The sequence below is a fragment of the Ambystoma mexicanum genome, chromosome 4p, assembly GCF_040938575.1.
Source record: "Ambystoma mexicanum isolate Mex_15411 chromosome 4p, UKY_AmexF1_1, whole genome shotgun sequence".
Classification (NCBI taxonomy): Eukaryota; Metazoa; Chordata; class Amphibia; order Caudata; family Ambystomatidae; genus Ambystoma; species Ambystoma mexicanum.
Window position 1 is genome coordinate 804008634 of NC_090927.1, and position 72089 is coordinate 804080722.

Sequence of the window (72089 nt, forward strand, 5' to 3'; positions counted from 1 at the left end):
AGCCTAAAGTGAGGTGCTAACAGATGGGGGTGTCGATGGGAGACATGCCTGTGCAATCACCATGATTTTTCTCTGCTTTTGGGAGGTGCAAGTGCAGATAGTGGCTGTTTGTGTTTACAGTATCTAGTCTGTTTTGTCTAATCCAATGGAGGGGAGGCATTGCATTGTGCTGTGACCTTCTTGTCTGATGAAGGAGGGGCGTGCCCCCACTACGAGCATGTAGCTGGCATGAACCTGAGACTACAGCAATGTTTCTTATAGGCACATGAATTGTGTCTTTTATCATTCAAAACAACACTAAATTTGGCTTGGTGGTACCAATTTGTAGTTTCTGCACGCAGGTATGTCACAAGTAATTTCTTTAGTGATGTGTACAAAACATTAGCGAGGATATTCTGCCAAACCATTTTTCTAATCAGTATAGAAATACACTTTATATTGTTCAGCTTCCAGCTCAGAAACCTCAAAAAGTATCTCTCGTGACAGGGATCAGAGATGCAAGCCATGTGCCTGATGCCTGGACTGCAGTAGCAGAAACAGAATAAGTTCCCTATTTGGGAACTCCCGTCCCCTGCACGCTATCTGTGGCTAGATAAGTCCAAAAATGTATGAGTATCAGTGGAATTTCAATGAGGGTATAGTAACACATCATTCTATATAAGTAAATACATTTTTAGGAAAAAATGACATTAATGAAAACGACATTAGTTAAACTTCACAAGAGGTTTTCAATTGTTCTAAAAATAATGTATTGTTCCATATAGGTATGCCCAACGCGTTTCGAGATAGATTCTCTTCACCAGGGGCTGATAATTCATTCAACGTTCAAAAATCTATTAATGCAAAAGAGATTTAGACATGTATGTCAGTTTAGTTATATCCATACTGGATGTTAAAACAAGTACATGGTGCAGAATACAAACATTTACATTTGTGAAACCCTGGGGAATCAATTTAGTCCTTAAACGCTCCCAAATTGCAATCAATACTAAGGATTCATTCTATAGTATTTGAGTTTTCATTTTTGTTAAAAACTCCAATGTGGCACATAGTACAAATCAAAAATGTGGTGAAAAAAACTCTTAATGTAATTAGAAAGTTTTGAAACTAATCAACCAAATAGAATGATAATATGCGAGATGTGTGCAGCTAGAGAAAGTTACATGCACGCTAGTGAGTGCGAGAGTGATGACCTACCGAATGTTCATCATTCTGTAGGTATCCAAATCAAGAGAAGGATGCTCCAATGGTCATGGGAGACTCTGGGCCTCATTACACGGTAGGCGGTAACCATGGCGCTATTAGCGCCATGGTTGCTGCCGTTATTTTACCGTGTCTGCCTTGGTGGATGGCGGAATTACCGCCCTACGCCAAGGTGTGCGGGGGCGGTAAATCCCCATTTACCAACGCCCTTCCCCATTCCCATTTTTGCCCCCATAGGGCATAATGGGAATGGGGAAGGCGCTAATTACGGTACCGCAAATTGCGGTATCGTAATTAGCACCGAGGTCCCTTTGCAGCACCCTACTTTAACGGCTGGTAAAACCAGCCATTAAGGTCGGGTCCCGCAAAGGGAACTCGTAGCATGGCGGTAAGAGTTTACCGGTACCGGTGCCCTTCCCGGTACCGGTAAACCCTTACTGCCTACCGTGTAATGAGGCCCTCTGTGTTTTCTAGGGAAAATGTTGGATGTGTTTATAAATGAATAATACCATGTAAATTCTATTTTAAGTGCAACGGGAAATTTAAAAGTACTTACTAATCTGTAATAGAATTCACAGTAAATTTGTTGACCCTCTACTGGTGTCTAATAGTAGTCGAGGTCCTCCAAAAAGCATCAGAATATCTGAGTCTTTAGAATGTGCAAAAAAGGGTCTGTGGCGACCTAGAAAGCATAATGTCACATTACACAGGAAATCTATGTTAAAGGAGATGGTATTGAGTCCTAAGGGTAAGCAAATCCCTAGCGTTACTTCCTGATTTCGGAAGAGGTTTTAGTCCAAAGGGAGACGATCCAGCTGCGCTGAGATACATGGCTCTCAAGATGGCGGTTTAAATATACGTCACAGCCATGACATCATCATGTTGCTGACGTGAGTGACGTCATGGGTGTAGACAATAAGAAAACTGCAATAGTAAGCACAAACCGTGTCATAGTATTGAATGCTGATGACTGAAACCTGCATCTCTCTGGATGTCTTGGACTACAACTCCCTGGATTCCTCACCATTGAACATATTCAAACATATCTGGAGAGCCAGGATTTGCAGATCCAAGATGAGTGTAGTGGCAAGTAAGCTCGGCCCTAATGCTAGACTATATTTTGATGATTCCCGATATTGATATTGATATTGTATTTCTATCGCGCTCGTATACAAGTGTTCCAGAGTGCGATAAGGCTGGGGGGGGGGGGGCAGGGGAGAACAAAACAGCGATATTACTAGGCCCAGTGACATTGAGAATGCGCAAGTGCATGGGAGAGGGGAGGGGAAAAGTGCATGGAAGGGGGGAGAAGTGGAAAGTGCGAAACAGGGGAGAAACATAAATAACAATAAATAAATAATAAAGGCAACAAACAGTGGTAGTGCAGCCAGCAATTTGCAAGTGCTAGGTTTGAGGCAGCAGACAGGGTAGGTCTGATGAGTGCAGGAAGAAATAGTGGGGGCTGTATGGGTACAGATACAGATCCCAGTGCAAGGGGTGGCCCGGAGGCAGTGCGGGAGGGTGGCAGGGTGAACAGGTACCTGGGCTCGGAGGACAAAGGGTGGCCAGGTGCACGTTGCCAAGAGAGAACAGATCAGCAGGGGAGAGGGGGAGCGAAGGCAGAAGAAAAGAGGAAGGTCTTGAGGTGTTTCCGGAACCCGAGATGGTTCTCCTCAAGTTTTAGAGTGGCAGGGAGGCTGTTCCAGAGGGAGGCCCCAGCCGAAGACAGAGATCTACCCCCAGCTCGGTTCTTTGAAAAATGACTGTCCCTGAGGGAGTTGGAGGTAGAGGAGCGAAGAGCTAAGCTGATCCACTCTGGATCAGCCTAGCTGTTCCACTCTGATAGGCTAGATAGGCTGTTCCACTATGTGAATGCTGAAGTCTTATGGCAACAACTAGTGGCATATTCCGCAATGTGATGAACATACATCTGCCATTGGGAGCCACTTTGCTAATCCTGTCCTTTGATAAAACAGCTGCTGTCTGCCCTATAGGTCAGCTCTCGAGAATCACTGACTCAATGTGGTTTAACTTTTAGTGTTGCATTATTCATGGTACTGTGGACTCATCCAGGAATAGTCAATAATACTCTATACATGGTCAGTATTTACTGTGGCATTGAACATACATGGAAGTGACTTGGCTCCCGCTAAGTCCCCAACACAATACATGAACCCAACCACTGGCTGGGAGCAGCTTCCAAATGCGCATTAGAGAGCTGATTGGAAATTGCAGACAACTTAAGCGCCTTTGGGGTCTGGGCGCAGCAATGCTAACAATTGCTTTCATTGGACACCAAAGTGAATCTGACAGTCTGATATCTGACATTGCCAGATGGCAGGGTCTTCGTGCATGCCCAACACATGCCCACCAGTTAGAGCCCTGTTAAGAGGCCATTACCAAAGCTGATGGCAGCGGAGCAGTTTAGAGCCAAGTGTGAATTTGCCACTGTGTTGCAAGGGCAATCAGAGCATGGAGGTGAATATTTCAATTGTGGGGTGGGGCAGAATAACAAGAGACACAAAATATAGACTGCCTCCTCAGCCGAATGGTGGTGATTGTGTTGCTGACGGGGGTGTGGGAGTGTACGCTATACGGCACTATAACATGTAGTGTGGGAAAGTGATTGTCACTTTGTAGGCGAGTGCGCTGTTTGTTTGTAGCTGAGTGCATTTTAATGTATGGGGATGTGCTAAAGCTCCTTTATGCTTCTCCGGGTTTCATTGTCAAGCTGTGGGAGCCTTTGTCTATGGTGGCAAGGTGCGAGTTTTGATTCCCACCTCCACTAATGCTTTTTGAAATTGCCCTTTTATTAAAATGCACTTTGGTGCTTTTGTTTTGATTTCCTCAAAAATTAAATGACCAAAAATAACACACACAAATAAACTTTTTAGTAATATTTATAATCACAACGTGCACTACAGTTTAGTCTGACTTTCTTCATTTCATACCTTTCTTACAGTAGCTTTGAATTCGAGATTTCCTGCACTGAATAGGTCTGCTTTTGTGGCTGTGGGCTGATGGTACCCCAGTCATAAGTAGATTTTAACCTCTTGCAAAGTGCTTGAAACTTTTACTCGTTTTCACATGGGATCCTTTTGCTGAGGGTGTAAATGACCAAGGAACGGGGGATAAGTAATGGGAAAGCAGATTTAGGGAAACACCACTTTGGAGTAAAAGTGACAAGGGGACGTCTAACGAAGGACAGCTGAGTTAGAAAGGAACTATTCTACACACTCAATACCAATACTACAAAAACGTTGTAACAGTCTGCTGACTGACTTGCATATGCAACACTGAGCAACAACGACCTGCACACCCCTGTAGGAGAAAGACTGCATCCCAGAACCTGCTTTCTTTCCTGCTAAATTTCCACCTACTGACACGCCACGCGCCCTTCACGGAACACACCACGATAAACAACTCTGGAAGATGAATACATAAGGACAAGAACCACAATCTTGGAAACAGAAAATAATCTTAGAATACCAACTTCGAAACCATGGCCCACTCATCATGGCACAGATGCCAGAGACTGCATGACCTTAACAAGAATCCTCAACCTACACACTCCTTTTATCACCACGGACCACCCAACAACCACCTTGTTCCTAGAATCAGACGAAAAAAGCAACACATCCTGTCACCTACTAGACCTGTTTAACAATTAAACATAAGACTTGATGCAACTGCCCACCCCCACAACAAATCAACCACATGGCAACCTGGAGTCCTGCTTGCACACAGAGCATGGACGCAACGCAGGACTTTCCATGCCAGTGACACGTCATCCAGAGGCAGAAGACATGATACACTGCGTCTTAACCAATGCCCACTCCACCTCCAAACACAGGTTGGAGATTTACTAAATTCTTAGTGAATGAGGAACCAACATGCTCTTTATAACCAAAATCTGGTTTTCAGACGGCTACAAGGTAATAGTGCACACATCCATCCCTACCAAGTTCAAGCTCATTCAAGTAAACAGGGCTATCAAAAGAGGAGGAGGTATTGTTATGGCACACAAAGAACACCTCAAGATATCCACTACACGACACGTGAACTTCCCAGATTGTGAAGGACTCCTTATCCACCTCACACTCAACCACCAAATCAACCCTTCTGTCCTGTACTTTTTAACAGACCACATTCATATAAACCATCTTTTGCAGAACATTTTGGGCATGTAATTGGCTACTTAGTGATACTACATGAAGATCGTCCTCAGAGAATTCAACATTTGGTTCAAAGAGCAAACGGAATCGGCACACAAAAGCTTGTGCTCCAACATGGCCAGCTTCCACCTCAAACAAATGGTTAAAATAGCAACACACACTGCAGGAACAATATTTTGTAAAGCTGGCCTAATAACCACATTCCCACCCATGCAGGTACTCTGGAGCTATCACCTAATGATTTCTTTTATATCAACAAGCCAATGCGTCAAATCCTGACTCAGAAAGGAAAAACAACCACTGCCAAGAGAAGCAGGAACATGCTAAACCTGGAGGAACTCGGATATCTTAGGGAATAGGAGGAGAAAAGTCTGTGTGCACCAGAGTAGGGAATGTTTCAAGGAAATGTGTTTAAGAATACCACCAGGAGAGTGGTGTTATTCGTAACCTATGAGGTGCAGGGGAGGAAAGGAGGGTTTTGGCACAGAAACCCTATAGTATACAAGAACAAAGAAGAGGACCCAAGATTGGAGTCCTCCCGTCACCTGCACACTCTGGGGATACGCGACAAAGGCGTAAAAGTTTTTAAAGTTAATTTTTCAGTGGTTTAACACATTGTTTGTAAAATGATTTGTCAAATTCTAATATTCCTGATTGGAACAAAGAGATATGATATTAATAATGTAAAAATGTGGGGAGTACCTCCCATTTATTCATAAACAATAGTTGAAGCAGAAGCAATAAAAAAAGCAGTACATCGTCTACATCATCATAAATGACAAAAATTCCACTGTGATAGGCTTGACGCGTTTCAAAGTCAGTCCTCTTCTTCAGAAGCCTTTGTTGAACTGTTGTTGAACATGGATTAAACATAAATAGAGCAATGAAAACAAAAATGTAAATCATGTATTATGAATTACGCAAGTAGTGTGTTCATTATATCAGGAGGGACTCATTCATTTAAAACTAGTACAAACACTATGCATTTATAGATCAAAGTATACTCTAACAAGTGGCCAACGCTGAGCGTTATAATTCAAAACAATTTGGGCATGTATATGGAGATTTCCTGTTCGTTTTGTGGACCAGGAATGGTCATCATTTTAAATATCAAGGGGGATCCTGATATATATAGCCACTATTGGTTTGGAAGGCACAAGAACAATGGTTAATTGCATTACCTTTATGGTTGAATGGATTTGAGTACTGCGGTATATGATCCTTGTCCGTGGGAATCAGAAATGTCAGTCCTTGAGAAATGTGCAGGATTTGCACAAAAGCACTAAGGAAAAAAAATGACCGAGGAAGTGTGTATCACTAATGTGAGGTAATGATTAGATATTCAATAAATCAATATTGCATGCAGTATAATGGGTAATTATAAGCCCAACGTTTGAACGTTCTTATCTCCTAAGGGGGTGACATAGTCAAAAACAGAACCCTAGACTGATCACGGCAGTGGTGAGGTTCAAATTATTTTAATATTGAACGAAACTAAATTAGTTGATCATGGTGATCGACTGGTAAAGAACTAAAAAATGAAAGAGTTCTGCAATAGGAGATGTACGGGGAGTGGAGCTGGATTGATATAGAGAAACAGCAAAAAGTAAGTCAAAAAATCAATAAAACAACAGGAGAAATAACTCACATAAAGCCCTTAATGAGGGTGCTGGCAAGGAATGGTACGAGCGTGCACACTGTATACGTAAAAGCCCCACGTCTTAATGGGCTCACTGTCAAGGATGAAGGAACACGGTAGGTGCAGGCTGTCTGTAGAAAATATTTTTAAATTAAACAAGGAGGGCACATAGGATGGTGTAGCTATGTCTATCAGGCAGCAGCCTGAAATCATAATGAAGTGGAATAAAGTTGTTAAATTCACAGAGTTACGTGTAACTGACCTTATGTCAGCCGGTAGCGAACCAAAGTGCCTCCTATGGCGTTGTACTTTTCCCAAGTAACTGTCGAGCCGTCAGGGAGCCCAATACAGGTTGGCGACCAGCTTCAAAAGGGGGGCGATACAGAAGCTGAATGAGCTCTCTGAAACAACAGGGAACCTGTGTCACTAGAGGCTCCATATCAATATCACACGAGTGGGTTAACAAAAACAAAGTAAATCAATGGGCCCGAGTGTATGTTAGAAATGCGTACCTTATCTCTACAGCATGAAGTGCCGACAGCGTCCCACAACGCGATCCATGTCCATGGAGACAAGGGATCATTGAGAAACTGGCGGTTCTCTTGTGAGTTGCTTAGATCACTGATTAAAGAGAATCGTGAAGGGGAAATAGAAAGAGGACTACTGTAAAACGGTAATATGACAGACATCTTGGACGCAAGTAAGTACCTAGCAACCCAATAGTGGTATATATATTCCGGCATGTAAATCTTATAGACCCTAAGTAAAGCTAAGTAATTAAGAGTTTTAGATATGCATTACGTATATGCTTACAATGCATTTTATAACAGATATAGTAATTCATCCACATACACATATGAGTGAATATAAACATCAAATGAAAATTGTGAATTTGGTGCGCCGGCTCGAGCATGCTCATGGCGATGGAATCAGCAAAAAGTGCCGTAAAGATTTACTTGCAAGTCCACAATGCTGACTAGACAACATATCAATGACACGTATTATCTGTTCATTGTACGTTTAGGAAGGAGTACAACTATAATTATTCAAATGTGTATCTTTACATTGTTCAAGTATTCAACCTGTTAATTGGTCGGAGAAGGACCACTAGAGTTGTTGGTCAATTCATTCTATATCATGAGGGCGTGTATGTCACATTTTGTATGACATGGCGTATGGCTGTCAATACAAGGTCAATAATGCTAGTGTGGTACAGGTATGTAGTGTTTAAATAAAACAGTTCAAATATATTTCTTCATTGAGACCCAAAGGATATAGACCACGGCCAACCCCAATGATCCAGAACTCTTTTTGCCAAAAAGAGTTTTAACAACAGTATAAAACCGGAAAACCCAAGCACTACACACCCTTACCCTCTCAGCAAAAAGACATCAGCAAGATGGTTCAAATACGACCTTCCGGCACTGAAAAAAATAAATGCTTTGAAAAGCATGGAGTGCAGACTACAGCCCACAAGACAAGGTCACCTACAAAGACAGACCGGCCACTGCAAATAAGAAATCCTTAAAGCAAAGAAGTGTTACTATTCTGAACCAATCAATAATGCACCTCATCCTGAGAGCGAACTTAAATTATTAATGAGATGAGAAACCCTGCTCACTGAAGCAAAGTACCTTCACCTAACCAACATCTATGTGGTGATATAACAAAGCATTTCAGAAGCAAATTGCAAAACATACAGCAAGCCATAAACACAGCAAAAAGGAACAGGATTGGAAGCAACATTCAAACCCTGCTCAATGACATTCAATCTACAACGCCACCAATGCACAGCTTTAAAGCAGTATCCAAAGCACACTTAAAAAATTGTGAGACTAAGCAACAACGCTGTCACAGCAATCAGCCACTGCCCCCTGAACATTTACACATAGATCATAAACAAGGAAACACCAGCTTTCTAATTTTACAAATTAATGATCTGCTCACATGGAACACAAATTTTACCACAAGTTTTCAAGATTGCCCACGTCGAGCACCTTTTAAAAAAACGATGATGGAGACCCAGAAGTCTCTTTCAATGTTCTTTTCCCTGAAACACACCACGGCCAGCCAAAATTCTAGAGCGTTATGTGAATAGCCTCATTTTGAAGCATGAAGAGTCTAATGACTTATTAGATTGCTCAAAGGTTGGTTTGGGGCCTATGATGGCCACTAAATCTGCCTATTTTCCATTTGGGTCGACCTTTGCAACGGATGACAACATCATTTTAGCATTCATGCTCCTCAACATCTCAGCAGTGTTTGATGCTGTTAACCACAGTACATTTATTAGAAGTCTTGAAGAAACTGGTCACCATAACACAATTCATCATTGGATGAGATCTTTCCTAAGGGACAGAGCATAAATCACCTAGCTCCCCTCTTTCTTTTCAAACCCAGAACTCTATGGAGTCACCAGGGAAATAGCCTCTCAACTCTTCTCTTTCAAATCTATATAACCCCTTTGATGAAGATCATAAAATCGTATGGACTTACCTAGCACAACTATAACACAGAAAGCATATACAAAATGGCAGAAAATGCCTCACGTAAATAAATGAATCGATTACAACTACCTAAAACTGAACCCAGACAAAAGAGAAATAATGGTAATCTCTCCTCACGCCACACCTGAAACACCTCTAGCATGGCATTTGGAAATAGGCAACTAGCCTAAACCACCTAAAGTGATCAAGAACATAGGCATATTGATGGACAATTTACTCACGCTGGAACACCAAGTCAATGGAACAGCCAAAAAGTGTTTCTGTCATCTCAGCTCTAGCCGACATATTATGCCCTGCCTCTCCTTGCACACTGAGTGCTGACCCATGATCTCCCTGAATATTCCAGGAATTTGCTCTGCAAATAGCATTTGCCTAGGTATGCTGAACTACCTCACAAAAAACTTCAAAGGATCAAGAACTCAGCAGCCAGACTCATACTCAGACTCAACAGGAGGACTGAATTGCCTACCAATGAAAAAAAGGATCCAGTGTAAGGGCATATGCATCGCCCACAAAGCACTTGAAAGTCAAGGAGCAGAGCTCTTTCAAAACAAAATCTCAATTTACTAACCAATCAGAGACCTAAGATCTAGAAACAGCATACTTTTAGTAACCAGAAGATTTTGTATCTCCACCTTGATGACCAAACACAAATGAAAACCAGCCACTTGCACATGGCTTAAAAATAAATACCTCCCTACCCACACTACAAATATCAATTCAGTCCCTGGCCAACATGTGCCCATTCTACAGGCACAATGCTGCTTGTCTGAACACAAAGCCTTTGACGTCTCATACATTTCACACCTATGGTTACAAGCAAGCAGAGCTCAGTGTACTTACGATCTGCATCTTTACTATAAGGCACTAAAATGTTGCATTTCTCTTTCCTCCCAACTAACCAAACCAACCACACACTCTCTTCCAGGTCCATAGAGCCTGGAGACCATGCACATGGCAGTGGTGCATGGTAAAATCCTAATAACATAACATAAGGTAGTGGAGTGGCAGCAGAGATCTAAGGTGCTCTGCACCTTGCTTTGCCACTGGTGCTATGATGGAAGGATGCTTTTTATTGGACACGTTACTGGACACTGCTCCCCTGGTAAATTCAACAGACTTTCCAAACATGGTCTCGTAAATCGTTAACACACTATGCGGTATCGGCAGAGCATTTCAATGGGAAGCTCCATAATAATGATGGTTCATTGAGAAAACATTGTTTCTGACAAGCGTTTACATCACTTTTCCTTCACATGATATGTAATAGCAAGCATTCTTGTGTCCTTATTGGTTACAAGAAGGTGATCTTATCATACAGTACATTTTGATGTGTGTCTAAGTCTTGAACGTACATTTTCCAAACTCAGAGGATATTATTTACTTCACATTACTTTACATTTTAGTTCTTGTAGTTTTCTATTCAAGAATAGTCTTTGTTCTTAACATATTTCTATATGGGTTTATATATTTTTCAGATTGGGTGATGATTTTTTTGCTCCAAACTATCTCTACAAATCAGAGTATTCATTAAAACCAAACACTTGTTTCTACCAACTAAATTTGGGAAGATATTTGGTTAAGTGCCTTATGTTACAATCCGGTCTCAAATCCCAGCTTCACAATGAACTAAAACTGTGTTATCCTGGGAAAACAATTGATTTCACAGTGTGTAATCTGCCAAAATTAGAAGAGCCCACACGCCATTCAGTTGACATTCAGTTGACACGTGTCCACTACACAAAAACGTCTCACTCACGTTACTGTTTTAAATGTAATAATGATAGCAACACTTGATATACTGCATATCAGTTATTTGTCTCTTGGTTTACTTAAAGTTACTTTTTGTAATGTAATTTACCATCATTCCATTGGGTAATTTTAGTTATTATTATTATTATTATTATTATTATTATTATTATGGTATTTATTGACATAGCTTTGAGAAGCAAAGGAGTGCTTTACAGAGCTACACGAATACAATTACATAACGGAGCGCTTTACAGAGTTGTACAACATTACAGATGCATAACAGAGCACTTTTCAGAGGTAACAACAGAACAGATATACAGCGGGGACACAGAGGAGGGGTAAAGCTGTACTGGGTGATCGGAGGACAGGGTGGGTGGCGTCTATCGAGTCAGGTGGCGCGAAGGGGCGACGTGATTGCCTAGGTGTTGAGGAGGGGAGACTCCTTGAAAAGGTGGGTCTTGAGTTCTTTTCTGGATTGTAGGAGCGGGGGGGGGGAGTCTGATGCTGACAGGGAGGAGGTTCCATAATCTTGGGGTGTAGGTAGAGAAGGCTTTTTTTTTATCTGGTCCTTTGCTTTTTCCAGCAGTGGATTTCCTGGCTTCTGGTGGTGCACTGTCTGCCAGAGTTGCAGGATTTCTCTGTGAGGTAGCTCGGTGACTTGAGGGCGACTGTCTTAAAGATGATGCAGCAAGACTTCAAGGTGATTTGTGCATTCATTAGGAGCCAGTGAAGGTCGATGAGGGCTGCAGTGATGTGGTTGTATCTGCATAGACCTTTAATGAGGCATACGGCCGCGTGTAGGACACTGCTTAGGGGCACAAGGGAGGACGGCGGGAGGCCTTCGAGGAGTGCATTGCCCTCATCCAGGTGGGATAGGACCAGTGCTTGAGGGGTGGATCTAAAGCTGTCCAGAGGTAGGAAGGTCTTGACGTTTAGCAGAAGGGAGAGCTGATACCAAGCTGTCTGAGTTTTCTTAGCTATGTTTGTCTTGAAGGAGAGGTGTTTGTTGATGTGAAACCCGAGGGACTTGGTGCAGGAGGTGAGCTTGGATGTGAAGCCCTCAGAGTAAATGGTTGAAAGCCAGGTCTTTATGCCTGGGTGTTTGGTGGTGTTGGTGAGGAGTAGGAATTCTGTCTTGGAGGGGTTGCCCTTTGAGTATGCACTGGACATCTAAGCCAGGATCAGTGAGAGGCAGTTTTTTTTTCTCCATTTTTTATTTTTTAAATTTGTATAGCGCTGAAGCCCGGAGGCATCAGAGCGCGTTCCATGTAGACAAGGACATAGTGACGGGACAACAATTATGTGTGTGTGGTTTCGATGTTGGATTTAGTGGTGCTTTATTTGAACAGCAGGGTTTTGGTTTTGAGCCTATGGATGTCCTTGATGGATTTGATCTTGAGGTATAGCTCTGTGTCGTTGGCTTATTGGTGGATGTGGATGTTGGGTGTGACTAGGAGGGCTCCCAGCGGCTCCATGTATAGATTGAATGTCACTGGGGAGAGGATGGAACCCTGTGCAACTCCGAAGGTGATGGGTAGCATTGGCGATCTAGAGGAGTTCATCTGAACAAACTGCTTGCGGTTGGTGAGGTAGTACTTAAACCAGCATAGGACAAGGTTGCTGATCCCCATGTGGGGATGTACGGTGTCTGTAAGCGCCTAGTGGTCTACTGTGTTGAAGGTTGCAAAGAGGTCGAGTAGAACCAGGAGGCAGAGATGGTCGTCAGCAAGCATGTTGAGGGCGTCTTTTACCACCTGTATGGTTGTTGTCTCTGACTCTGAGCTGCATCTGGGTCTGCATCTAGGTCTGAATCTGGATTGGTAGATTTGGAGGAGATTGTGGGTGTCAATGTGTTGCTGCCACTTTCTCAGCGATCTTAACTAGGAATGGAAGATGGGTGAACGGGCGATAGTTACCTAGGTTGTCAGGTTCCAGAGTGAGCTTCATTAGTAGAGGGAGGGTCGATGAGAAGGTGCCTTGAGTTAGGGAGCCGTTGATGATCTCCATGTGGGGAACGAGTGCTTCTGCGTGGGGTCTTGAGGATGGATGCTGAGAGGATGCCGTCTGCATACAATGTGGCTTTGAGGGCAGCCATGGTTTCTACCAGGTATTCTGCTGAGAATGTATTGAATGTTGTCCAGGTGTGCAGATTTTACGAGGAGGGACGTGAGGTGGGTCTGTGGATGCAGAGCTAGTGTCTATGTGCTGGCGAATCTTGCTGATTTTTTCAATGAAGGTGTTGATGACAGTGAATTTTTCGATGGAGTGTGGTATGGCAGAGTTGGGTTGCGGGTTGATGCAGTGCTTGATTGCTTTGAAGATTATCAAACTCTATGTATGATGTCATTTTCTGTGGTATCACTTCCAGTAATGTCAATACATATGCAAATTAGGGGAGCCTTCATGTTTTTTCATAATAAAAGACTACCCTATGTGTTGCACACGTTTGGTCCGGTCTATAACATCTGGCAATAGCAGGGTTAACCATAACCTTCGATCTGGGTGCGGTCACTGATTTAAGATGGTGAACAAATGGCAAAATATACAATAATTGCAGCCCACATACCAAAGCACCAATGCTTTCCATGAGCAATGAAGACTTTCACATGCACACAGACCTCAGCCTTATATGTGCACACCAAGCCTTTAACATTCAACATAGCTTTTCGCACACACAAACTTTAGCCTTACATATGCCTGCACATCACAGATTCACTTGTCCCCATACAGCCCTTCACATGCATTCACGCCACATCCTTTCATGAACGCAATAGCCTCTTGCATGGGCACATGAAAACACATCGATTCAAGGTCATTGTAATCTGAGCAGAATTTAGAGCGAAGCAGAAGTGCGCACAGAATTAGAAGACAATTGGTTTAGGAGGCAAGAGGTATCAGAAAGGAGTAGAAGGAAGGAGAACAACTGAGAATGGATAAATGAGAGAGGCGAGTGGACAAAAGCAAGAAATCATGCAAACGTGAGCAAACATGTAATACAATAGAAGCATGCTGGGGAACAGAGGGGGAGGATGGCAGATAAGAGAAAGGCTAACTCATTTCGTACCGTACTGACGGCAACTCCCTCCGGAGACACAGAGAAGACACAGACAAGCTCCCACGCAGCTGTCAGACTCGTACCTGCAGTTTCCATCTGCCAACGTGCTCACTGGAAGCATATGAGTTGGGGGGTCTGCATGTGGCCTTGATCTCTGCTTCCCTTTGTAGCCCTGTGTGCTGTTATGGACTTGTATGCACAGCATAATTAAGTTATACGACATGATTTATAAAATGTAAAGCAATTAATCATTATAGAATCGTGAATTGCGGTACAACACTGCTTATTTGATGGCTTAGAAACATTTGAAATGTCATGATTGGAGACAATACCTGTCATGCTATGTGGGCTATCCACAGAGAGAGAGGAATGGGACTAAAAAGAGAAGGACTCAGAATAATAACTAATAGCATCAACCGGAAACGCTCTCCTTCGTGTTTAGATTAGGCTTGTGCTCCTGTGTCGTAGATGAAGGAGCACTTCGTTTACACAGTAGGAGGAGCTGTTATTTAATGCCCTTTGAAGAAATGCTAAATTGGAACTCATTCGTCCACCTAGATTCCATGACTTCGCAGAGAAGCACCTATTCTTCTGGTATCGTTTCTTTAAAACCATTTTTTTTAATGCTATTGTCATTTTGTCAAACCATGGCCAGTTACAGCATATTAGACACATAGAACAAAACACCACAATAAAAGCTGTACGACCCCCACTCCCCCAAAACTCAAGGGATGCTTGCTTCAGTAAACAACTTAAAAAAACACATACGTTTATATCAACAAAGTGACACAGTCTGTACCAAGGTGATCAGGTGTGAACCGGCTCTACACATTAACACATGCAGTACGTCTTTTTTGGTAACTCTATGTTTCAGGTGGTGGAGCTTCCCCCCTGGTCTCCAGGACACAATCTCTACTTCGCCTTCTAGTGCGCCTCCAGCAAATCTCAACTCCCCAGTTCTTATCTCAGTCCCCATCTACCAATCAATGGGTCCCACTCTTCATGTAACATTCCCACCTGGTCATTCATAATGACCTTTAGCTTCTTCATTGTGTCAATGTCCGTAGGTTTCCGTTCCCAGACTGCCCTATCAGGGGCTCCCAGGGATTTCCACTTTTGCGCAAGCGCTATCCTGTCTACATGTAGCATTGATTCCCAGAGTCTTGGAAACCTCACCTCCTCATCCTCCCCCACAGAGACTCCCTGTAAATTCTGAGGGGATCTAGATCTAGGGGGGCCCCTGTGACTTCCTTCATCCAACTAAGGACCTCTGACCAATAAATCTGAATCACTGCGAATCCCAACACATGTGAAACCATGAGGCCCACTGTTCACAGGCCCAAGGGCAGAGCGGGGCTGAGCCCGAAACATCTAGGAGAGCTTAACTGGGTCTCTATGTGACCCTTGGAGGACCTTAAAATTGTGTTCTAAAGTGGACATAAACAGGTTACTGTGGAAGGTGATTTTTAAAATCCTAGACCATGTCTCCTCGGGAATTTCCTTTCCGAGCCAGTTCTCCCACCGTTGCTTAAAGTCTTTGTCTGTTCCCCACCTCAGCTGTGATCACAGTCCTATATAGTTGGGATAGGATTACCTTCTGACCCTCGGCTAAAGCCAGAACTACCTTGAATTAAGTCAAATACCTTGACAAGTTACCTTTCCACTTCCTGGTCGGTCAGCAGCCCTCATAATCTCAGATAGTCAAAAGTGAACATTGAGTCTTTCCCTACTATATCAGATATGTCTTTGTAACCTATAAAAGTACCTTCCAAAAACAACTAGACCGCCCTTTCTACTACTCTACCCGACCAGATCTGGGAGTCTCTAAAATCCTGCTTCGCTAAGTCCATCGGGGGCCCCACAATGATGGAGAGCGGGGATGGCCAGGAAGACAGAGGGTGAGATTGCAATGTCCTGGGAATTGCCTGCGATGGGGACCACAGATAATCCCTGATTTTTTTAGGGTGTGCAGAGACATCTTCGAGGTAGGTCCAATAATCACCTAGGTCATTCCTTAAATGGTCCACCAGCACCCTCAACTGAGTCAGTTTATAATAGGTATGTAAGTCAGGTTAGGCAAATCCCCTCCAGTCTCTAGGCAATGTTAGCATTGAGTGTTTTTATTCCTGGGGATCCTGGTCTGGCAAACAAATCGGGCCAGCATTTACTTCAGTTCCTGAAGGTACACCTCGGGGACAACTGTGGGCAGGCTCGAGAAGAGATACAGCAACCAGGGAAGAACATTCATTTTAACAGACACCATCCTCCTGTACCACAAGAGCACCCGGAGAGCTCATCTCACCAGATCGCTTGTCAGTGTCGCAAGCATTGGGGTATAGTTCAAGGAAAATAATGCAGTGAGGACTCTGGGAAGCTGAACTCCTAGGTACATAAGTGCTACCTTCTCGACTCTCATCCCCTTAAAGTGAGCCCTATTCGCCAAACAGGAGCCCTCAGCATAATACAGTATTTGTGGTAGTTGTTCTTAAGTCCTGAAAACCATCCAAAGGTCGTAGTCAGGGACTTAAGTTCAGGAACTGATGAATGTTCATTTACTAGGTATTCCAAGATATCGCCAGCGAGTAAGGTAGCTTGATAGACGTTTCCCCTCATTCAATACCCTTGATTGTTGGGTTAGCCTGGACTGCAATCGCCTGGGGTTCTAGGGACATAGCCTACAACAGTGGTGAAAGGGGACATCCCTTCCTCGTCCCTCTGGATAAATGGGAAGGAGGCAGCAAGAATTCTAGTAACTAATACTAAGGCCGTCGGGGAGCCATAGAGGGCCGCTATCCATCGCGACATGTGGCGTCCCAGCCGAAATGTCTCCAGGACCTGGAACATGTAAGGGCATTCGACCCCGTTGAATGCCTTTTCTGAGTCCAATGATATCACCACAGCATCCAAGTTCGCCCCCTGCACCACATGAATCAGATTGATAGTTTTTCTAATATTATCCGATCCCTGACAACCCTGAATAAAGCCAACCTGATCCCCATGGATAAGTGTTGAAAGATAACCCTCAAGCCTCTGTCCCAGAAGTCTAGCCAGTATCTTCATATCAGTATTGAGGAGTGATATGAGCCTGTAAGAGGAGCACTCCTCCGGGCCCCTACCCGGCTTGTGCATAACCACTATAATGGCGCTCAGCATCTAAGCGGGAGAAGATTAACAGCTTCTTAGAAACCTTGGCCAGGTGAGGGGCTAACAAAGACTGAAATGCCTTATAGAACTTGACTGAAAACCCATCATCTCCCGGGGGGGTGGTACCTGACTTTAATCCCTTAATGGTAAGGGCTACCTTCTACCGGGGTAATCCGGCCATCCATGCTATCTGCCACAAAGTCTGACAAACCCGGCATCTGAAAAGAGCCAGGGAACTGAGACATCAAATCACTTTCCCCAGAAAACTATGATGGATAGAGGGCCTCATAGAACTTTCAAACTCCCCTCCTATTGCCCCAAGTCAAAGAAGGCTCCCCCCTCTGGATTGGTAATTCTTGGGACTAGCTTGAATTTCTGCACCTCCCGCAAGTGACATGCTAACATTCTATCCTCCCTGCCGCCCTTCTCGTGGTACTTCTGTTTCAAGAAGGTTAGCTTCTTTTCCGTATCTTAGATCAGTAGTTTCTGTTGCCGAAACTTATATAACTTATATAGCCGTGCCACCCACTGCATGTTCAGACCTCCCGCCCTAGTACCGTCCCAGCGAAGGTTCTCGATCTTTGACCGTAGATCCGCCTTATCCCTCTGTCTCTCTCGCTTTTTCTGTGCACCTAGCCCTATCAACAACCCCCTAATTGTAGCCTTGAACCCTTCCCACACAAACAGTGGACTGGTATCCCCCCATCGTTAAACTCAAAATACTCCTCAATGTGCGCTCGAAGCGTCTGGGCTAGCGCCTTATCTTTCAGCAGCATACCATTGCACATCCACCTCCCCGGGGGCCTTTAGTCCATCCCACTCCAAATACCACTTGGACCTGGTCATGGTCCCACCACGGGACAGAGTTGACAAACCCCTTCAAGGCTGTGTCAACCAGAACTAGGTGCATTCTGGAATGTGAGCAATGGACTAGAGAATAAAAAGTATGAGGGGACTCCTCTCCTGCATGCAATGTAAGGGTGTCCTCAACCCACATGTCAGCATTAATGGTATAAAACGTCTAGGCCTGGGAGCACTCAGCATGCGATACCCACTCCCCCTTTGGCTGTTTCCTATCTTTCTGAGGGTCGACGACCATAGTAAAGCCTCCCCCCCATTTTTCAGTTGACCCTCAACAAACAATTGTAGTTACTGTTTTAGGTTAGCCCAGAATCCAATCAGTCCCTCTTTAGGTCCGTAGACAGACTCAATAGTGATTGGGCTGCCCCATAACAACCCCCTTACCACAATGTACCCCTCCCCTAGGTCCTGCAAGGTATCCTGAACAATCAGCCCGAGTGTGGACATTACCATTATGGCCACCTCTCTCTTCTGAGTTGGACCAAAGGCCTGAAACACCTTGCCAATACTCCTAGCCTTCAGCACCGGGAACCCTTTCCAGTCCAATGGGATTCTTGCAACAAGCGCAGGTCTAGCTTAGCTATCCTGAATTCCCAAAGTACGAGAGACCACTTTGTGTGGGAGTCCAAACCCAGGCATTGAGAGACTGCACCATCAAATCTATATTCACGTCAGTTAGTAAGAACTAATACATTCCCACTGATAGTTACACCTGAATATCAGACAAACTGAGCTCACTTTTCATAAAACTTAGTCCTCAAACTTTGCAAGCACCCCTGTCCCATAAAGTAGCAAACTGTGAACACCCCACCAAACATCTCCTCCCCCCCCAACTTAGAGCAACTCCCTACCCCCACACGCACCCAGTCCTGCCAAGTTTCCATCACTGGTTTAGGACCGAAACACCAGAAAAAGCCAGTTCTTATGGGTCCTACACCTATTATTCCAACTCTGAAGGTTCCCCCCCGCAATAGTACCACTGTAGCCCTGTAGAACCACACAGCCCCACATTGTCAACATCTTCTCCTCCCCCTCCCACAAGCTGCACCACTGTGCTTTTGTCCCACATTGTATCAACCATGCCAAATGTTTTTGTTTTCCCTTGTGAAGCAATTTGCTGAACTCAAACAACATAACATATTCCGATGAAAGGTCAGGTATTCTCCCCCTCCCCAGTTCCTCAATTGTACAAATCAGAGGCATAGCATGGCTACTTCCCGTCCCAATAACCGCACCCGCCATTTTTGCAACTGATCATCAACTTTAATACAAACACTGAACTCTAAATCCCTAGAAGGCAACGCCCTTCAGTACTCCCCTCTAGGAGGGGTATTTAACTGTTAGCATTTTCTAGAGCCTGGCACTCTATGTCACCTGCCCCCTTAACCTTTTGGAACCCATCACCCGGAGGTCCATCGTCTTCCTGGGGCTGCTTATCCAAAGTACCCATCAGCTCACCTAGGACCCTCCGAATATGGTCTTCTGTAATCATCTTATAATTGTGGCTATCGTGCTCAAAGGAGAGGGAGAAAGGGAACCCCCAGTGACACCAGATTCCTTTCTCATTGATCCACCACGTGAGGTAGGCACACATACGCCACCTCGCCAGAGTGAATAGTGACAGGTCTTGGAAAAATAGTTATCTTTGAGTCTCCAAGTGACACGGGCCCCTCCCTCCTGGCCTTGTCAAGAATCCTCATTTTCTCTTCATGATAGTGGAAGCATGCCAGCACCGATCTTGTGCCCCCACCCCACCCCCTCCTGCTTGATGTGACCTGTCAATAATAGGCCTGGCCGTGGCAACTCCACCAAATAAGAGCATAACCACCTCATGGATAACTTTTTTAATATCTCTCTCCGTCTCTCCCTCCTTCTCCTGTATTTAAAAAAAACAGAGGTTTTTCCACCTTTGACAATTCTCGAAATCATCCATTCTGAGTGTTATCTCTGATTCCCGCCTTTCAAGTTCAGAGTGCTGCATATCGATGTGCATTTCCATCATGTCGAAGAGGTTTGGTTATTTTCCAAGTTCTGCATTCTAATGTTGATTTCATCCACTCTCTTACCCAAGGTGCCCATGTGCATCCCAATGTCGGCTCGAACACCACAAATCTTATTGAGCAAACCTGCTGTATCTTTTTTGGTGGGAACTGGGTCGAGAGCAGACTCCACCATTGTCTCCCTTTCTATTCCCTGCCCCGATGCAGGCGAGGGACAGCTATCAAAGTGGAACCTCTGCAGGGAGGACTTCCAGTCCATCAGAGTGAGAGGGGAATGGGTTCCAACTGTGAGGCCACTCACGGTTCCCACTTTGCCATACCACTCGAAAGCACAACAGACACCAAATCCCTACTCTCCAAGTGGGCCAGGAGAACTAAAAAAGAAGACCAGCACTGCACTCTATGGCCCACCATGTATCAGACTTCACCAACCAGCAGGACGACTCAGGGTCTGGGGAGCTGCGTTTCTAGCCTCCCAGCCCTACCTCAGTGCTGCTCCGCTCCCTCTGTGGTGGCTCAGAAACCTTATGGGCCCTATCACATCCGCAGCTAATGAGACCCAAGCCAGCCCAAAATTCTTTGCTGGCAGCTGGCCCCAAGGGGATCAACAATGGCAGCAGATCCTCCATCACATATCCCACCCACCCCCCGATGCTCACTCACAGAGCTGAGGGGCTGCTAGTTCACAGGATCCCTCTGCTGTAGTAGGCCTGGACTGCAGTATCAAAACTGCTCTACATTCAAGAGTGAATCTCCCCAGGATTACACTAGCACAAGGGAAGGTGATCACAGGGGCAGATCTCCTGATCTGCATCAGCCTCTCATGTCTCCACTAGTTAGGGGCCCGGCCCCCCCTTCCCTGGGGTCCCTATGCCAAGCCACTTTTTTTATTTGTTTCTTTTCTGTCCCTCACGTTGGAGCTGGACCTCTGCTCACTGTGGACTCCACCTAGGGGATGGTGGCTGGGGTTGCGGACGATGACTCAGTGGGAGGGCTGGCTTCCCCTTGATAATGAGAGTGGTGCCTCCACTCTCCTGCTGTACTGCCGCAGCGAGATCGCTGCTGGTACAGCCAGTCCCCGTGGAGGTCTGTCTGCGCTTCACACTCCGCCAGCTCACCAGGCCTTGCATGCAGCTGTCCACAACTTCTGGTCTGCAGGGGTAGCAATCCCCACAGACCTGTGTCCCCAGATCACTACACCGACATGGGGGCTCCCCCGGTCACAGACGCCAGCATGGCCGCCACTCTCCACCAGGCCTGCAAGGCCGCTCAGCAAATCGGGACTGCTGATGCAGCTATCTTCAGACCCTGACACTGTTAGGATCTGCAATTTCACCAAATTCACCGCCAGCCTTCGCCACTGTAACGGTCTACATTGGGTCACTATGGGGGAGTTGGAAATGGAGGCTCTGATGGTTTTTGACTTTCTAGGAATGGAGCCCCATGTTCAGGTGACTGCCATTGACACACCCCCTGGTCGCTTCCGAAAAGTGATTGTTCCTCTTTTCTTTCTATTGTATTTTAACTGTATGAATTTTGAAAAAGGAGAAATGACACCTTGCATAATCCCCTCTTCCCAATGCCTGCCTCCCTCTTTTATGTCCTCTGCCAATGGTGCACAATCCTCTTGTATCAATGTAAACCACATTATCCAGACCTGTCAAACCATCTCCAAAAACAACTGGGATTGATTTTAATTTCGTTCTGAGATAAAGAAACCTAGACAACCGGGTATTAGCAGGAGACTAAGGGTGCCCAGGCCTTAGTCTGTGGAGGAAAAGGAGAAATCCAAATTTGGGTATCTAGGGTTAGAAGCACAAAGAAAGCTTTGGAAAGATGCATGTAGGGTAGATGCAAGGGTCATTGTTTGGCGCATGAGCCAACTGTGCCTTGAGACCCAAGCTACAACTTACTGATGATGTCCAGAGGGGCTGAAACACGCCTGAGGTTATTTGTGGTCTTGTGCAGAAGGGATGTGACCTAGCAGTTCGGCTGGACTGTCCTATTTTAAGTTGGGTGAATCCTGATTTTCATATGACCTTTCCCCTTCTGTAATGGCAGGGCAGGCAGAAAAAACGGTGGACTTGATAGTAGCCCAAAGCAATGGCAGAGGTTACAATTATTTCAAAAGCTTCCAACCATGAATCTTCAGTTTTGTCAAATTCAGGGGCAGCTCGTCCATAATGGGCGAGGGGGTGTCGACCCAACGGATCTTAGTACCCTCTCACTCATCACCGAGGAGCCAGCTCGATAAAATATGATCATTCCCTCAGCAGTTTTTTTTCAGCTGAGGGAGTGCTCTTAAACTTTGTTTCCCTTTCACAGTTAAATTTCCCCAGCCACGCAAGCTCAATGAGTCATGCAAAGCTGGGGGCATTTGCTTTCCCAGCATCTCATGGCTCATTTGAAATTCTGGGCAGGGAATTGCACATCTGTATGTGCAAGGGGGCGCTCCCGTGCCTCCTCACACATACAGACAGAGCAGGCTGGAGTGGGGCACCTCCGCACCCACGCTCAAGCCCCTTGCACGCATATGCAGTAACCAGGAAGCTTCCTCAATCCTGTTCATGCTTGCAGGGGACTGGTGCACTGGAACCTCCACACCTGCAGGAGAAGGTAATTTTGTTCACGTTCATTAAATTATATGTATGGATGCGTGCATGCTTGTGTTTTTAGGTGAATGTATGATGATGGATGCTGGTGTGAATGAGAGAGTGCTTTCTGTGTGTATGTTGTGTAAATGCGTGTGTTTGTATGTATGTTTATGTAGTATTTAAATATTTGTATGGATGTGTGTATGCTTGTGTTGTGAGTGAGTGCATGATGAATGCTCGTGTGAATGAAACAGTGTTCCCTGCATATGTGTTGCTTAATGTGTGTTTGTATGCTCATTTATTTATTATTTAAGTATGTGTATGAATGTGTGTATGCTTGTGTTTTAAGTGGGTGTATGATGGTTGCTTGTGACTGTGAATGAGACAGTGAGTGCTTGCTGTGTGTATGTTGTATAAGTGTGTGCATGTGTTTGTGCTGGTCGGAGATGATTTTGGTGAGTGGAGTCCACTAGACACAATCAGCTCTCCGTCTGAGGTGCTGTGGGGCCTAGGGGAGAGGGATGGTATTATTTTACTGGATATCTATCATAGATGCCCAGTAAATAATACCATATCTGCCCCCCTGGCCTCTCAACGACTTGCATACACACATAATCACTTTGATTTTGTGTGTGTGTGTGTTTGGCGCTGTGAGGCCCAAGGGACAGGCATGGTATTTGTTTACTGGACATCTATGATAGATGTCTAGTAAAAAATACCATACCAGCCCCTCTGACCCCCCAGCGCCTTGCATACACACATAATCACGTTGATTGTGTGTGTGTGTTTGGTGCTGTGAGGCCCAGGGGACAGGCATTGTATTTTATACCAGGACATCTATGAAAAATGTTGAGCCAAAAATACAAACCCCCCCCCGGTCCCCCATTTCCTGGCATACACACATAACAACATTGATTGTGTGCATGTGTGAGGAGCTTGGGACCCAAGGGACAGGCATGTCATTTTTTTTACTAAGCATCTATGATAGATGGTCGGTAAAAAAAACATGCCTTACCCCAGTGCCTCGCAATCACACATAATCACATTCATCATTATTGTGATTATGTCTGACTGCAAGGCGCTGGCACCCATGGAGCAGGCATGGCATTTGTTACTGCACATGGTTGATAAATCAAACATGATAAGTGTTATTATGTAGCTAGACTTGCATTTTAATTTTTATGTCTAGCCATTTCTTATTGTGGTATGACATTTTGTATTGGGCATCTTTGGTAAAGCAAGCATGATACGTATTATTGTGAAACAAGCCTGGCATTTCTTATAATGATAATTATGTGTTATTTATATAGTGCCTTAACCCAAAGCGCTTTACAGAGCACTTATTTACATACAATATCACACAATCGAAATTGGCACTCATTTATCAACCTTGGAAGGATGTGTAAAGGACTGGAGGGGGATGTGTGTACTTCTGCTCTCTATATGGTAGAGGAGAGGCACAGAGGACCCCAGCCAAGTTTCTCTATTATTGGTAACGTAGTCGAGCAATCAAGGCCTAGCTTCTCAGGAGGTGATGCAGGCTGGTTCTTAAGTACAGTGTCGTCCCCAGGCACCCACAAAGGAATGTCCACATACTATCGGTTAGAACACAGTCTTTATATAATTAATATTCAAGGTTATGTACACTATCACAATAACTCACTTTGTGCTCAGAAAATCAACAATGGTAAATATATACAAATACACCACAAATATTATCAGATCTCATTAAAGTGCATCAACTATACTGTCAAAATGTCAAACAGATCAATAAAGAGTAAACCAGCAGTAGAGAGAGGAAGGAAAGCAAGATGGTTGAACAATTGTCAGAATACTGGTCACTACCGTTAAACACAGCTCTGTGTGGAGATCCCCCCCCACCTGGGCAACCTGTAGAATAAAGATACAAGCCCAGTCCATATATTGTTCACACTAGACTTCCCAATAGTTCTGCAACCCCAAAGTACCTGGTGTTGTAGCGTTCCTCGGCGGGGAAACAACAGCCCTTCTTGAGTGCCCTCCCTTTAAGGCAGGAGTCACGGGTCGTCGAACGTCCGACAGAGAACAGGATGAGCTACGACAATGAAGTGACAGCTTCATTCCTAGGGGTGCTCGTTGACGGGGAAGCGTAAATGTCCTGCAAGGAAGAGGTGTGAGGGGCACCTCGGTGTCGATAGTTCTGGACCGCAAAGAGTTTGAAGAACTGTGGCCCAGCAAGGGCATCGAGTCGTCGGTGTCTCTGTGGTCTTTGGGTGGCGGGAAACCCACTGGTGGATGCTCTTCAGTGCGTCGACGGTCAGGCCTTCTCCAGCTGAATACAGCGGCGATGATGTGGACGAGAGCGTCCTTGGGTTCGAAAGTTCTTAGGCAAACTGGAGCACGGTCGCATCGGTCGGCTTCGGTGGTCGGCGACAGTGACGGACACCAGTCAGGGTGCTTCTCTTTGTGATTCCGCGGCGGCCCGCGTCTCGGGTCAGCAGCCTGTCGAAGGTCAGTCTACCAGGGAGCTTTGGCAAAGATCTGCTGGTGCACGATGGTCCCTCGTAGCTCGGGAAGAGGGCACCTTACCAGGTCCTCTCTTGGTCAGTCCTTGGAGGCACAGCAGCTTTCAGATTGTGAAGGAGAGCAACAGCAATTCTTCTCGTCCAGCAGGGCTTCAAGGTCAAGCTTCAGTTACTCCAGTTACTCGTCGTAGTGGACTTCAGCTTCTGAACACGAATTCTAGCAGTAAGAGGCCCCCAGATATAGTAGTTGATCTCCCATTCATTCTGCTGGGTCATACTCAGGCAACCAATCGGTCAGAAGGGCATCCATGCAGGTAGGCAGCCAATCAAGTGCATAGTGCATTCAGGCCATTCACTCCTCTCCAGACACTCACAACAAGTTATGTGTATTGGGACAAGTACCCAGCAATTCAACACTCCACAATGCATTCATACCAGTTTCGGGCAAGGCTGTCTCAGTCATTGTGTCAACCACCAGATACTAGACACCCACAACACAGAATGCGCATTTGTCACACACTCCATTCACCCAGGGCCCACCCACAAGGTCTACCCACATCATACAGTCACTGGGAAGGGTCCAGCCAGTCTGGCCTGGACTTCACAACAACACCATATATGGAACTTCCACCGAACAGCCGGTCAGGGGGAAGGGACAGAGTCAGGGCTTCCCAGGACTTTGGGAAAACAAGGTAACAGGCAATAGAAAGCAAGAGGGCACAGGGGCCATCTTGTTTCCTATCAGGAATCAACTGATCCCAATGGCAGGGCCTGGGTAGAGGCCCTCTGGTGTTGAGAATGCCGTCCTTTCCTTGGCATGGTCCATCAGAGCCATTTGCCAATAGCCTGTGGTAAGGTCAAAGGTGCTCACAAATTTGGCAGCTCCTATGGTGTCCACAAGCTCATCAGCACTGGGCAATGGGTGCGCGTCAGTCTTGGTGATGGCATTGACTCTTCGGTAGTCCACACAGAACCTCCAATCTTTGGTACCTGCCTGGGAACTTGCCTTGGGGACAAGGACCACTGGACCATGGACTGGTTGAGGGTTCAATAACACCCAGATCCAACATCTTGGCGAGCTCATCCTGCATGTGGTTCTTAACTCTAACTTGGAATACAGTAGCATCTGCTTTTGACAGGCACACTGTCACCAGTGTCAATTTCGTGCCTACACCACAATGTAAGGCCTGGTGTCAGGGAAAACAGAGAGGCATACTGCTCGTCGTCAGATCTGGAGAGAGATGTACTCCCTCCACTGAACCATCCTGAGCGTTGCTATGCAGCAAATCAGGAAGGGGCTCACTCTCATCCTCTTCCTGCTCTGAGGCTAGCAAGAGACATGAGACTTATGCTCGCCTGTGGAAAGGCTTGAGCCTGTTAACATGGAATACCTGAGGGGCCACCCCTGGGATTCCCATGTCAACCAGATAATTGACTTTGCCCATCTTGGAGATGATCCTGAAGGGTCCAGTCCACTTGTCTGCCAAAGCTTCTAGGCTTGGTAGGCTCCATCACAAGGATTTCCTGTCCCGGAGTCCAATCCACTTGCAAGGCTTTAAGGTCAGGCCAGTACTTATTTAATTCCTGGCTGGCCTTGAGATTTACTGTTGCTTGACCCATCATCTGTGTCATCCTCCGTCTGAGGCCTAACACATAGTCCCCCACTTACTTGGCGGGACCTGGAGGGGTGGTCTCCCAACCTTCTCTGATCAAGGCAAGGGGTCCCCCCACGGGATGTCCAAAGAGTAACTCAAAGGGGCTGAAACCAACACCCTCTTGAGGTACCTTTCTGTAAGCAAACAGCAGGCATGGCAGGAGGAGATCCCATTTCCTCCTTAGGGGCTCTCCCAAAGCGCCTAGCATGCCCTTGAGAGTTTTATTAAATCTCTCAACCAGACCATTGGTCTGAGGGTGGTAAGAGGTGGAGAACTTGTAGGTTACCCCGCACTCTTTCCACATGGTTTTCATGTACCTAGACACGAAGTTGGATCCTCTGTCAGAGACAACCTCCTTAGGGAATCCAACATGGGAGAAAATTCCCAGGAGAGCCCTGGCAACCACCTTGGCAGTAATAGTTTGAAGGGGTATAGCCTCAGGGTACCTGGTGGCATGATCGACCAAGACCAGGATGAACCGATGTCCATCTGAAGTGGGAGGGTCAAGGTGACCGACAATGTCGATGCCCACCCTCTCAAATGGTGTGCCAACCACTGGCAATGGCTGCAGTGGGGCAATGACACTGCCTCCAGTCTTGCCAGACAACTGACCAGTTGGGCAGGTCCTGCAGTGGGACTCCACTTCCACTCCCACCCAATGCCAGTAGAAAGGGGCAGAGAGCCTCTGCTTATTCTTCTTGGTACCAAGATGACCAGCTAAGGGCATCTCATGCACCAACTGCAGTAGGATGGGCCTGTAAACCTCGGGTACCACCAACCAGGTTCAGGCTTAGTGGGCTCACTAACAAGGAGCGCACCCTTCCAATAGATCCGGAATGTCCTAGACACTTCTCCTTGTGCCTGGGACAGGGCCTGTTTCCTCATACCTGAGAGAGAGTGGCACTCTCTCTGTCCCTTACAGAAGTCCACGCGGGAGGTTCCCTTTTCAGCTAACAAGCATTGAAGGTCAGGATGATCCTCCTGTTTGAGAACCTCTCCCACAGGAGAGTCTTCTGGCTCTTCTCCCACAGGAGTTGAGATGGGGTTTACCACTGGATCCAGCCCGTCCGGAGCATGGATCCCAATGGGTGCTGTCGGAACAGCAGGAAGAGCAGGGTCTCCCTCCACAGAGGTGGCCTTCTTACTCTTCCGTTTACTTCATGCCTTGGGTTTCCCCGTCGGCGAGGGTACCGGGCTCGCAGCCGGTCCCTGTCTGACCTGCGATGGTGTGACTGCCACAGCAGCCATGGGTAGACCATCTGTGATCATCCCCAACTCGACCAAATCGTTTCCCAACAAAATGTTTGCAGGCACGTTGTCATGAAACAGGACCGGAAGCTTTGGTGTCTTGTCTCCAATCGTAATGTTGACTAAGGCTACAGGCGTTAATTTGGGAGGCCCACCAGCTAACCTGGTGGTTCTCAGAGGAGCACCTACATAGTCCTCTGGCTTGAGCAGGGTCCTGTCCAAAACTGTCATGCTTGCCCCAGTGTCTCTCAAACCAGTAGAAAGTTGGCCATTCAAGAGGACACTCCTCAAAAACCTACGGGTGTTCTGTGGGATAGTCGCCAGTACTTCTGCGTACTGGTCCCAGGCCCCAAGGGACACTAAGGAAATCTCTACAGGAGCACCAAATGTGATTCCTGAAGAGGAGGGGAGGACAGTGGCATCCACCTCAGACATGGGGAAAGGGTAGCTCAGGCTGACAGCCTGTACTCCAAGTGTCTTACCTTTACACTTGGAGTCACCCCTTCTGTGATCCAGAGCCCCACAATCCCAACAAGTGCGGGGAGTGCGGGGTACGGTACTGGAACCACTGGGAGCCTGCTTTGCAGCAGGTGGACCACTACTCTTATTCCCACCCACAGATGACTTATCCCCACTAGATTTTTGGGTCTTAGGAGAGGAAGGTTTTGGTTTACCTGACTGTGACTGCTTTTGGGACTCCTCAGCTTTCTGAGAGGTCCCCTTTTCTTTGTCCTTGTCCTTCCCACTGGAGTCCTTAGGGGACACCCGGTGGGAGACCCACAAGGTGAGACAATTCAACAAATGTTTCACTTTGTAACCATCAATCCACCCCATCATGTTCATGTGCGCAGCACTCACCCAGTCAACCCAAGACACATTCTCTCTTTTCTCAAAATCCCTGAATCTTTTAAGGTATTGGGTTGGTGTCTTGCCAAACTTGGCAATTAAAGCAGACTTCATGCACTCATACTGACCACTTTCTTCCACACTCAGTTTCAGAATACAGTCATATCCAGTCTGAGGCACTCTGCTTAACAAACACTTAGCCCAATCTCTCTTATCAACATCATAAATTGCACAAGCCATCTCAAACGCTTCAATCCATTGGCGGATATCAGAACCCTCCGCATACACACCAACCAAATCTTTCATGAACTTGGTTGCTGGGGACCTGACACTCTCAACTGGTTTAGCTGAAGTCTCCACTCGAGCTTTCGCTAACTGGATTCGCTGACATTCAATGTCCTTGTCATTGAGTTTAAGATCCCTATTCTTGAGTTGCACTTGCTGTGCCATCTCCTCTTTCTTAAGCTAAGCATCTATTTCCAACTTGCGATATTCAAAGCCCAATTTAATCCTTAATAACTCAAGCTCCAATGAATTGCTGGGGTTTCGAACAGAGGCAGCAGGAATGGAGGCATTCCCAGAATCAGATTCGGCGACAACCCTCGCGGTAGAGTCCTCACTGGTTGCACCCCCCCCTTCAAGAGTTTCACAATCAGTCTGGCAGTCCACCAGGGCAGCTATCAGCTCAGCCCTAGATTTATCCCCAAAGTCTAACTCCCTGGCTTCACAAGCACTCTGGAGAGCCTCTAAGCTCATCCGAGTCAATTTACCATTCGCGATAGAGGAGAGGCACAGAGGACCACAGCCAAGATTCTCTATTATTGGTAACGTAGTCGAGCAATCAAGGCCTAGCTAATCAGGAGGTGATGCAGGCTGGTTCTTAAGTACAGTGTAGTCCCTAATCACCCACAAATGAATGTCCACACACTATCGGTTAGAACACAGTCTTTATATAATTAATATTCAAGGTTATGTACACTATCACAATAACTCACTTTGTGCTCAGAAAATCAACAATGGTAAATATATACAGTTCTACAGTGGTACCACAAATATTATCAGATCTCATTAAAGTGCATCAACTATACTGTCAAAATGTCACACAGATCAATAAAGAGGAAACCAGCAGTAGAGAGAGGAAGGAAAGCAAGATGGTTGAGCAATTGTCAGAATACTGGTCACTACTGTTAAACACAGCTCTGTGTGGAGATCCCCCCCACCTGGGCAACCTGTAGAATAAAGATACAAGCCCAGTCCATATATTGCTCACACTAGACTTCCCAATAGTTCTGCAACCCCAAAGTACCTGGCGTTGTAGCGTTCCTCGGCGGGGAATCGACGGCCCTTCTTGAGTACTCTCCCTTTAAGGCAGGAGTCACGGGTCGTTGAATGTCCGACGGAGAACAGGATGATCTATGACGGTGAAGTGGCAGCTTCGTTCCTAGCGGTGTTCGTTGACGGGGAAGCATAACCGTCCTGCAAGGAAGAGGCGTGCGGGGCACCTCGGTGTCGATAGTTCTGGACCGCAAAGAGTTTGAAGAACTGTGGCCCAGCGAGGGCGTCGAGTCGTTGGCGTCTCTGTGGTGTTTGGGTGGCGGGAAACCCACCGGTGGATGCTCCACGGCGCGTCGACGGTCAGGCCTTCTCCAGCAGGATACAGCGGCGACGATGCGGACGAGAGCGTCCTTTGGTTCTAAAGTTCTTAGGCAAACGGGAGCACGGTGGCTCTGGTCGGCGACAGTGGCGGACAACAGTCCGGGTGCTTCTCTTTGTGATTCTGCGGCAGTCCCTGTCTCGGGTCGGCAGCCTGTCGAAGGTTTGTCTACCAGGGAGCTTTGGCAAAGATCTGCTGGTACACAATGGGCCCTCGTAGCTCGGGAAGAGGGCGCCTTACCAGGTCCTCTCTGGGTCAGTCCTTGGAGGCACAGCAGCTTTCAGATTGTGAAGGAGAGCAACAGCAATTCTTCTCGTCCAGCAGGGCTTCAAGGTCAAGCTTCAGTTACTCCAGTTACTCGTTGTCAGGTTCCATAGTAAATAGGTGGAAATTAAAGAATTATTATCCTTATGTTCTTTGTTTATTTCATTGTTAGGTTTAAAAACTAAATATAGTCCTTTCACTGTTAAAATGGTTGGGCCTTAACTTCCATATTCAGAGTACTGCAGATACCCCAAGCCAAGATGGAGGGCAGAGGCAGGAGTTCTGATTGGTTGGCAGGTTGACAATGGTGTGACTCCCATCATTCTAAACTGCCTTTCATTAGTTTAGTTTCCTGAGCTGGTCATGTTTCTGTTTATCTCCTATGTTTTGTGCCTTGGAAAACTCATAAGAAAATATCTTCAAGACTAAAAGAAAAAGAAACAACTCATTCAAGTTACATCTACTCTAAAGAAATTAATTTTCCCTGTGGAAGAAAACGCTGTGAGGTCTTCTAAAGCAAAAAATAAGCTAAGTACTTTTTATGTAATTAATCTAATTGAACTGCCAAAGTTAGCCTTATCTTCTGTTATTTTCTCCTCTAAAGTGCAAGGATTAAAGCTTCGTCTTTTTTTTAACATTGACATTGGAAATCCAGGGGAGCTCTAGTCAAAAGTTGAATGCGTGCGCGCGCACAAGAAACTGTTTATTAAACACTGCACTTACCTTGTCAGAGTCTTCGTGTTCGGGTTCCTGTTTGAAATCGGCAGCTTCTGCGTCACGTTTCAATTTCTTCTGAGGAAAAGGAAGTCCCCGCGCTGATTGATTGTTCCTGGCTTCAGCTGAGAAGAAAAGCAGAGACATTACTGTCGCATTCCGGATGACGAAAAAAGGTGAACTCATTCTTGTTTAAAGAAAACAAGGTAAGCCTGCATGTTTAATTCATTAAAAGACGTCGTGTTGTGAAGCCAGTGTTTTTACATGGCAAACTCATTCATCAGAGATTAAGTCATGAAAACATGATATTTAAAGGCTATTAAAGTTAATGACTGCACAGGCAACCTTGTTTTTTAAAAGCAGCACAAAGAAGGATACTTATTTTTGAGCCAAGGTATTTTTAACAAAGAGGAAAATATATAAGACTTGTGTACCATATTATATGAGGAATCTTCCAAATGCATCTGATTACATGCAAAGACGTTTTTTGAGGAATAACTTTACTTTAAAACTGCACTCAACATTAAATGGTATTTCCTTTGGTTGTTGAACTATTTCCATAAAGAGAGGAAAATGAAATGGAATGAACTGATTAAGGAAATAGTATCATTTTAAGGAAAACAAAAGATTATTTCTGTGTTTTCAACTATTTTTTCAAGTGTGCTTGATTCAAATTACTCATCTTCTCGAGACATTCTGGAGTTTGTGTTCACAGTTTTATTGACATTGTTTGGAAACACATTTTCTTTTCTTCAAGTTCATTTATTTCCACAAAGAACCTCCATCAGTTTAGTCACTTGTAATGACATTCAGTTCATTGGTTTTCAGCAGCACAGTTATGAAACATGACCACCAAAGTTTGCTTTTAGGGTAAAAGAGTTGGAGTTATTTCAAAACTAAAAAAAATATATAGAAATAATTATCATCCTCTGGGCTCTTTGCAGAGGGTATTCAGGTAGGATTGTTGATATTCATAAAATAATAGTTGTTTAGTTTTGTAATATTATTTAATGCTTAACAATTTTCATTCATGCAGAGACCGGATGAAGATAGAAGATCCAGTGTCTGATTTGTTATTTTATCCACTTTTCCCCCTTCTCCCCAGGGGTGTCTAGTACTCAGCTGTTCAGTTTAGTTGTGAGCTAGACATCTTAGTGGGATCGTGGGACTCAGCAGCTCCTGCGTTGGATGTGGATATTACCAGCCTGACAGAATGAAAGGCCCAAGTAGTTAACTTCGCCTGAGCTGCTGAGACCACTTCCCAGAATAATTATGGAAGCCTTGGGGGATATGATTAAGGAGTTGAGGGAAGAATTAAGGGTTTCTATAAATGAGAATGTCCTTTTAAATAAAAAGATTGAGGAGTTAAATATTAAGGTTACACATATTCAGGAAATGTCAGAAGAAAGGTTGGTAGGTAGGAGAGAAGAACAGATTTTGGAACCTCCAGTTCTGGAAAGGGAAGGTTCTAGACAGAGAGGAGATTCTGGTTTAGGAGCAATTGGAGGTTTAAAGTCTTTAATTTTACCGGTGCCTCTGGCACCACCTGAACGTTTTTCTGGTGAGGCTAAAAGATTTCAAACATTTTTCACTCAATGTGAATTACATTTTTTAAGTAGGCCGGAAGTGTTTTCTTCTGATATGTCAAAGATAACATTTATGATATCTTATCTTTCAGGGGAGGCTGCTAGTTGGGCAGGAGTGTTGGTTAAACAAAAAGATTTAGCTTTGTATGATTTTAAGTTATTTAAGGAGGAGTTCAGTAAGTTATTTGATGAACGTCAGGAATCCTTACAAGTTGATGGTGAGCTGCTTGAGTTAAAACAGGGGAATCGAGAGTTAGTCAGTTATATTACCCAATTTAAGACTCTAGTTGTTGAAAGTAACTGGCCAGAAGAGAAGAGAGCATCCCTTTTTTACAGAGGTTTAAGGGATGAATTGAAAGACGCCTTGTCTGGGGTGGTAAATAGACCAACTTCTTGTGACGCCTTGATGGATTTAGTTGTACAGTTAGATTTTCGCCTCTATGAAAGAAGATTGGAGCGTAGGAGGGAAGACAATAAACAAGAGAATAAATCTAATCCTAGATTTGATAGACCTAGGCAGGAGTTTGTAAATAGAGATTTTAGGTCAAAAAATTCAGAAAGTTCAGGAAGAATTAGAGGACCTCTTTCTAAGGAGGAAAGAGATAGGCGAAGAAATAATAATCTCTGTCTTTATTGCGGAAGGAGTGGACATTTTCTTGGGAACTGCCCTTACACTCCAAAGAAAGTACAAAATCCTGACTGCAAGAATCATCAAGTAGCCAATACTCTTCAGGCGGTAGTTCCTCACATAACAATTAATGTATCCTTGATTTTTGAAAAGAAATTGGTGGGTAGTGGTCCTGTGATTATTGATTCAGGAGCAACTGGGAATTTTATGGATTGGGGAGTAGCAAAGAGTTTAGGTATTCCCTTAGTGAAGAAAGTTTTATCTGAGCAGGTTAGTTCAGTGGATGGATCAGAATTAACTTCAGGACCAATCACACATGAAACTTCTCCCTTGCTAATGATTATGGCAGGGAACCATGGAGAGGAGTTGATTTTTGAGATTATCGATGCTCCACAATTGAAGATTATTTTAGGCATGCCCTGGCTTACACATCATAATCCTTTGATTGATTGGGGCAGAAGGGTGATTGAATTAAATTCCAATTTTTGTAAGGAACATTGTTTTGAAGGTAAATCCCTTGAAGATACTCAGATTGATGATGTTAAGGGTGCAAGGTTCTTAGGAGAGGTTGGAGCTCTTTTTCACTCTCATACTATTGGAGCTGTTATGGGAGAGTTACCTGACTGCTACAAAGAATTCAGTGATGTCTTTGATGAGGTAGTGGCAGGTGGTCTTCCTCCTCATAGACCATTTGATTGTAAGATAGAACTTGAACCAGGAGCCACTTTACCTTGTAGCAGGGTTTATGCACTTACTGAAAAGGAAAACGATTACCTTAAGGAGTATTTAACTGAAAATTTAGCAAAGGGTTTCATTAGACATTCCAAGTCCCCGGTGGCATCTCCTTTATTTTTTGTGCCTAAAAAAGAGGGAACATTGAGGACTTGTATTGATTATAGAGCTCTAAATAAGGTAACCATCAAAAACAGATATCCACTTCCTTTAATTTCAGTTATGTTAGATCAGATAAAAGGAGCTGAAATATTTTCTAAATTGGACTTGAGAGGTGCATATCATCTTAAAGAGTAAAAGAGGGAGATGAATGGAAGACAGCTTTCAAGACTAAGTATGGATTATTTGAATATTTAGTGATGCCTTTCGGATTATGTAATGCCCCAGCTTCATTTCAGTTTTTTATTAATGAAGTTCTACGTGCGTTTATGGACATTTTTGTTGTAGTCTACATCGATGATATTTTGATTTATTCACAAGATTTGAAACAACATCTAAGTCATGTAAAATTGGTCCTACAAAAATTGAGAGAAAACCATTTATTTGCAAAATTGGAAAAAAGCCAATTTCATACTTCTTCAGTTGAATTCCTTGGTTTTGTGATTACTCCTGGTGGGTTGGAGATGGATTTAAAGAAGATTAAGGCTGTCAAAGACTGGCCATCTCCGACTAAGGTTAAGGAGGTGCAGAGTTTTTTGGGTTTTGCCAATTTTTATAGGAGATTTATCGAAGGATTCTCTCAAATCATTACTCCTATTACTAAACTTCTTAAGAAAGGAGTAAAATTCATTTGGAGTGAAGAAGCTGAAGAGGCTTTTCAGGTTTTGAAAGATCATTTAATTACAGGACCAGTGCTTTTACATCCTGATCCTTCTAAGCCTTTTTTTGTTGAGGCAGACACCTCCAATCTGGCTATGGGAGCGGTTTTATCTCAAAGGCATGAAAACACTGGACAATTGCATCCAGTTGCTTATTTTTCCAAAAAGTTTTCTTCACCTGAAATCAATTATACCATCATGGATCGTGAGCTTTTAGCGATCAAGGCAGCCTTTGAGGAATGGCGCCATTATTTAAATGGAGCTAGACACACTGTGACAGTTTTGACTGATCACCAAAATCTTTTATTTTTAAAATCAGCTAAAACTTTAACACCCAGACAATTAAGATGGTCATTATTCTTTTCGAGTTATGATTTTGTAATTACATTTAAACCTGGAAGTCAAAATGGAAAGGCAGATGCTTTGTCTCGTCAGTTTCCTGGTAGTGAACAATTGAAAGAGATTGATCAACAACCTGTGATTTCCTCTGAACATTTTATTGTGGCGGGAGATTTTGATGAAGGAAGTTTTTCTAATGAAATTCAAGACTGTATGACTTCTGAACAAATGGATGAATGGGTGAGACAGGACCCAGTGAGAAAAATTAAAAATGGTTTACCATATTTCAACACTAGATTATATCTTCCTTCAGAGAAGCTCCGTGAAAAAATTTTGATTGATTGTCATGAATCAAAACTCTCAGGTCATCCAGGGTTTAGAAAAACATTAGAGTTGGTCAGGAGGGAATTTTGGTGGGATACAATGAGAAGTGACATTTTAAACTTTGTTAAGACTTGTGAGACTTGTATTAGAGCCAAGTCACATGTGGGTAAACCAATGGGTTTATTAGAACCTCTTTCAATTCCGCCGCATCCGTGGCATACTATTTCTATGGATTTTATAGTTGATCTCCCTAAGGATCAAGGTTGTTCTACAATTTTAGTTGTTGTTGATTTACTTACTAAGGAAAGTCATTTTATTCCAATTAAAGGGGAAGTTACTGCAGAAAGTTTGGCACAGCATTTTTCTCAAGGCATTGTTCGGCTGCATGGTTTACCTAGTCAGGTGATTTCCGATAGAGTTCTCAGTTTATTTCAAAATTTTGGAGGGCCTTTTGTAGAAGTCTTGTTGTGGAAGTTAAATTAACATCTGGATATCATCCCGAGACTAATGGTCAAGTGGAACGTGTTAATCAAGAGTTGGAAAAGTACTTAAGATGTAACTTGTAAGCAGGAGACAGTTGGGTAGATCTAATTTGGATAGCAGAATTTGCATATAATAATTCTATGAAGGATTCTACTTCTCTGTCACCTTTTTTCTGTAGTCGTGGTTTCCATCCTCGTTTCCTTAGAGAACAGATAGAGAAAGACATTGGTAGTCCAGCAGTTGAGATTAGATTACAGTCTATGAAAGAAAATTTGGTACGAGCAGTTAAGGCACTTCAATTGAGTAAGGCTAGTTATAAGAGATTTGCTGATGTTAAACGCAAGCCTGGGCCAGAATTTTGTGTTGGGAATAAAGTCTGGTTGTCTACCAAGAATTTGAAAATCAAGGGTCGAACTAAATTTAGTCCAAAATTTATAGGTCCTTTTGAGATTGAGACTGTGATAAATCCAGTTGCAGTTAGATTGAAACTTCCCGAAAATTTAAAAGTACATCCAACATTTCACATTAGTCAGTTAAAACCATTTGTTGATGGAACTAGATTAGGAGTTCCTCCTAGTCAAGTTTTAGTGGAGAATCAATCTGAAGAATTTGAGGTCAGAGCAATTTTGGACTCTAGAAGAAGTCGTGGAAAACTTCAGTATTTAATAGACTGGAAAGGTTTTGGGCCTGAGGAACGCTCTTGGGAATTTGCTAGTGATGTCCATGCTCCAATTTTTGTCGCCAAATTTCATAGGAAGTATCCTTTCAAGCCTGGTCCGGGAGGGAGGGCTTGGAGAGGGGGGGCTGTCAGGTTCCATAGTAAATAGGTGGTAATTAAATAATTATTATCCTTATGTTCTTTGTTTATTTCATTGTTAGGTTTAAAAACTAAATATAGTCCTTTCACTGTTAAAATGGTTGGGCCTTAACTTCCATATTCAGAGTACTGCAGATACCCCAAGCCAAGATGGAGGGCAGAGGCAGGAGTTCTGATTGGGTGGCAGGTTGACAATGGTGTGACTCCCAACATTCTAAACTGCCTTTCATTAGTTTAGTTTCCTGAGCTGGTCATGTTTCTGTTTATCTCCTATGTTTTGGGCCTTGGAAAACTCATAAGAAAATATCTTCAAGACTAAAAGAAAAAGAAACAACTCATTCAAGTTACATCTACTCTAAAGAAATTAATTTTCCCTGTGGAAGAAAACGCTGTGAGGTCTTCTAAAGCAAAAAATAAGCTAAGTACTTTTTATGTAATTAATCTAATTGAACTGCCAAAGTTAGCCTTATCTTCTGTTATTTTCTCCTCTAAAGTGCAAGGATTAAAGCTTTGTCTTTTTTTTAACATTGACATTGGAAAACCAGGGGAGCTCTAGTCAAAAGTTGATTGCGTGCGCGCGCACAAGAAACTGTTTATTAAACACTGCACTTACCTTGTCAGAGTCTTCGTGTTCGGGTTCCTGTTTGAAATCGGCAGCTTCTGCGTCACGTTTCATTTTCTTCTGAGGAAAAGGAAGTCCCCGCGATGATTGATTGTTCCTGGCTTCAGCTGAGAAGAAAAGCAGAGACATTACTGTCGCATTCCGGATGACGAAAAAAGGTGAACTCATTCTAGTTTAAAGAAAACAAGGTAAGCCTGCATGTTTAATTCATTAAAAGACGTCGTGTTGTGAAGCCAGTGTTTTTACATGGCAAACTCATTCATCAGAGATTAAGTCATGAAAACATGATATTTAAAGGCTATTAAAGTTAATGACTGCACAGGCAACCTTGTTTTTTAAAAGCAGCACAAAGAAGGATATTTATTTTTGAGCCAAGGTATTTTTAACAAAGAGGAAAATATATAAGACTTGTGTACCATATTATATGAGGAATCTTCCAAATGCATCTCATTACATGCAAAGACGTTTTTTTGAGGAATAACTTTACTTTAAAACTGCACTCAACATTAAATGGTATTTGCTTTGGTTGTTGAACTATTTCCATAAAGAGAGGAAAATGAAATGGAATGAACTGATTAAGGAAATAGTATCATTTTAAGGAAAACAAAAGATTATTTCTGTGTTTTCAACTATTTTTTCAAGTGTGCTTCATTCAAAAGACTCATCTTCTTGAGACATTCTGGAGTTTGTGTTCACAGTTTTATTGACATTGTTTGGAAACACATTTTCTTTTCTTCAAGTTCATTTATTTCCACAAGGAACCTCCATCAGTTTAGTCACTTGTAATGACATTCAGTTCATTGGTTTTCAGCAGCACAGTTATGAAACATGACCACCAAAGTTTGCTTTTAGGGTAAAAGAGTTGGAGTTATTTCAAAACTAAAAAAAATATATAGAAATAATTATCATCCTCTGGGCTCTTTGCAGAGGGTATTCAGGTAGGATTGTTGATATTCATAAAATAATAGTTGTTTAGTTTTGTAATATTATTTAATGCTTAACAATTTTCATTCATGCAGAGACCGGATGAAGATAGAAGATCCAGTGTCTGATTTGTTATTTTATCCACTTTTCCCCCTTCCCTCCAGGGGTGTCTAGTACTCAGCTGTTCAGTTTAGTTGTGAGCTAGACATCTTAGTGGGATCGTGGGACTCAGCAGCTCCTGCGTTGGATGTGGATATTACCAGCCTGACACTCGTCGTAGTGGACTTCAGCTTCTGAACACAAATTCTAGCAGCGAGAGGCCCCCAGATATACTAGTTGATCTCCCATTCATTCTGCTGGGTCACACTCAGGCAACCAATCGGTCAGAAGGGCATTCATGCAGGCAGGCAGCCAATCAGGTGCATAGTGCATTCAGGCCATTCACTCCTCTCCAGACAATCACAACAAGTTATGTGTATTGGGACAAGTACCCAGCCATTCAACACTCCACACTGCATTCATACCAGTTTCGGGCAGGGCTGTCTCAGTCATTGTGTCAACAACCAGATACTAGACACCCACAACACAGAATGCGTAATCGTCACACACTCCATTCACCCAGGTCCCGCCCACAGGGTGTACCCACAATATACAGTCACTGGGAAGGCTCCAGCCAGTCTGGCCTGGACTTCACAACAACACCTATATATGGAACTTCCCCCCAACAGCCAGTCAGGGCTTCCCAGGACTTTGGGAAAAGAAGGTAACAGGCAATAGAAAGCAAGAGGCCACGAGGGCCATCTTGTTTCCTATCAGGAATCAACTGATCCCAATGGCAGGGCCTGGGTATCCCAAAATGGAGGATACTCAGAGCACCTGTCAAATTCAGCATGGAGCTGCCACCAGCCCATACCATGCTCTGTGGGGCACACACAGGTGTCCAAAAACATACACTAGGGGCAGAGGGTTGTACCCCCACCCATGGGTGCCATAAGGGTATCCCATGGGTCTGTACACCAAACCAAAAGAGAGCTGCACCGCCAGGATTCCCACATGAACTCCTGCGCGGAAAACACTGCAGAACACATGATAAAAAGCAGTAAAGGACAAGGATACAGAGGCCCTGTCCCTCCGAGGCATTTCCAGCATCACAGGATAAAAGGCTGAGTTGACTTTGCCGGGATTCGAACCTGCGACCTGCAGATCATGCTCAGATCGCTGCATGAGCGCTGAACCCACTGAGCTATTTTACCGGCTTATGCAACCAGTCTAGCCATTTCTTACTGAGGCATGACATTTTGTATTGAGCATCTTTGATAAAGTAGCTTGACTGGCATTTTAGTACAGCCAGTTTGGAGATGTTTTCATACTTTGGCATGCATTTTTAATGGTAAAGCCAACTGCAGTATGTAGGGTATAATGTTGCAGTCAGCATGGAAATGTATGGGCACAGCCAGTGTGAGCATGTTTTATACTGGATCATATTGTGGGAAAAGGCATCATGAAAATGTGTTGGAGAAATTCTCCTGTGCACTGTTGGTGACATGCATCTATTGGATTTTTTTAATGAGATATCCTACAAAGCCCAATAGCAAACGGTTTGGCTTTTTACCCAATTTTTCTTAAAAGTGTGCTCTAAAATGCACCATGTTCACCCATTATTTAAAAAAAAAATCTCAGTGTGAGAGAACCCGCATGTCCCCACCCCGTTCCCCTTTGAGAGGTGTGGGCTTACTCGCTACGCTCAGTCACTCCGCCAGATCAGGGAAAAATATTCACGCCCCCTCCGTTAAAAAACTCACCAGCCACCACTGGTCAAATTCATAAAAGAGTACCATGACAACATAGGCCCATGCAGTTTTATTACCTGCATGAATTCAATTCACTGTATGAAGCTGGGAAAGATAAAGCTGCGGGTTGAACTGCTTGCTATTTGAACCATGAACACTATATTACATACCAACCCCATAGTGGAGATCATAAAGCAGGTTGAGGACATGTGATTATTAGCGAGAGGTTGAATGCAGATTAATTATCAGAATTACATATATGTCAACAAGACTCACGTAATTTGCAAAATGCTTATCTGGGCCTGTTTGTCTTTGCATTCTGGAACTTGTAGTACTAATTCATAATGGTAACAAAAAAAAATACAAATCTCTGAATGCAACGTTTCAATCAGTATTTGGCGAGCATTTTCCAAATTGCATGGGTCATGGCATACATGGATAATGTCATCTCAAATGCTACACGGGGAGACCACGCATGACCATAAAGTAATCAACTGAATTTTTCGATCTAGGTTCTGTGGAATCATTACTAAAAAAATGGGGCTCCCACTGAGCCACAAGGGAATTAGTTTAATCGGAAGGGGTGGGCACTGCTATATTTGATAAAGTTCCTTTTGTTTTGTCTTAGTACATATATATGTATTTGGGGCACACCTTGAAACCCTGGCACAAGGTAAAGTATGACTAATAGAAAAAGGTATTAGAACTAAATATGGCCCTAGGTGTGCTCCCCCCGCTCTCCGTTTGGAGCTGCTCAAATTTAGAATTAGTGTGGTAATATTATTTCATACCCCCCGCTCTCCGTTTGGAGCTGCTCAAATTTAGAATTAGTGTGGTAATATTATTTCATAGTCATCACTCAGTAGATAGGATAGACAGGCTGGACTCATTAAAACCGGGTGGAATTAACGAAGAAACAAACTTTGTATGCTTTCTATAGCATGCAACAAGAAGGAGAATGAAATGCATAAGGTTTTATGAACCTTAATACTGATGTACGAACTGTGTTTTTCTGATTTTTGATTTTTCATTTTCCATTTCAATATCTGATGAATGTAAACTTAAATGATGATTGCACTATATGCTATGTGGTGACATTCCCACTTGGGACTTGTGTCCAAGTGGGACCCAAGGCAGAGACAACGTCTCATGCCATAGCTCACCCCAAACTTATGAATTGTACATTCTAATTAACACTGTAGCTAAACAGTCTTGCTCTGAATTGTCAGTTTGTCTTCAGATTGGTATTTGATTGTTTGTTGATTGTCTTTTACTAATTTTCGGTGGATTATGCACACTGTGAGAAGCATTAGGTCAACATACACGGGGGGAGGAAAACCCCATGTCTAATCCATGGGATCTGGGGAATGCACAGCGATACGCCCAGCAATACTTGCTTTACTGAGATTATCACTTAATTTACTTGTATTTACCCATATTGGCTTCATAATATTATGTACAATGATTACAATGTTTACATACCGTTACCGCAATCACTTTAAAGAGAAGTGGAGCCGAAGGCAACGCTGGCGCGCTGCGAATGTGAAAAAGTGAAAGTACTTTTCGCTTCACGCGCGGGTCGCTAGGTAACAGGAGCCAAACAAAGAAAAACAACGTCTGGCAAGGACGCGGGTTTTCGCAGCGAGGATCGTCGCGCAATGCGTATGGATACACAGGTAAGTGAAGATAAAGGGACTACATAAACATTATTTCTGGGAATACATGGGACACATAAGCATAACTATGGTAATGCGATTCTTCACAGGCTATCTTTTGAGAGCATAGCACTGAGGCAAAGCGGAATGACAAAGACGGAACGCACATTGTGCCACTGTATAAACAGGTACACAACATGAATCATGAGTAACAATACGACATAGACTAGCGCTCTACCATGAAGCTCACTTGCATTTTATCTTTTGTTTTCTTGTGGTGATTTACATCCTGAAATCTGAAATTACTGGATAATCTACGACAATGGTATGTGTTAACATTTATTTGATCATTGAATAACCATGACCTCAATGTCATTGGCACTCTGAAATATGGGTGCATGCATTTTTATGAACAACACCATTAACAAGAAGATATGATATGAATGATTCTGGACTGTTTTTCTCTTGAATATAACACTGGAATGTGGTTATTATTGTTTGTTTTTTGAAATGACAAATGCTGATCATTCTTGTATTCAATTGTATTATTGTTTATTGTAACGGAAAATGATAGTGCCTAGAGCCCTGATGATGGACAATATCCGAAATGCATTGGCATAACACACTGATAGGCGCTATACTAGTAAAGGACGCCCAAGCCTCAGAAATAAAATAGAAGAGAAGATTCTTCATGATTTACCAATGAGTACTGAGTTATGACTATGAAATAATATTACCACACTAATTCTAAATTTGAGCAGCTCCAAACAGAGATCGGGGGAGAGCACACCTAGGGGCAGCTTTAGGTCTGATCCCTTTTTCTATTGCTCTCACTGAGCCAGCCACTAGAATTATTGGTGACATCATTTTTGTATAACTCAATGTAAACCATGCGGGAGAAACACTGAGTGATGGCATATCCGACTTCACTTCTGATTTATCTGGAATTACTACAGCAGGTTTATTTAAGAAGGTTGCTTTGTGGTGTTGTGCCCAGAGAATCTCAATAATACCTGTAGGTGTAGAAGTTCTGAAATAACGGTCGAGATAATTACCCCAGCGCGTGGTACTGAATTTATCGTCCTCGGAAGGATGAAGGACTGAGTTGGCCTTTCTGGGGTGCGAACCTGCATCAGCAGGCTATACACAGCTTGTCAGAACGAGTGCTCAACTCACAATAATTATTGATAATGTGATACAGTTTTATACAAACGTAAACAACTTTACACAATTAGAAAATAAAAAATATAATCGATATACAAGATATATAGGACCATTATAAAATAATAACATCACATCAGATCAATCAAGACAAAACAAATAGAATCAAAACCTTGGTAGAACAAATAGATAAGCATATACATATATATTTTTCATCCAAGAGATGGAAAGAGGAAGCACCCTCATATTTATTTTATTTTATTTATTTTATATGTTTGTAATGCGGCGAAAGCCCGCAGGCATCAGGGCGCAGAGAGACAGATTCATGTTAAGCTGTAATTCGAAGAACAGAAGATAGTAGGGAGCATTATTTAAAGAGATGGGTCTTAAGGTTTTTTCTGAAAGTGAGCAAATTTGGCTCTACTCTCAGCGAGACTGGGAGGTTGTTCCACTGCTGAGCAGCACGAATCGGAAAGGATTTCCCAGCACCAGTCGTTCGGAATGCCTGGGGTATCTGTAACTTGCCTTGTGTTTGGGATCTTAGAGCCCTGTTAGGGGTGTATCGGGTACATTTGGCTCTAAAATGGGATGGAGCCACCCCATATAAGCACATGTGAACCAGGGTCATAGATTTAAAAAGGATTCTATCCTCTACTCTAAGCCAATGAAGGGATCTTCTGGCCTCTGTCACATGGCTTAGTCTATTGAACTTTTTTATGATCCGGACTGCGTCATAATACAGATGTAGCTAATCAACTTCCATACATTTCCCATCTGTTTTCTAAAGAAAAGAGCCTCTATACACCAAGAGGGCCACCCTTGTACTTGTCGTCATATAGGTGGAAGCCTCACACCATACCTGAAAAAGTGCTAGATGCAGTCAGTGGCGTAACACAAAATGTGGGGGCCCCCCTGCGAGCCATGCTGAGGGGGCCCCCCAACTCGGCAACAAATCACGGGTTGCGCCACACTCTGGGCCGGCCTAGACTGTCACGCTTGCACAATACGCATGAACGTGCTGCTGAAGGGGTATGCCGCACACTGCACTAGGAAAAAGATATAAATATGTGTTTTAATGCAATATACAGCACACATTCTGAGATAAATTGGCTATAAAGCCAGAGTGTTTGCAATTGTTTTGTAGGGTAACACAATCCAATACATGCAAGTCACCAACAGTGCACAGGAACATTAATGCTTCCAACTGGCTGCACAATGTAGACCAGTGTAAACACGTAATAACATTATAGTACAGAATGCCAGGCCACATTTAGACATACCTAGACTGTTTTCAGCAAAATGCCAGTCAAAGCAATAACACTCATCAAGAAGAGAGCACACAATAAAGCATGTGTCTCCATGGCCTCGAACAACACTGCCAAACTCTTTAAAATCTGCAAGGAACTGGTCAATCCTGTTGTGGTCTATACCTCTTCTGTTCCCTCCCATGCCCTCTGTACAGCTCTGGCCTCTCATTTCTCTGCTAAATCTCAGGACATCCTGTCCTCTATGTCCTCTTCCTCTCTCGGCCGATTTTGGCCATCTCTTCTCTCCTCCTCCTTTTTCCTCTTTCTCTCTGACAACACCTGACGAGGTTTCTAGACAAGTCCGATCTATGAAAGTGTCGTCCAAACAGGTGCTCCGCTGCTCCTCCAGAACCATCAAAGCCTATATTGACACCCTCGCTCCAGCCTTGGCCGATTTCTGTAATCACTCTTTCGCCACTGCAATGTTCCCCTCTCCCTTTGAGCACTCCCTTGTGCACCCACTCCTCAAGAAGCAGTCTGCTGATCCTACCTGCTGGAAAACTATCGCTCAATCTCCACCTTTCCTGAGCAAACTCTTGGAAAAGCTTGCCATCTCCCAGCTTACTCTCCACACTGAATCTGTTGGTTGTCTCCATGACCATCAGTCTGGCTTCAGAGCTGCCAGAGGCATGGAAACTGCTCTCCTAAACACCTGTGCTGCTCTCTAACCTTGATTCCAGCATTCCTTCTATTCTCATCCTTCATCTTTCCTCTGCTTTCGACAGGGTCTACATCGCCATCCTGATCAATCGACTCTGTGAGAACCTGGGCATCACAGATCAGACCCTAGAGTGACTGACCTACTTCCACTTGGACCGCCACTCCGCTCCCAGGTCGATCGTGGTCCCATTCTCTCCGCCACCTCTCTCTACCTGTGGCATTCCCCAGGGCTCTATCCTCTCACGCTGGTTTTTCAACCTCTACTTGGCCACTTTGGCCTCCCTGATCTCTACCTTATCCTCTAACTTTCAGTGTTGTGCGGTTGACACAGCTTTCCTTCAGGCTCCCCTCATCCTCCTCTCCTCTCTTGCTCATTCCTGACTGTCTATACACGATTCAGGATTGGTGCGCCTCCAACAATCTCTGCCTTAATGCCAGTAAGACAGAGATCCTTCTCATTGGGACCCTTGCCACTGTGTTTCCTCTCTCACTATAGCAGACCACCTTGGGCCCTCTTCCTTTGCCTTCCTGCGAGGCAAAAAACCTTGGTGTCATCTTCAACGCCACACTCTCTTTCTCTCCTAACATCTCGGACATCACCAAGAAGTCTCACTACCAGCTGCTCCTCCTCAAAGGGACTCTTCCCTTTCTCACTCTCCACCAGAAGCTCACTGTCTCTAAGCTGGACTACTGCAACAGCCACTTTCTCAATCTGTCTTCCTCTAGTCTCCTTCATCTGCAAATAATCCAGAACAGGACTGCAAGACTTAGCCTTGGCCTCAAGCCCTGGGATTGTATTTCTCCAGCCCTGAAATCTCTCCACTGGCTGCAAGGATCAAGTTCAAGAACCTTTGCATTGCCCACAAGGCTTTCTGGGGCCAGTGCCAACACTAAATCCAATGCTCTCTTCCAAAATACCTTCTTTCTCTAACCCTTCACTCAGCTACCTCCAACTCTCTAAGGCTTAGACATTTCTCCAGGCAGAGAGTGGGGGTAGACCTCTCTCCTCTGCTGGTGCCTCCAACTGGAATGGCCTCCCTGCCCCACTCAAACTTGAGGCGGACAACCTGAAGTTTCGGAAGCAGCTAAAAGCTTTCCTCTTCTCTGCTGCTTTCGCTCTCTCTCCCCCCCTGCTGACCTACCTGACCTACATGTCTGCTGTACTGACTGGCTGCTTGGCTACCCTCAGAGTCTCTCTGAGTCCAGGCTCTTTCCTGATTGGTCACCCTTGCACTGCCTCCGGGCCTACCATGCACTTAGGGGCTGTAACTGTAACCCTGCAGTCCATTGTTCTCCTTGCACAACCAATAGCTGCTCTGCCCTGGCTGCACTTACTGAGAGCATTGCTGCCCTGTTTTCCCCTCCCCTCTCACTTGCACTTCCCTGCTCCCTTTTCCCTTGCACTTCTCGTTCTCACAATGACACAAGGCCTAGTGAGATCGTTTGTCTTGTCCTCCCTCTATCATCCCTCCCTTGTGTACACTTGTGTACAGGCGCATTATAAATGACTTGAATCACATCATATCATTTTATCACAGATGCCCAGAAAAATATACAATGCCGCAGTAAGAAATGGCTAGACTGGCAGCACCCAAATGCCAATCTAGCCAGGTAATTAAAGTTAGCAGGACTACTTTATCAGAAATGTCCAGTTAAAAGAAAGTCATACCAAACTGAGGAATGACTAGACTGGCTAAATCAAAATGCCTCTCTAGCCATTAATACCACATATCATGCCTGCTTAGCCTGGACATGGACAACCATTATGATTTATCACACAATCCTGCCCCCCCACACATCCACTCTCCCTCCCACCCACCACCCCAACCTCCACAATCAGCTCCTTGGCCCAGAATTACCTCTGCGTCCCTCTTCCTTGTCCCAGAGCTTTCGTATGAGGCTCCTTGCCTCATAGGTAAGTACTGGGATGAGGAACAGTGGGACTAGGAGTGATGAAGATTACAGGTAGCTAAATCAGGCATTACCTCCATGTACCTCTACCTCTTCCCAGTACTTTTGTATGAGGCAGAGTGCCTCAAACACACGTACTGCCTCGTATATAAGTACTGGGACGAGGAAGAATAGGGCTAGGAGTAAGCAAGGCATTAAACACAAGTAGTAGCGCAACACCATTGAGTTGACTGGGCTTCAGCACTACCCCCCTGACATTTTGGGCTATATTGACTCAACTTGGCTAACCTTTAGAGCAGTTGCCAGACCGAACAGGACACAGATTTTAAACGGCACCTGGTTTTTGCTGTTAACAAGAACCCAGCAATTACCAACGTAAAGCATTTCACTGTTAGTACCTGCATTCAAATTCCACATTGTTTAGGCGATTGAAACGTGATGTGGGTTTAGTACTTGCATGCCAGGGGAGTGATTGGAAGGGTAGAGAGGGAACAAGAGACTTATAGGAGAGAGTTAACTGCTTGTAACATTGAATCTGCACTAGAATAGTCTCATTAAAATGCGTAAATAATTTGGATGCGCCCACACAAATAAGTTTCCCCCTCCCCACCGCATGTGAAGTTAGCGCCGCTCCCAACATTTGAAGGGTTAGCCCCCCCGAAATGAAGGTTTTCTTGTGCCCCTGTACACAAGCACACACACCATTCACCTTATACACACCCAGTCATCCACACATTTAAGTGTGCACCCTTTCACCATGCACTCACACAGGTAGCCACCTATACATTTATGTGTGCACCCTTTCACCATGCAGGCACACCCCCACAGCCACCCATACATTTAAGTGTGCACCCTTTCACCATACACACACAGGCAGCCGGCTATACATTTATGTGTGCACCCTTTCACCATACACTCACACAGGTAGCCACCTATACATTTATGTGTGCACCCTTTCACCATACACTCACACAGGTAGCCACCTATACATTTATGTGTGCACCCTTTCACCATGCAGGCACACCCCCACAGCCACCCATACATTTAAGCGTGCACCCTTTCACCATACACACACAGGCAGCCGGCTATACATTTGAGTGTGCACCCTTTCACCATAGACTCATACACGCACACCTCATGGAGTTGAGGGGGGGCCCTATTACTTAAAAAAGAAATTGGGGCTCATTACGGGTCCAGCGGTAACCGTGCCGGTGCTACCGGCGGGTTGCCGCCAGACCCATAAAAAATTACTATGGCCTGACTTCCCGGTGCCACCGTGCTATTTCAAGTCCGGCGGCTGGGAAATCAGGTGCCGGTAATTTCGTTAAACCCCAGACTCCACGGGAATGGGGACACAGAAGCACCTGCACCATTGTTAACGGTGCCGGTGCTTCCGTGACAGGTCTGCCTACCGTGGCTGCTGTGCCTGGCAGGGTCAGACCTGTCGGGCACGGCAGCCCCACCAGGCAGACCTGTAATATGCCGGTCCGGAAACAACAGTGCCTGTAAGCTTACCAGCACCGTTGTTTCCGGACCGGCATGGTCAGAATGAGCCCCATTGTTTCTTTTTTAAGTCACTATAACTTCATTAAGAAATTATTTCAGTTAAGGACCGAACCATAATCAAAATAATTTCTTTATGATGGCTGAGTGGCTTCAAAAACAAACAATTTCTTTTTGAAGGCATAGGGTTCCCCACCCCATGACATGGAGGCCTCCAGCCTAGGGTCTTCCATGTCATGGGGTACGGGGCCCTCAGACTTCAAAAAGAAAGTTTCTTTTTGTAGTCACTCTGCCTTCATAAAGAAATGATTTCTGTTACAGAAATGTTCTTTATGAATGCAGAGTGAATTTCAAAAGAAACTTTTTTTTTTTTTAGAATTTTTTTTTTTTTTTTTTTTTTTTTTTACTGGGGCCCCCTCCCAGCCATGTGCTGGTGGGGCCCCCCACACCGCGGGCCACCCCGCACCGCGGGGGCTGCGGGGGCCCCTGTTACGCCAGTGGATGCAGTTTGGGGTTTAGGGTGTTAACACACTGATTCCAAAAATCTGCCTGTTCCATAAATTCAGTATCATGGACAAACACACCAAGATATTTCATGCACTTAACTTTCATCCTACAACATTTCGTTAAAACATGACAAGCCGTCTCCGGCTCAGTAGGAAGTTCACATATCCTACAATATCTTTCTGCTACATCCAAACCCATCTCCGGACTACGGGCCACCAGCACGGGTAAATGATTGAAGAATAAAACGCCTCAATTGTTCCGATGGGCAGAGATTTAAGTATGGTTGCGCTTTCATATATGTATAGAGTACATACGTAATGAAACTATAACTTTTCAGGCTTTCGAGATGGATGAAATTACTCTGCCAGTCCCACAGATTTAAGCCTCTGCGCATGCTGGTGAACAGACGCTCATTTTCCCTGCCCCACTCAGGTGACCAGCTAATTTCTTCGAGGAAGGTATTAATCTGTGTTTTCTAGTTTTACCTGTCTACCCGCCACTGTATCCTCTTTAATGGTCATGAGGAGCCTGTTTAAAAATGTAGATACCTAACTCCAGCCTGATCATGGCCATGGGGATACATTGAGGCAGGCCGAGAAATTTTCTCCAGAACTTACCCTCCACAAGTTGTAACCATCCTAGATTCATATTGATAAGGGGGTCTAAACCATACGTGACCATAGGAGCCAGACATTGAATATACAATTGGTGTGCTGTCCAAATTGAGAAACCACACTGTTCACGCGTGAATTTATATATTAATGCTGTGAGTTGGGCAGCTTTTGTTCTGCGCTCCTGGATACATGTGAGGTAATTTCCTTTATGGTCAAATTCAACACCTTGGTATTTGTACGTGAGAGTATATTCAATTTCGATAAGACCCACCACCAGTATATAATAGCAGGTTGGTTTTACTGTGGTTAATGACTAGTTCATTAGTCTCAGCATATCGCCATATCTGGTTTGCGGATCTTAGGATCCCACTAAAGGTGTGATCCAGGATCACTAAGTCGTCCGCGTAAGCCAGTATAGGACAGTGGTAGGTGCCTATTTTAGGGGGGCAGTTGTTAATCCCTCAGAGGTATTCAGGTACATCGGACAAAAACAAGTTGTAAAGGGTGGGAGCCGTCACACACCCCTGCTTTACCCCTCTCATCAGAGGGATGGGTTTGGTCACGGCACCTTGATTGTCAAGCCTTACTTGTACAATGTTGTTGGTGTGTAGAAGCTCAAGATAGTATAGCAAAGATTCAGGGCAGCCCAATTTCCTCAGTTTGTTCCATAGGAAGGAGCGATTTACCGAGTCAAAGGCTGCCCTGAAATCTACATAAAGTGCATATAATGGAGGGTTAGTATGAACCAGAGCCTTACTTCTCAGTGCATACATAACAAACAGATTATGGGAGGTAGAATAGCCATTTCTGAAACCGCTTTGGAATTGGTCTAATATGCCCGCACCCTCAATCCATTTTTGTAGTTCATTGAGAATGAGAGCAGCAAACATCTTCCCAGAACAGTCCAGCATAGATAACAGCTGATATTTCTCTAGTTCGGGTCTGTTACCTTTTTGAAAACTGGTATAATGATGGCAGCATGCCAGGATATAGGAATACGACCATCATACAATATTTTAAGAAGACAAGCCCAGAAAGGGGGGTTATTTCTCATCACCACATTGGAGAGGCCGTTGGGCCCCAGGGCTCGTGAAGTGTTTAATTCTTCGATTCTGCCTGTAGCTCCTCAATAGAAACATCAACGGGGGGGAGTAGGGGTTTAGAAAAAATGGGGATGTAGGTCTTATTACTAATCCCCACATTCCACTTTTCCAAATAGGCAATCCATTCGGCACTACCTATGGGGTTCACCATATAAGAGGTCTTCTTCCCTTTAGCCACCCCTAGTACAGGCCAAATTTTACAGGTGTTCTTACTACATAAAGTTTTAACTGTATGCCGCCATCTCTCCAGTTTCCTATGTCTTTTGTGTATTTTTAGCCATGTTTGATAGGTAGCCTTCAACTTCCTTGTTTTAATGGCTATGACATCTCTGGAGTGTAAACCCTTTCTGACAAATCGAATGTCACCTCTAAGCTTACGCTTCCTGTCTCTGATTGCACGGTCATAGATTGCCTCTTGCGGCACCTTCCCCACCATCAACCGCACTTTACAGGAACCGTGCAAAACAGAGAAATTACTAATTCATCTCTCAATTTGTTCGGGTGACATCTGATTAAACAAATTTGACTGTTCAACCCCCAATCACCGGATGCCCTAGAGGCCTTCAGAACATTTTTCACCGACCAGCTGATGCGATTTAATGAGTGGTTAATAGTGAGATCACCCAAGTTGGCTACAACCACCCTAGGGGTGCAAGACCCCAGACTCTATATCAAGGGATCATGATCAATCCATTCACTTTCCCTAACCACCATATCTTTGACAATAGTTGCAATCTCAGCACTGGTAAAGATATAATCGAGGGTACTCCCAGACCTCCCCTTCTTCCAAGTATGCTTGCCAGGCCTATCACTTCTTGTTCGCCCATTAATTATTTCCAGGACCCAGCATTCAAAGAAGCCCCTCCAGCACTCCCCCTCACTATCGGTGGATGCTCGTTCCCAGAGGCTGTAATTATATAGGTGCCGGTTATTACTGGTGCCACCCCCACAATTAATCCGGCAATTTAAATCCCCAGCCACAATAACAAAATATTTCTCATTGGTTAACTTCCAATTACTCAGGAGATCATGCAGGGCATCTTGAATGTGATCTTTGTGCTTTGCTCCCGGGGGGTTATATATATTTATTAACAGCTTTTATCCTAAGGGACAAATCAGCAGTACATATATAGTTGTTCTCCACTGAGATCATTTTACTTCGGATCTTATTCGACACCCCAATAGTTAAGCCCCCATAGGGACGTCCCCGCACTCCTTTCTTGGCCAGGGTGTGGTAAACAGAGTAACCACCTATGGCCGTGGGGTGCAACAGCCAGGTTTCTTGTATTAAAATAATGGGATAATTGTTAATGAGTGCCAGGGAGCCCTTATCAGTAAGAAAATGTTGGTGGCCATGAGTATTCCAGCTTAACAAAGAATAATCTCATGGTTGTTGTAAGACAATAGGTAGCGAGTCAGCCAACCATTTCAGAGTGTTCTGAATGTCCGCCATCTGGACTTTCTTTCCCGATGGTTGGGCAGGTCTGCCACCCTTGTTCTTGGATGCTCCATAATCAGCACTTAGAGGGGAGGAATCTTCCTTCTCTTTACTGGCATCGACCTCTATACCAACCTGCATAAGACATTTCTTATGAGTTCGGATCAATTGGGCCGATGCCATATCACAACAATGAAGGGCTGTGACATTGGGATTACGCACTCTGAGTGGCTCCACAAAAGAAAAATCTTCTGTGCGTATAACACGTAATTGTGGAATCAGATGTAATTTAGTCAGGACCTCAGATCTTGTCAGCCACTTGTCCCTTTTCTTCTGATTTAAGTTGTTAATAATGCAGATTTTACTTGCGTTGGGATCTTCAATTACCGTTGCCTCCAGGGTATCTCGATGCTCCTCTTCCTCAGCACTCCCGTCCCCACATGGAGTTGAACATTTAGTAGATTCATCAATCATGCTGGCCGAGAGCTCGGATTCCGGATCTTCCAGGATCGTACTAGTAGCTTCCTGCGTTATATCTGGAATAATCCAGCTTGTTAGAGTCCCCGACCCCTTCTTTGTGCGCTTCTTTGTTTTCCGGCCCCTTTTTTTTGCTTTTTTAGATCGAGCAGCTGGAACATTAGTGGCTGTTAAGGGGGAGGCAGTTTCAAACGCCACATTTTTAGTAGCCTCCCGTTTTATTTGCCGGCGCTGTTTTTTAGTCAAAGGTGCTTTCACGCCGGCCTCCTCAGGTTCCTCCAAGTTACCCGGTCCCCATTTGGGGCTGACCGTATTCGCGGCACTTGGTCCATGTCATCAATAGGGTTGGGGAGCCCTAGCTGGATTATAGAGTTAGTATGAACCCTCCCACACAGTTTTAATAACATTTTCAACGCAAATTGAACAGATGCCATGGAAGCTTGCAATTCAGTAATTGCTATATTATTTAAACCATCTGTATCACCATTCCCACCCCTATCGGTGTGTTCCAGTTCTTCAGGATCAATATAGAGATTTGGAGAAGCTGATAATCGCCCTGCCGTCGGTACCACGGGTGAAATAGGGGTAGGGTGAATAGGGTGGATGCCAGACAGGTTTGAGGTTGAATTACCTGTTTGTTTAGGACTAGGTGGCTCCCTGGAAATCTGATGATCATTCTGGGCAGCAGTCAAAACTTGTGCTTCAACCACTATTGGGCTACTCTTTCGTGGCGTAAGAGGCCTATTTAAAGTTTCCATCGATTTTTGAATTGATAGGCACAAGTCAAGAAGTGAGTTATTGTCAATGTCGTTAAAGTTGGTGGATTCAAGGGCATCGCTTTTATTGTGTGGGGGTGGGAGTGAAAGATTACCATCTTCAGGTGCTATTTTATCCATAAGAGGAGTCACTTTGGGGATATTTTTCCCGAACATGGCCGGAATAGTGCCTTTGTCTAATTCACCTCCCGCCCCTTTTGGAGTGTCATTGTTTGTGGCTTTAGGGGGTAGTTTAGTAGTTTTTCCAGAATTACCTTTGCGCAAGTCATACCGGGATTTCATAGGCTTCGTTTTAGTCATTTTACTAGATCAGCACCGTAACACGCTGATCCTGTGTAGAAGCGTTGAACTGTGACAATGTTATGTAATACAAACTAATATGCTGTCTCAGCTGTGTGAGTGAAGGCGCCCACTCAATGCGTTTAGCAGTTTCCACTGGTACACAAAGCATCCGGAAGGGATCAAAGAGGGAAAAACATCTGCAGTCTCCCGTCCGATGGTCGCGCCACCAGCCACACAACAGTCAGCGCCCTTTACCCCGACGGGCTTAATGCTGCAAGGGTGGCTCGCGGCTCAATAAGAGCTCAAAAGATGTCAGGTGATCAGTCACGTGGCATCGCTTAACTCCGCCTCCTCCAGGAAGCCACCACATCCCAGCAAGAGCTACGTTCAGCTCGCAGTGCTGTAGTAGTGGGTTAAGGCAGGTAAGCGTTCCTTCACCAAAGCGAGCCTTCAATGCACAGTTAATCACCCCGCTCGGGCGGCTCGCGACTTAATAAGAGTTCAAAAGATGTCACGTGATCAGTCACGTGGCGTCGCTTAACTCCGCCTCCTCCAGGAAGCAACGACGTCTCAGCAAGAGCTACGTTCAGCTCGCAGTGCTGTAGAAGTGGGTTAAGGCAGGTAAGCGTTCCTTCACCAAAGTGAGCCTTTAATGCACAGTTAATCACCCCGGTCGGGCGGCTCGCGGCTCAATAAGAGTTCAAAAGATCTCACGTGATCAGTCACGTGGCGTCGCTTAACTCTGCCTCCTCCAGGAAGCAACAACATCTCAGCAAGAGCTACGTTCAGCTCGCAGTGCTGTAGAAGTGGGTTAAGGCAGGTAAGCGTTCCTTCACCAAAGCGAGCCTTCAATGCACAGGTAATCACAATAAACCCACCATCCCTGCAGCGGGAAGCCCTCTCCACTCTGACAAATATGCAGGATTCATTGAGCAGATGAGGATCTGCTGTTAGCATCACTGTAGAAATTCCCAACAGCTCTCTGGTCTCTAGACGGTGATTGTCACATACAAAGATGTTTCAATTAAACCAATTGTGTATACACATAGTCCAGCACCATCAAAGAACCGTGAACACATTAAGGCAGTGCTGCCACCAGAGCTCAGTGTTTGGTACCTTTTTCACAATCCAAGCCTTGCATGAGTGTCCCCCTCAACTTGCAAGACTTCTGTTGATGTGGGTGGCAGAGCAGCAAGCATTTTCAGAACAATGCATGGGACATACTGATGCGGTGCATACTGCACAGGTGGCGGCAGTTACCGGTACTGTTCTGAATGTGTAAGGTTGGTGGTTGGAGGTTGAGTGACCACACTTATGCTGAGTGGCAGAAGGGTGAATGTGGTGGCGCCAATGCTATGCGAGGGGTGCAATGTTCACAGTGTGAGTACTAATGCCGTCCGAAAAGTGCAGTGCAATGATGGTGGTGGCTGTGTGTGCGCATGCGCTGCTGGGTAAGTGCATTGTAAATTGAAAAGGGATCAGCGCAGTGTGAGTTGCCATGAAAGGGCAGAATAAGGGGAGCCATGGAAGTGTGGAGTGCAGTGTGAATTGTGCAGCATGAGTCAGTTTTATCAATGCAGCATATGTGCTGTTCAAGCAGTGCGATGTCTGCACGCCCTGCCACGTCATCTGGAGAAGTAGATGCTGAAGGCTTAGACCAGAAGGAGGAGTCTGGAGGACAGTGAGGCAGGGAAAATAAAAATATAGTGTGTCAGTGTGTGTTAGCGGGTGGGTGTCTATGAGAGGCTGCGCTTGTGCTCCGTGTATGTGTGTGTGTGAGTGTGCAAGGCTGGCATGTATTCTTGTTGATCACTTTCAGCATGAACACATATTTTACAGGGTGCTATTTCCAAAAACTGTTGATATGCACCAGTAACAGGAACATTTATTTCACAGGCCAATATTGGCTTATATTGTTGGGCAGTTTCTGCTTCAAAATGTGTTTTAGAGGACAGTGCTGGCATGCATTGAGACACGTTTCATGATTTTTCTATACAAAACTTGTATTGACATTTTAACCACTTTTTCACAACATGTGTGGTGTAAAGGTACGATCTCAACATTTAAACAAAAAAAAGATTTCTTTATGGTATGGTATTGTTTATTTGTAAAGCGCTTATACACAAAGCAAGTGTTTCAAAGCACTCAAGAAGGGAGGGAACAAGGGGAAAAAACAAAAGTCATTCATATCCCTTGAATTTCTGAACGATACAAATCTGCACGGGCAGAGTGGGTGCATGGAACAAGTGCATATAATACAATTAATGGTGTAGCTAACGGCAAATAGGTCTCAGAATGATTATGCAGTTTTTCCAAGTGCATTGAGGTGCCTTCATGCAAGGATGGAAAACAAGGGAAAAACAGATCGACGATCTTCAAGGCATGGTGCATTCAGATTGTGCAAGTGTGCAGACAGGTGCAGGAGATGGGAGGGTCTACAAGTGCAGGGGGTGGGAGTTTGGGGCAGGGGACCAAGTGCACCCAGTCAGTCAGAAGCTGGGGTAAGTGCTGAGAGATGCCACTCTCATGGGTCATTGATCAAGTGCAGTAAGGATGAGGCAAATGCGAGGCCTGAAGGCGAGAGTGAGAGTACTGGCGAGAGTTCCGGGGACCTGTGAGACTCTGAGGTACACCAGGCAGCCAGTCAGCAGGCTAAGTGGAAAAGGACGGAGAGAGGGATAGAGCGAAGAGACCGGTTAGCAGGCTGGAGAGAGAAGGAAGAGCAGAAAAGGAATGTCTTAAGGATTTTCTGGAATTTAAGGAGATCAGGCTCAAAACGGAGTGCAGCAGGGAGGCTGTTCCACAGGGAGGCCCCTGCAGAGCATAAAGATCTCTTTATCTCTGCTTGGACAACCAGCTCACTCACAGAAGGTTGGAGGTAGATGAGCGGAGTGCTCGGGAAGGACAGTATTTAGGTAGGTAACGTTGCTGATAGGTAGGTTCCAGGCCCCAGAAAGTATTGTAGACAATGTAGAGGGTCTTGAACTTGATCCTTGCAGCCACGGGGAGCCAGTGGAGGGTTCTCAGCACTGTGAGATGCAGCCGCTGGGCTTGAGGCCAAGGATAAGTCTTGCGGTTCTGTTCTGGATGAGTTGCAGAGGGCACAGAGCAGTGGCATCTATTATGTATTTATTTATTTATTTATAGATTTATTTTTTATTTACAGGAGAAAGAATTTTCTTTTGATCCCAAAAGAAAGTACAATAGATTATAAATAAGATTTGATGGGAAGCAGTGAGCTTCTTACAATGGGTTGAGTTTGAGGGACATTCTGACCAGGTTGTGGAGGGGAGTAAATGGAACAGTCACCGGGGACGATGCATAAGTAGAAATACATAGATTAAGGATAACGAACAATGGGCATTTTTAAGTGCAGGTAGGTGGTACAGCCAGCTCTGCTTGGGATGTGATCATGATGGGTGAAGTGCTAGAGTGGAAGAAGATACAATGAGGGACGGAGGCAGGTCAGATGCAAGGGAAAAATGTGAGCTAGCAGGCAGACAAGAGTACGTTAAGAGGGTAATTCAGAGGTGAGGAGGTACAATTCCATGTGTACTGTTTCCCGAATGTCTGGGGAAGAGAATTTCATGCAATTGGAGCAAGAAGAGAGGAGGAGCAGAAGCGGGAGGAAGCACAGGGAGGGTGAGGAACCACAAGAGTGGTCGCAGAGGCACAGCAGAGATTATGCGAAGGCCTGCAGAGTTGGCTAGATACATTGGTGCCTTACCATGGACAGATTTGTGAACCAGGAGAAGAAATTTAAATATTGACCTGTTTCGCATCATAAGAGTGGATTAGTAGATAGAGTGGATGAGTAGATAGAGTGGATGAGTGGATAGGGCGGATGAGAGGATAGAGCGGATAAGTCAATACAGTGGATGAATGGACAGAGCGGATGAGTGGATAAGTGTACGGTGAAGATGAGTGTACAGAACGGTTGAAGGTATAGAACAGATGAGTGTAGAGATGAATATATGGAACAGCATAATGCTGTTACATGTGTGTAAAGCACAAGTGCCTAAAGTGGATGAGTGCGGGGAGCAGATAAGTGCGTAGAGGGGATGCATGTGCAGAGGGGATGCGTGTGCAGAGGGGATGCGTGTGCAGAGGGGATGCGTGTGCAGAGGGGATGCGTGTGCAGAGGGGATGAGTGCGTAGAGGGGATGAGTGCGTAGAGGGGATGAGTGCGTAGAGGGGATGAGTGCGTAGAGGGGATGAGTGCGTAGAGGGGATGAGTGCGTAGAGGGGATGAGTGCATAGAGGGGACAAGTGCGTAGAGGGGACGAGTGGATGAGTGTGCAGAGGGGATGAGTGTGCAGAGGGGATGAGTGTGCAGAGGGGACGAGTGTGTAGAGGGGACGAGTGCGTAGAGGGGACGAGTGGATGAGTGCGTAGAGGGGATGAGTGCACAGAGGGGATGAGTGCGTAGACGGGACGAGTGCGTAGAGGGGATGAGTGCATAAAACAGGTGAATGCATAGTGCATGTGAGGACATAAAGCAGATGAATGCCGGAACGAACGAGTGCCAGAGTAAACGGACATGTTGCGTAGAGCGGACGAGACCGTAGAACGAACAAGCACAGATTGCATCCAATACTGATGAGAGCGTAGAATGGATGAATACGTAGAGCTGCAGAATGCGTAGGGCATAGGACAGACAGGAATGCATGCATGGAGCAGACAGAAGCGCATGCGTGGGACAAACAGGAGTGCATGCGTGACACAGACAAGAATACATGCGTGGGGCTGACAAGAGTACATGCGTGGGGCTGACAAGAGTGCATGCATGGGGCAGACAAGAGTACATGCGTGGGGCCGACTGGAGCGTGCAAAGCGGACTCGAGCGCGAGGGACGAGCCGGAATGCATGAGTGTATGGAGCAGATGGGGATGCATGGAGTGGATAGGAGTGCATGGAACCGACTGGCGCGCATACAACTGCGTGACGTATATAGTATGGTTTGGAATGCAGAGAACGTTTGAAAGACCATACAACCCATCATATCACATCACCACGCTTACTCTCTCCTTTACATCATCACTCAACTAGAACACAGAGATACTATGACACCATTCGGTATAACTGTTCTCATACCATCATCCGCCGCTCACTCCACATCATTCTAAGTAAACACTGCTGGTTACTCACCCCCCAGCCAGGCGTTCTCCTCAGGCCTAACGCAGCCACATCCAGTCTGGATAAAGCCTGCCAGAACTAACACATACTCCTGATCTCTCAACCACCACACCTACGGCTAAGAAACAGCTATTACACTGATACCGCACGAGCTGCATACATACTCGGTGCTCACACGCACCTTTTGAATCTCTCTACTCTCTCTACTGATCTGAACTTCGGTTCCCAAGGGCGTTCAACCTACCAGCGCCTTCAGACCATGGTATATAAGGCGCTATATAAATGCAAAATAACAATAACAACAATAACATTAACAATAAGCCATCCAGCCTAGTGACGGCACGAGGAAGTAGGTATGAAGTGAGGGAGTTCGAAGAGAGTCCTGGTAGCGAAGTTAATGATCTTGTCGAGAGGACAGAAAGCATATTTGGGGCAAAAAAGGATGCTGGCAAAGTAATCCAGTTTAGAGAAGACAAGAGTGGTCAAGAGATGCTTTTGGTATTGAAAGAAAGGAGGTTCCTGATTGTCCTAATATTTAGGATTTAGAGGCGAGCTGCTGTTCCAGTTTTGGAGATGAAATTAGAGAAGGTGTGAGAAAGGTCATAGATGATGCTGACGGTTCTAGCTCAAGAAGAGTAGTGGAGAGTGTAGGTTGGAACTGGATAGGGAGAGGAAGACATGGGAGAGAGCTTTTGGCAAGGAAGAAGAGCAGCTCTGTATTCGTAGTGTATAACATCAGGGAGTGCAAAGCCATCCAATATTTAATGTAAGAGGGACAGTTGGAATATTTGATAGAGAGATGAGATGAGAGGAGAGTTCAGGAAAAGAGAAGAAGATTTGGGTGTCGTCCGTGAAGAGTTGGTACGAGATCCCAAAGGAGGAGTTTAGTGCCCCAAGAGCAGATGTGTACAGTGTAAAACGGAGGGGACCGAAGACAGAGCTTTGTGTAACACCAACAGTTAGAGGAGTGAGTTGCAATGTTTTGTTGTTCGAAGAGACAGAGAAGTGAGGCGCAAGGTAGGATTTAATCCAGGCAAGGGCTCGATCACAAATCCCATGACGAAATGGAGTATTAAGGAGATCAGAGTGATCAACAGTGTCAAAGGCAACAGACAGAGCAAGGAGGATTAGGATACAAGATAGGATGGAGTGCTTAGCAGAGGCGATGACGTAGGACACGTTCATGAGAGCAGTTTCTATGTAGTGACGGCAGCGGAAACCTGCTTGCGGGGGGTCTCAAAGGTTGTGGATGTCTATGAAATTGGTAAGACATTAAACACAACCCGTTTGAGCATTTTAGAGTAGTGCGGAAGGAGAGACACAGGGTGAAAGTTAGCCGGTAGGCTCTAGTCAGCCACTTAATTTTTTAAGAGAGGAATGACCATGGCTGTTTTGAAAATAGAGAGAAAGCAAGGAGAGTCAAAGAACAGGATGAAGAGTTCAGCGAGGTGAGAGGCCACTTAAGGGGCAATAGGCTTGACTACCTGAGGAGCAAGAGGGTCTGATGGGGCACAAGAGGGATGAGCCTTTATCGGTAGAGACAGCATGTTAGGCAAAATCATATGCAGTACCCTTTGGGAACACCACACACAATTAAGACTACAAGTGACAGTACAAATTCACCTTTGGTACAAGCCTGTACTACACAGTAAAGTGGTAGCGATGGCTGAGCAGCCAGACTTATCTCAAGAGTAAAGTGAGCAGTATCAGAAGTTACACAAAGGACAGCAATTACTATGGTTCAAACAAACACTGACTCAAGGTTTCTGAGTAAAAGAATATACATTTATTTACACATTCATTTATAAAACAGTTCACTGAAGTAAAGCAGCAGAAAATCACAATCTTAATACACTTCACAACACCCAATGAATTCTGGACAAGTTAAGCTCAAAATGAAGTGTGAGCAAAATGCCACTCCAGCAATTTAAAAGGGAAGGAAAGACAAAATTATACAAAATTAAGCAGCACCAACAAGTATGTAGGCAGGGCAATCTAGAAAGGGCTTGCTACAATGAGGACTCAAATCTATAGGCCTGGGCCATTGTTAGTGGTTCAGAGTCTTTGCAGAGGATCACACAGTTCAGACTAGTTCACGGTTAAGTCTTTGCCAAGAGTTCGAAATGAAGTTGGTCAAAGAGAAAAGTTACTTAAAAGAGTAGCAAAGGACAAGCCCTCGGATTGGCGAAAGATTTAAAACACTTTCACCGTGGTCGGAAGGAACAAACAACCAGGTTTGCACAGTACCTTAGAAGAAGAAGAATGCTGTAGCTGAGGCAGAAGTTCCTGGCAGATCCTGCAGGCTCATGGTTCCTGAAGCGACTGTCGGACTGACACAAAGACGGAAAACTGGAGGGTCCTGTACTGCCCAGGGAAGAAACCAGCAGAAGAGCAAAGCAACAAATAAAAGGTGCACTCCTTAAAACCAAAACAGTATCCAGTCCTCCTGGCTATCCGTTTCACTGCAGCTGTGCACAGCAAATTCGACCAGGGGAGGGAGGCCTTGTTTGGTGTATGGCAAACTGGTTGGTCCCACCAGCTCAAGGGAATAAGATTCCTTGCAGATCTTCTCTGTCGTCGAAGTTTGGAGATTCGGACACGCAGCAGGGCTTCACCGGGAGGTTCAGTCATGGTAGTGGTCCTCTTTCTTCAGCTTCTCTTTGGTTCTCTCGATCCAGTGGTGACTCTGCCTTTCAAGTCCCAGAGACCTGCTTTGTATGCAGTTTTCCCCCATTCACACAGCCTGGCTGTCAATCACACAGCAGGGTGGCTGTCCGGGCGGGACAGTCACCTAGCCAATCAAACAGGAGTGTGACTTGGGTCTCCAAGGAGACCCTGTGCAGGGGGCCTAAAACCCCTCCCTCACATTCAGCCCACCCAGACTCTCAAGTGCCTAAAGAGGGCTTCTGTGCAGAAGCCCGCCAAAGGACGGCGAACAAAGGAACCAAACCTGGTTTGGCACGCAGAGTAAAACACGAGAAAGACCTTTACAAAAAGAAATGGTGAATAAACCCAGCCAGAACCAAATAAAAGTAAATGAGGTCCAGCAGGTTTAAGTTCGAGGCTACTAACTTAGCCTAAAACAGTACCAAGGCTATTTTCATAGACCACGGTAGGAAAAATAGGGTAGATACCACTGCCACCAGTCACATCTTAAAGAAAGGGGAACAAAATAATGTTCCATGAGAGACAGACAAAAAGGGATAACTATTAACCCTTTCCAGTACTCTATGTAAGATAGTTTATACTGGGTCTGTGAATTTTAAAAGACTAATAAAGTCAATGGCAACTTTACATGTTCTGGGAGACAGTAGTCACTCCCAGAAAATGGAGTTTAAAGTGGGAAGTCTGAAAAAGACAACCCGGTGTCACTGCATTAAAGGTTCTGTGTGACACACAGTAAAAAGATGATGCCTTTGGAGTAGTTGAGGCTCCACAGTCTATGAACACAAAAATGTTAAACACACAGCAGAACACTGTAAGAGTAGGAAAAAAGGCTCACATTCTTACCAGGTGAAAAAAATAAATCCTACAAATCCAGCAAAGCTGCTGAGGGACTCAGTAGGTAAGGGAGATTAGCCATTCTGGAGAATTCTCCCTAACACACACTCCCCCCCCCAGATTAAGGGACAGGTGAATTTAATCCACTCCTGGACGAATCTCTTCACTCTAGTCGGTTATACACTTCCTAGAGAGACCATCAGCATTTTGGTGGTGACATCCTGACCTGTCCTCAATGGTGAGATCAAACCCTTGCAGACAGATTGACCATCTTAGTAGTTTTGGGTTTTCCTATTTGATTTACATTAACCATCTCAAGGGTTGGTGGTCTGTCTGAATCACAAAAGTAGATCCATACAAGTATGGTCTAAACTTCTTCAGAGACCACACAATGGCAAACACTCACGCTCTATGGTTGGCCACCTTGTTTCTGGTTCCTTCAGTTTCCTACTGATGAAGCAAATGGGGTGCTCCCTACCTTTCTCATCCAGTTCACTAAGGACTGCACCTATACCTGTATTGGATGCATCTGTCTGCACAATGAAGGGTTGGTGATAATCAGGAGCTCTTAGGACTGGAACTTTACAAAGGGCTTTCTTCAGGTTTTCAAAGGCTTGAGTGCACTCCTCATTCCATGTAACCTTTTTAGGGAATTTTGGAGAGGAGATTACATTCAAAGGAGAAGCTATGGACCCATAGTTCTCAATAAAATTCCTGTAGTACCCAATGAGACCTAGAAAGGCTCTCACTTGGGTTTGAGTAGTAGGGGTGGCCCAGTTTTGTACAGCTTGTACTTTGCTAGGCAAAGGCCTTATTTTACCTCCTCCCACCTCATGACTAAGGTAGACCACTTTGCTCTGACCAATTTGACATTTCCTTGCCTTTATGGTCAGATGGGCCTCCTCATGAGCCTGCAAAACATATCCTAAGTGATCAACATGTTCCTTCCGAGTAGGGCTGAACACTGCAATGTCACTCAAGTATGCCATGCAGAAGTCCTCCATCCCATTCAGAACTTGATTGACAATCCTTTGGAATGTAGCAGGTGCATTCTTTAATCCAAAAGGCAAACCCTTAAACTGGTAGAGGCCTGCTCGGGTTGCAAATGCCATTTTCTCCTTGGCATGGTCTGTCAGGGCTATTTGCCAATAGCCTGACGTCAGATCAAATGTACTGAGGTACTGGGCTGCACCAGGTTTATCCACCAGTTCATCTGTCCTTGATAAAGGATGAGCATCAGTCTTAGTGATTGCATTTAGAGCTCTATAGTCCACACAGAATCTCAACTCCTTGGATCCTACCTTTGGTACTAGAACAACTGGACTAGACCATGGACTTGTAGATGGCTCTATAACACCAATATCAAGCATCTTGTTGACCCTTTCTTTATGTGGGTTCTTACATGTTCTGACATTCTGTAACCTCTGCTTTTCACAGGTAAACAATCACCAGTTAGAATATCATGCTTGCCCCAAGGGGTCAAGCCTGGTGAAACTGAAAACAGGGAAGCAAACTGATTTAACAGAAACGTTCACTCATCCTGTTGTTCAGATGTCAGATTAGAAGAGAGATTAACTCCTTCTATGTTCTCATCCAAAGGTTGGCCTCTGAGGAGGTCAGGTAGAGGTTCACTCTCCTCCTCCTCTTGAGCTGAAGCTAGAAGAAAAGCTCTCACTTCTGGTCTCGAGACATATGCCTTCAAACGGTGCCATGATGCATACCCCCGGGCATCCAGACCATGTCCATCAGCCCCGGGAGCAGGCATCATGTCGCCTTGAGAAAACCCAGCAACCCCTGCTAGGGGCTGTCTGGGTTCAGTCCTGGCGCCTATGGCGCCATGCTCATATGGGACATCAGTCCTGGCGCCATAGGCGCCAGGCTCATAGGTGCACACTTACCTGATGCAGACCATGCTGCAAGAAGATCCAAGCCCGTGTGAGGCCTGGAATTGACTACTTTACCTTAGGGACTATTTTGTTACTCGGGTGTGGTCGGGGAGGAATACCTACCTGGGACTACTTTGGAGACTATTTAAACCACGCCCGAAGAGCAGCACACGCTTCGCGTTATTCTGCATCCAGCAGCGTAACGCTCACCGTACCAGCAGCAGCATCCAGCCTTCTGCCACGCCCGCCTCGCACCTGGAGCACCTAGAAAGAAGGAAAGAAGCAAAGGTTAGAACAATAGTATTACCTGATTTCTTACCTGATTCTGGATTCATCGCATCTTCAAACCAGAGGAAAGACTTTGTTTTAAACGCGTCGCATCGCCAGCAGCAGCGCCGCGCCAAACTCACCGTTCCACGCAGCATCTCTTCGATCTTTACATCGCAGAATCCCAGAACCTAAGGGGGACAAGAAACAACAAGGTGAGCAGAGGGAACAGACAGAGACAATCTCTTTAGCCTACATATGCTTACCTGATTTTACCGACGGAGGTATAATTCATCAGCACGCCACATCTTCTTATGCCACACCTGTAAGATAAGGAGAAAGCAGCAAGTTTAACCTTTGGCATTATTCACCGGACAGTGTTGGGTAACAGAGACTTTTACCGGAGCGCTTTCAGCTGTCAATCTTCTTATTGGATCAAAGCTGCAAGATAAAAGAGGAATTGGACAGGAGTGAATTCCAGGCATTTTGAACTCTTACGAACTATATACTTACGGCTCTTCGCCAGGATCTTTTGGAGTCGGATTCGTCTACAACTCTTCCAATATCTTCAAGCCAGTGAAGTAACTGGTCATCAACGTGCCCCTGCGTGCTTCGCAGGATGGAGGGCTCATCCTTCAAGAATATAAGGTGAGATTACTGAGAGGGCACTTCAGAGGTAATTAGTGGGGAGGACAGTGGGGATGCTATCACGTGAATCCACAAGTGGCTAAACCCATCTCTCCACTTGTAGGAGAATATTTCTACGGGCCAAGCAGACAAGATTAGGAGGGCAGATCCAGTCAGTCATCGCTGCACTACGCATCATGTGGGTGGAGGCCGCAGCAGTCCGGTTCCGACCGATGCCCCTGTGGGAGCCAGGTGAGCGTTACAAACGGTTGGTGTGAAAGACTCTGGGAACCTCCTTAGGTCTGCCTAAATCCACCGGATAGTTCATCTCTCCAGGTTTTCCCACAACCTTGAAGGGTCCTATCCATTTGTCCTGCAAGGCCCTCTGCCTTGTTTGCACCATAACTAGTACAAGCTGGTCTTGAGTAAACTCAACCATGCTGGCCTTCTGGTCATGCCAATGTTTGACCAGAGCCTGACCTGCTTTTAAGTTATCACTAGCTTCTGCCATCATGTGTGACATTCTCCTCCGGAGGCCTATCACATAGTCAGTCACTCTGACTGGCTTGGGGGAAGGAGCACTCTCCAACCCCTCCTTAATCAGGGCCAAAGGGCCTCTGATTGGATGGCCATAGAGAAGTTCAAAGGGACTGTATCCAACTCCCTCCAGAGGGACTTCTCAATAAGCAAAGAGAAGGCATGGCAGTAGAAGGTCCCACTTTCTTTTAAGGGGTTCCTCTAAAGCACTTATCATGCTCTTTATGGTACAATTAAACCTCTCTATCAGTCCATTTGTCTGTGGATGGTAGGCTGTAGAGAACGTGTAAGTGACACCACAGTTTTTCCACATGGCTTGTATGTAGTGGGACATACAATTGGATCCCCTGTCGAATATCACTTCCTTAGGAAACCATACTCTGGTAAAAATACCAAGTAGAGCCTTAGCCACAGCCTGAGCTGTAACAGTCCTTATAGGTATTGCTTCGGGATACCTAGTAGCATGGTCCACTACAACCAGGATAAACCTGTTTCCTGAAGATGTGGGAGGGTCAAGGGGACCAACAATGTCGATGCCCACCGTCTCAAAAGGAACTCTGACCACTGAGAGAGGCGTCTCGGGAGGATAGCTCAGTAGGCAACGTGCTCGCCTTGGAAGCAAGACGATACGGAGCACCACAGGTTCGATCCCTGGGTCCGCGCTTAAAAACCTCTGGGTATTAAGCGCATTATAAATAACCCATCATATCATATCATATCATCATATCATACCAAGGGTGCCACATTTATGGCTAGAGGTTTGGCAAGAGTGACAGCTCCTACAGAATTTGTCAACTTCTAAACACATCTTAGGCCAGTAGAAGTATAAAGAGAGCTTTTCCTTGGTCTTTTTGAAACTCAAATGGCCAGCCAAAGATTTCTCATGGTCAAACTGTAGGAACTGGAGTCTGTTTTATAGGGGCACTACAAGTCTTTTGCAGTCCCCAGGGATAGACTCAGTCGGTTCACTGTAGAAGAGGCCATCTTCCCAGTGCAACCTATGCTTCCCAGCTTCTTGCCATTCAAGCTGAGTAGCTTCTTGTTGTCGAAGACCTTCAAGAGTACGACACTCTATTTGTCCTCTGCTGAAGTCTGCAATGTTGGGATCACCTTCTGCCAGTAAAGACTGCAGCTCAGGATGGTCAACGGGATCCAGATCTCCAACTAGAGTAATGTCTTCTTCCAGATCTGACTCTTCAGAGACTGTATCAACCACACATGGTTGTACCTCACACTCAGCCTCAGCAGGTGGAGGAGTCAGAGGTGTGACTTTGGAAAATCTTGCGGATGTCCTCGTTGTTAGCACAGGGGTGCTATCTGCTTTCTTCTGGGAGGTCTTGGGTTTCCCCTTTGCCTCTTTCTTTCCTGAAATAGCAGTGAGCAATTCCGGTGGACTGGGGGTAATAGCTTTCTCTATCAATTCCCCTGGAGAGCCTCTCAAGGTCCTCTCCCTTGCAGACCTAGTGAAGTCCTGTTTCCTTTTATTGGGAGGCCTGGGGGTACTGGACACAACTCCAAGAGTTTTCAGTTCATTACCCAACAGGACTCTCCCAAGCACTTCACTCTGCACACTAACAGGTATTTTGACAGTCATGTCATTAAACTGGATGAGAGCTGGTAACTGGGTAAGCATTTGCACAGGGCCTCCAGCTAACTTGGTTAGGTATTTGGGTGCCTTAGCAACATCCTCTACCTTGAAAAAATGATTCATCAACCACAGTTATGCTGGCTCCAGTGTCTCTGATGGCAGGGGTTTCCTGGCCATTCATAAGAACACTATCTTTATAATACTCGTTAGTATTTTCTGGGATGCAATTATAGACATCTACATTCTGTTGTTCCCACAAACCCAGGGAAATGAAAGAAACATTGCTGAGACTCTCATGTGTTCATCAGCCAGTAGGTGAAAGTTTGCACTTGCCATTGGTACTTCTTCCTCTGGGGAGAAGGTTAAGGAGACAGTGTGGACCCCTGAAGGTTTACCCTTGCATCTGGGATCCCCTTTCACATGGTCAGTTGACCCACAGACATAACATTTCCCAAATGTTTTGATGATTGGGGGCTTGTTCTGACCTCCATCTGGTTTGGGACAGATGGTACACTAGCCTGATTCGGTTTCCCTTGTAGTTTACCCTTATGTTGCTGATTGGAGCCCTCTTTCGAATCAGAGGTATTTGAATTTTCCTTGTTATCGTTGTTTGGTTGTTTTCCCTCATCCTTCTTCTGAGTTGCCCCATAATCCTTGTGAGTAGCCGTGTTGGCAACCCACACGTCAGCAGCCTTAGCTAACTTCTTTGGATCTATTTCCTTAGAATCAGCTGAGTGCTGTCTGAGCTCAGGAGAGCAGGCATCATAAATTGACTCCAACATAACAAGATTTTTCATAACTTCATAAGTGTTTACTCTGTAGCCCTTAACCCAACCATCCACGTTTTTGAAACATTCACATACCCAGGTAGCCCAAGGGGTACCATCATGCTTTTTGAGGGTCCTAAACCTCATAAGGTACTGGGTAGGGTCTTCCCAAATCTGTCAAATAAAGCAAGTTTCACACACTCATAACCCATCCTATCCACCTCTCCCAACTCCATCACAGCATCAGATGCAACAGTGGGTAGCCTTGAGAAGAGCCAAGGAAGCAACTGATTCCCTGTAATGTCTTGCAGCCCATGGTTATACTCAAAATTTGCCAACCAATCCAAAATATTAAGCTTTGCCTCATACATACCAACTATTTCCTTAGGCATACGGGGTCTCTTAGGACTGGAAGACCTAGAAGTCTCTGGGAGAAAAGCATTCTCAATAGACAACTTTTTCATTTCTAAGGCATGATTCAACTCCATTTCTCTGAGCTTAGGTTCTTTATGCTTTTGTTCAGTTTGAGCATTAATATGTTTGAATTCCAATTCAAGCCTCATATTTTCTAGAGCAATTAATTCAGGACTGAGTGTAGGACCTGATGGGGTCCCAGTGGACAAAAGTTGAGGTTGCTGAGCAGGTAGAGGAGCAGTAAGGCCTAAATTGTGAGACACATCTGCCTCATCTAACTCATCCATAATAACTGACGCATTATCATCCTCATCATTTTCACATTTGCTGGAGGGTCAGGTATTTCAGACCCACTCTCCAGACTTTGTTTCGCTAACAACCTTTCAATTAATTCTGACTTTTTGCCTTTAACAGAGAGATTCCTTTCTCTACACAGATTTTTCAAGTAATCAACAGTGTAACTAAAGAGGGTCTCCTGACTGTAGTTTTCCATATCAGACATGATTAAAATTTTGCTTTTTAGTGATGTTTAGCCTTGTGGTTAGTTGATCCAAGGTAATAGCAGCACTCTGAGTGTAATCACTATACTTGATCCTCACCGCTGTACACCAATGTTAGGCAAAATCATATGCAGTACCCTTTCAGAACACCACACAAAATTAAGACTACAAGTGACAGTACAAATTCACCTTTGGTACAAGCCTGTAGTACACAGTAAAGTGGTAGCAATGGCTGAGCAGCCAGACTTATCTCGAGAGTAAAGTGAGCAGTATCAGAAGTTACACAAAGGACAGCAATTACTATGGTTCAAACAAACACTGATTCAAGGTTTCTTGAGTAAAAGAATATACATTTATTTACACATTCATTTTTAAAACAGTTCACTAAAGTAAAGCAGCAGATAATCACAACCTTAATACACTACACAACACCCAATGATTTCTGGACAAGTTAAGCTCAAAATGAAGTGTGAGCAAAATGGCACTCCAGCAATTTAAAAGGTAGGGAAAGACAAGGTTATACAAAATTAAGCAGCACCAACAAGTAAGTAGGTAGGACAATCTAGAAAAGGCTTGCTACAATGAGGATTCAAATCAATAGGCCTGGGCCAATGTTAATGGTTCAGAGTCTTTGCAGACGATCACACAGTTCAGAGTAGTTCGCGGTTAAGTTCTTGACAAGAGTTCGAAACGAAGTTGGTCAGAAGAAAAGTTACTTAAAAGAGTACAGAAGGACAAGCCCTCGGATTGGCGAAAGATTTAAAACAGTTTCACCGCGGTCGGATGGAACGAACAACCGGGTTTGCACAGTACCTTAGAAGAAGAAGAATGCTGCAGCTGAGGCTGAAGTTCCTGGCAGATCCTGCAGGCTCACGTTCCAGAAGCAGCTGTCGTACTGACACGAAGAAGAAAAACTGGAGGGTCCTGCACTTCCCAGGGAAGAAACCCGCAGCAGAGCAAAGCAACGAATAAAAGGTGCGCTCCTTAAAACCCAAACAGGGTCCGGTCCTCCTGGCTATCCGGTTCACTGCAGCTGTGCACATCAAATTTGACCAGGGGAGGGAGGCTTTGCTTGGTGTTTGGTGAACTAGTTGGTCCAACCAGCTCAAGGGAAGAAGATTCCTTGCAGATCTTCTCTGTCGTCGAAGTTTGAAGATTCGGACCAGCAGCAGGGCTTCACCGGGAGGTTCAGTCGTGGTAGTGGTCCTCTTCCTTCAGCTTCTCTTCGGTTCTCTCGATCCAGTGGCGACTCTGCCTTCCAAGTCTCAGAGACCTGCTTTTTATGCAGTTTTCCCCCATTCACACAGCCTGACTGTAAATCACACAGCATAGTGGCTGTCCTGGCAGAACAGTCACCTAGCCAATCAAACAGGAGTGTGACTTGGGTCTCCAAGGAGACCCTTTGCAGGGGGCCTAAACCCCCTCCCTCACATTCAGCCCACCCAGACTCTCAGGCGCCTAAGGACGGCGAACAAAGGAACCAAACCTGGTTTGGCGCGCAGAGTAAAACACGAGAAAGACCTTTACAAAAGGCAATGGCAAATAAACCCAGCTGGAACCAAATAAAAGTAAATGGGGTCCAGCGGGTTTAAGTTTGAGGCTACTAACTTAGCCTAAAACAGTACCAAGGCTATTTTCATAGACAGCGGTAGGAAAAATAGGGTAGATACAATTGCCACCAGCCAAATCTTAATGAAAGGGGAATGAAATAATGTTCCATGAGAGACAGACAAAAAGGGATAGCTATTAACCCTTTCCAGTACTCTATGTAAGATAGTTTGTACTGGGTCTGTGAATTTAAAAAGACTAATAAAGTCAATGGCAACTTTACATGCTCTGGGAGACAGTAGTCACTCCCAGAAAATTGAGTTTAAAGTGGGAAGTCTGAGAAAGAAAACCCGGTGTCACTGCACTAAAGGTGCTGTGTGACACACATTAAAAAGATAATGCCTATGGAGTAGGTGAGGCTCCACAGTCTATGAACACAAAAATGTTAAACACCCAGCAAAACACATGTAAGAGTGTGAAAAAAGGCTCACACTCTTACCAGGTGAAATAAATAAATCTTAGAAATCCAGCATAAACTGCTGATGGACTCAGTAGATAGGGGAAATGATCCATTCTGGAGAATTCTCCCTAAAAAAGCACTTTGTCAGTTTTAGTGTGACTGAAGTGGGAGATAGAGGCAGATGATGATGGTGGAGTAGGCAGAGTGTAAAATGTACAAGAAGGTAGTCTGAGGAAGGTCAGGAGAGAGTCAGTAATTTTGTAAATGTTTGCAGGGAAGTATTCAGCTAGATCATTAGCTGTGAGAGTGGAGTTGATAGTCATAGGGCTTCATTACATGGTAGGTGGTAAGGGATTACCGGCACCGGTAAGGGCACCTGTGCCAGTAATCCCTTACCGCCCTACTACGAGGTCCCTTAGCGGGTCCCTTCCTTAACACCATGTCTGACCTGGCGTTAAGGACGGGACCCGTTACGGGACTTCAGAGCTAATAACGGTACCGCAAATTGTGGTACCGTTATTAGCTAATTCCCCATTCCCATTGAGCCCTATGGGTTCTCAAATGGGAATGGGGAATGGTTCCCGGA

At 44.9% G+C, this 72089-nt stretch overlaps 2 long non-coding RNA genes across 3 annotated transcripts; one reads left to right on the forward strand and one right to left on the reverse strand.

Moving 5' to 3' along the window:
• Window positions 1-6109: 6109 nt before the first annotated feature.
• Window positions 6110-38276, reverse strand: LOC138452626 (uncharacterized). Its single transcript, XR_011260270.1, has 3 exons — window positions 38156-38276; window positions 31825-31940; window positions 6110-6226 (listed from the first exon to the last, which is right to left on the reverse strand). It is a non-coding gene; the product is annotated as an uncharacterized lncRNA (long non-coding RNA).
• Window positions 38277-42463: 4187 nt separating this feature from the next.
• On the forward strand, window positions 42464-43232 carry LOC138452627 (uncharacterized). Of its 2 annotated transcripts, none has more exons than XR_011260272.1 (3): window positions 42464-42554; window positions 42644-42721; window positions 42963-43232. It is a non-coding gene; the product is annotated as an uncharacterized lncRNA (long non-coding RNA). The 2 variants fall into 2 exon arrangements; XR_011260271.1 differs by having other exon boundaries at window positions 42966-43232.
• The last annotated feature ends 28857 nt before the right edge of the window (window positions 43233-72089 follow it).